Raw genomic sequence first — 72089 nt, 5'->3', positions numbered from 1 at the left:
AACCGGTCTGAATGTGAGCCTTGATGGGATCAATCCATGACGTCCCCAGGCCTATGGGAGCCACAAGCTTAACATCTATGCTTCGTGTCTTCAATACACGGAAGTATACACTTCCTGAACTTTCTTCTATCTCAGATGAAGCAAACTTTGATAGCGCATCTGCCTTAGCATTTTCTTCCCTTGGAATGTGTTCAATATGGCATTCATTAAATTGAGTCATCACAGCCCTTACTAGGCGTACATACTTAGCCATCGTATCATCCCTTGCCTCAAATTCTCCCTTTACCTGGGATATGATAAGCTTTGAGTCTCCGCGGACCTTTAAGTTTTTGACTCTAAGTATCCCAGCTAGACCAAGGCCAGCTATTAGGGCTTCATATTCTGCCTCATTATTTGTGGTTGGGAAGTCTAGCTTCATAGCATACTCAATTAAGAACCCATCAGGGCTTTGCCAAACCAACCCTGCTCCACTGGAGTTTGTTTTTGATGCTCCATCAAAATAGAGAACCCAATACTCTTTATCATCCTTCTCTTTGCTTTCATTATCGACTCCCTTGTCTTGAGGTATGGCATCTTCCTGCCCCCCGACTTCTTGGTTGGGTATGGTACATTCCACCACGAAGTCAGCTAGTGCCTGGGCTTTTATGGCCGTACGTGGCTTATACTTGAGATCGAACTCTCCCAACTCTATTGCCCACTTAATCAATCTCCCACTTGCCTTGGGACTGTGAATGATATTTCTCAGTGGCTGATTCGTTAGCACCTCAATCCGATGAGCCTGAAAGTAAGGACGCAGTTTTCTTGAAGCCATTACCAAGGCTAGAGCGAATTTCTCAATAGTTGAATAATTCAACTCAGCGCCATGCAAAATTTTGCTGACATAGTATACGGGTTTCTGGACCTTCAGTTCCTCCTTAACCAACACCGCGCTCAAGGCGCTCTCTGAAACATCCAAGTACAAGAATAAAACTTCATTCAGAACTGGTTTGGCCAACAATGGTGCCTGGCCCATATACTTCTTTAACTCTTCAAATGCCTTCTGATTTTCCTCACTCCATACAAAGCCTTTGATGCTCTTTAGTGACTTGAAAAATGACAAGCACTTGTCTCCTGACTTGGAGATGAATCGTCCTAACGCAGCAACCCTTCCTGTGAGCTTCTGAACATCCTTGATGGCTTTTGGTGGTTCCATGTCCAGGATCGCCTTTATTTTATCGGGGTTAGCCTCAATTCCTCTTTTTGAGACCATCAATCCCAAGAATTTTCCAGATCCTACTCCGAAAGCACACTTCGTAGGATTCAACATCATCTTGTGGTACCTCAGGACCTCAAAAGCTTCCCTTAAATGGGCTATATGATCAGTCTTTACTAGACTCTTGACTAACATGTCATCAACATAAACTTCCATAGTCTTACCAATAAGATCCTTGAAAATTTTATTCACCAACCTTTGATAGGTGGCTCCTGCATTCTTGAGACCAAACGCCATAACAAGATAACAATAAACACCAAAGTCAGTGATAAATGATACCTTTGGAATGTCATCCTTATACATTTTGATCTGGTTGTATCCGCTAAATCCATCCATGAAACTCAGCATCTCATGTCCAGCAGTGGCATCAATCAAAGTACCAATTCTAGGCAGCGGAAAACAGTCTTTGGGGCATGCATCATTCAAATCAGTGAAGTCTATACACATCCTCCACTTTCCATTAGCCTTCTTCACCATTACAGGGTTTGCTAACCACTCCGGAAATTGAATCTCCTCAATGAAACCAGCCTCTAAGAGCTTTTCTACTTCCTGTTTTATAGCCTCTTGTCTTTCCGGGGCAAAATTTCTTTTCTTTTGTTTCACTGTCTTCCGGCTTGGATCCACGTTTAGCTTGTGAGTAATTAACTCCGGGTCTATGCCTGGCATATCAGCTGCTGACCATGCAAACACATCACTATTTTCTTGCAAAAATTTCACTAACTTCCCTCTAAGGGGCTCCTCTAATGTGGCTCCAATGAAAGTCATCCTCTCAGGATTCTTGGGGTCTAAAGGAACCGAAACCAATTCTTCTGCTGGCCTTCCTCTATCCTCATCATTTTCTCGAACATCCATATCTTCAATAGGAAGAACCTACCCCCGACTCCATCTGCCCTCAAAGAGGCCACATAACAGCTTCTAGCCATTTTTTGATCTCATCTCTCTTCTCCAATCCCGTTTCGGGTGGGAAACTTCATAACTGAATGGTAGGAAGAGGGGACTGCCTTGAAGGCATGTATCACTATTCTCCTCATGATAGCATTATAAGTTGAACTAGCCTTTACCACCACGAAATCCAGCATCTGCGTTGCTTGCCTTGGCTCCGTACCTATGGTAGTTGGCAATTTGATTATCCCTTCCACAGGACATTCTACTCCAACAAATCCATATATCGGCATGTCGGTTGGTGTCAACTGGGAGTCGTTATACCCCATCCTTAGAAAGGTGTCGTGGAGCAAGATATCCACAGAAGCACCATTATCCACAAGGACCCTCTTAACCGGGCTATTTCCTATTATCGGTGTTATGACGAGCGGGTCGTCATGGGGAAACTTCACGCCCTCTAGGTCGGAATCATCAAAAGCCAATGTTACTTCTGTCCTGGCCCTCTTCGGGGCTTCGCCAACAATATGCATAACCTCCCTGGTGTATGCCTTTCTGGAATTTTTGGACAATTCAGCAGCAGTTGGACCTCCAAAGATCGTGTTTATCACAGGTCCTCGAGGGCGTCGTGGTCCTCCAAAAATTGCATTTATAACCGGCCCTCTAGGTTGGGGATTCCACCCCTGATCGTCTTGGTCCCTCCTACGATCTTCAAAGTTCTTCCTTCCATTATTGTTTCTGTCCCCTCCATCTCCAGTATACTTGTTCAACCTTCCTTTTCGAATCAAAAACTCAATTTCATCTTTCAATTGCCTACACTCATCGGTGTCATGGCCAACATCCTTGTGAAACCTGCAATACTTGCTCTTATCTAGCTTGACGGGATCAGCCTTCAAGGGCTTAGGCCAGCGAATATCTCTATCTTTCTCAATCTCCATCAAAATCTGACTTCTAGGAGCACTCAGCTTAGCGTATTCAGTGAACTTTTGCCCAGGTCCTCCCTTCTTGGGGGTTGAATCAGGGTTTTGTTCGGTTCTAGGATATTTTTCCTTAGCGATATACTCCGGATCAGTTTTTCGCTTCTTGCCTCCAGTGGGCTCATTACTTACTACGGTCTTCCTCATGCTTTCTTCAACCTTGATATACTTCCCTGCCCTCTCTTGGAGTTGCAACATGTTTTCAGGGGGTCGTTCGGCCAAGGACATCTTGAAAAACTCATCCCTAGTTCCTTGTTGCAGTGCTATCATGGCTACCTTATCATCAAGGTCTGGGACTTTTAAAGCCTCCTTTGTAAAACGATTCAGGTAATCCCTCAAGGATTCCTTAGCTCCCTGCACAAGACTCATAAGAGATGCTGAACTTTTCTCATGGACTCTTCCACTGATGAATTGCTTAATAAAAGCCTGACTTAATTCTCTGAATGATCCAATAGAGTTTGGGGGCAAGCGACTGTACCATCTTTGAGCCATACCCGACAGGGTTTGAGGGAAGGCCCGACACTTTATAGCATCATTCACGGGTTGCAGCAGCAGTGCATTAGAGAATGTCCTAACATGATTAGTGGGGTCACCCGTGCCATTATAGGCTTTGATAGTGGGCATCTTGAATTTTCTTGAAATATGGGCATTCATTATTTCTTCTGTGAAAGGTGGAGTTGGATCATCAGGATCTCCAAGGGGAAGGAGATTGCTTGGATCAGTTCTTGGGACAGCAGCCCTTCTTCTTACCGGACCATCCAGGTCTATGATAGGAGGAGGATTTCTCCCCCTAGGAGGTATGTGGGGTCTGGTGGCCTGGTGAGCCTCCAAATCACGCCTCAGCCTTTGGATTTCAGCCTCATGAGCCCTGATCCTATCCTGCACTTCTTGGGGATTCACCCCTGGGGTGCTTTGGGGGCGTTGCCTTCCATCGGCCATTGGCTCTTTTCCAGGATGCCTCCTTCTCGGGGCCACTTCATCATCCGAAGATTCGGAGTCTCTCTCAGTGTATGGACCAGAAAATTCCCGATCCTCAGGGATAGGACCCAAACCTCGTATATAGGGGGGCGACCACCCTCGTGCTTCGCTTCGCCCAGCATATCCGCTTCCTCCAACCTCAGGGTGAAGGGGCATCCCATAAGGGGGGTTAGTAGTAACAATAGTTGAATATTCATACCCGACGGGTCGAGAATTCACAGGTATATGTATTTGTTGAACTTGAGGATTCGTACCTTGAATCGGGGGAGTTGTCCCTTGTAGCTGGGGTTGAGTTGCCCCTGTCTGGGCTTCCTCCTGAGTAGATGCATAAGTTGAATGGGGAGGAACCTCCACGGTTGATGAAATCACCTGGGTTGGTGTTCCTTCCTCTAGAGCTCCAATTGTTCTCCATGTTCTCGCCATGGTTGTTGTTGTGCTTCCCACAGACGGCGCCAAATGTTATGGATAAAAAACTAAGGTTATTATTTGCTGTATTTATTACTAAGATTCGGGAGCTCAAGGCCTTTAATGGCTGCTCTCGTGTATCGTAGCTTAATTCTGCCTTTACGAGATGCCTACGTATCTCTGTGAATTAGAGAATCAAGCCAAAAAATGTAGTTCTGATTTGTGGGGTGAGGCCCCTTATATAGATGTTGGGAGTCCTTGAATTGGACTTGGTATAGGAGACCTGGTGGGCAAGTCTCATAATTAGAATAGACTTAGGAGTCCTAGGAAGTAGGAAGCTGATTCCTTATCCTTTTAGGTCCCCTTGAGGCTAATATGAGGATTTATATCCTTATCGGGACTCTTCTCAATAGCTGATTTTTCCCTTATTAATTAATTATGAAATTAATTAATAATCAGGGCTTTTGGGCCTTTTTTATTCCATCAGGCCTGATCTGGTCCATCAGGCTTAACCTTTCTGGTCTGAATATCATACATCTTCTTATTGGGCCTAGCAGCCCATTAATTATAAAATCAGGACTTATTTATCCCTATCACCATGATTGAACTCATCGTCACCATGGGTTCCAATGAAAGCATGATATAAAACAAGGTCATAATAAACTGAATAATAATTAAAGTACGAATAAACGAGATCTAGGTTCAACAAGAACGAAAACGAGCATCCAAAGTTATAACTAATTCAAAGAATCACAAGTTGAAAACAAGATCTTCTTTTTAGGAGTTGTTCTGTGCTTCTAGGTCTTCTCCTTGGTATCCCAATTTTCCCGGATGATGAAAACCCTTTTTTTTAATTATATATACGCCCCTAGTGGACCTGGACCCTTAAAATCGTCAAATTCCACTCAAAAAGGCTTTTTCAGCGAAATCAGCGACCAGCCGCGCCTCGGGCGGCCGCTCAGCTCTCCGGGAGGGCACCTCAGCTCCCGGGCGGCTGCTCAGCTCTCCTGACGGGCGCCTGGAGCCTATCTGGAATTTTTTTTGATGAATCTTGTTTTGTCCATAACTTGAGTTCTACTCGTTAGAATTAGGCGATTTAACTGCCCACACGAAGCTAACGAGATTCTCTACAACTTGACAATGGCCTTGGCTTCCAAATCTGATCACTTTTTATCATATTTCCTTTTAAAGATCATTTCTTCATATAACTGATACCTGAAATGCAATAACACCAAAACACATCAAAATACCAACAACTTGACTCCAAAACACCAATTTAAGCTTGTAATAAAGCATTCTAAGTGGATATAAAATCCACTTATCACACCCCCAAACTTGAATCGATACTTGTCCTCAAGTATAAACAGACTCAAAACTACAAAATAAACCTAATGCATGAATGCAACTACATGAATGCAACTATGTGAATGCAACTAAATGATAATGCAATCGATCCCCTTAGAATAACCATAACCAAATGAATAAGCCAATGCCTCTAAGAATGCAATGACTTTAAATAGAGCTCGAATAAATCCCACAAACCAACTCACAAACCAGAAATGTGCGTGTGTGGAATGCTTAACAGATATCTCTCGATACTAGATCAATAACCATAACTTATCTATCATCAAAACAATCAAAAGTTTATAAACAGAATAGACAATAAACGCATTATGACTCACAACACCTCCTTTCTACTAGAGTTATACAAGGATTCATACTATTATTGAACACATAGCAAAGATGCTTATTTGACCGTGCAATGAATGAGGTCCACAAAAGACTTATGCAATAATACCCATGTAGCGAGTGTTAGGTTAGCGGATCCCAGACTATAAAAGCCTTATGTCACTAGGCACAAAGTCCCCTAGAACTTAATAACTCGAGTATTAAAGAGCTCACTCTTGATCAATTATGCATAAATACATACTTTTCTTTCTTTTTTTTCTTTTTTCTTTTTTTTCAATAATTTCTGAATGAGTGTGTTTCGCTCCATCTCATTCAACCCTAGATTACTCATAAAAATATGAGCCGACTACTAGCCATTTGACGCCTAGCCTTACAACAACTAGCAATGAAATCCAAGTTTTTCTCCAGATAAAAAAAATCAGTGTTTTTACGTCATTATGAGAATATCACAAATTCTAAATATAACCAATTGATTAAATCTCAACAACAAACAAGTATGATCATGATCTAGATCAAAAGCAACCCTATAAGACTTTGTGAAAATATTTGTTTCTGGCATGCAAATCAATTCATTAGGACTTAAACATCCCTCTATTCGTCATCACCACACTCAAATCAACATCAACTTATCAAATATCATAGTTCATCTTAAGGGATCATGCTAAATATGCATGCAAATGCACTATATGAAATCACATAAAAACAAACAAATATGTCCCAAATGAACAATCATGCAAAAATATGAATGAACTACAACTAAACATGCAATATGAATCTATATGGACACACACTACTAATCCTTATATTATCACCCCCAAACTTAAAATTTTCAATGTCCTCGTTGAAGGTAATAATAAGGATTTCAGGCATACCTAGTCAGCGAGAGAGTCACCCTCGTCGGGTGGAGGATCAGGTGGTCAATCAACCTCGCCACCAGTGTCTCGAACAACAGTACCAAAAGCATGTGTCAAATCTTCAGCAAAATATCGGTGGATGACATGCATGGCCTCCATACGCCTAGTCAATCCTCTATACTGTGCATCACCAATATCAGTCATATCAACTACCTGTTGAACATGAGAAGAACCCTCTGTAGGCACGGCAGAAATCGGCCGGTCACCCTCTACATCATCAAAAGTATATCCAAACCCCTTGTCAGGGGGTGCACCTAAGAATGAATAACTCAAGTGATCTGGTAGTGGGTGAAGCTCAAGTGTGGATACATCTTCAATAGACGGCTTGAGACGCTCAGAAATTTTTAGCTCTGCTAACCCAAGAGAATCGAATGGCATATCTAACTTCCTCTTCCATGGAGGTGCATTCAAAACCTGCAGTTGCTCTGCTCCTTCCTTGTCATCAATAACTGATTTCTTCATTAAGGATCTCTCTGAGGTCTCTAACTTTGGCAATTGCTCAAGTTTTGAATTCACGACAGAGTCTACCCACTCTACTTTAAAGCACTCCTCTTTAGCTGTGGGTCACTTTATTTCCTTGAACACATTAAAAGTGACCTTTTGGTCATAAACCTTCATCGAAAGCTCTCCTTTTTGCACATCGATCATAGTTCGGCCTGTAGCTAAGAATGGTCTTCCCAAAATGATGGGAATCTTCTTATCTTCCTCGAAATCAAGAATTACAAAGTCAGCAGGAAAGATGAGTTTATCCACCTTGACCAAGACATCCTCCACTATACCTCGTGGATAAGCGATGGAACGTTCAGCTAGTTGCAATGACATGTATGTTGGTTTCGGATCAGGTAATCCCAACTTCTTAAAGATAGATAAGGGCATCAGATTGATGCTAGCTCCTAAATCACATAAACACTTGTCGAATGACAAGTTTCCGATGGTGCAAGGAATTGTGAAGCTTCCAGGATCTTTAAGCTTCGGAGGCAACTTCTATTGCAGCACAACACTGTATTCCTCCGTTAGAGCAACGGTCTCTAAGTCATCGAGCTTCACTTTCTGAGAGAGAATACCTTTCGTAAACCTCGCATAGCTACACATCTGTTCAAGAGCTTCAGCGAAAGGTATGTTGATATGAAGTTTCTTGAACACCTCCAAAAACTTCTCAAACTGCTTATCCGCCTTTTTCTTCTGCAGCCTCTTAGGAAAAGGAGGTGGTAGATAGATCTATTTCTCCCTTGTATTACCCTCAGGAGGAGTGTGTTCCACAATAGTCTTCCTTGGTTCCACCTCTGCTTCCTTTTGCACTTCTTCTTCAGCCACAACTGCATTTTCTGAAACTTGAGATTTTTCAGGCTCTTCGTCTTGCTGAATTTTGGGGCTTGCGACCTTTCCAGACCTCAAAGTGATGGTGTTCACATGTTCTTCAACTTCCCTCTTTCCTGGATTTGTTTCTATGTTACTAGGAAGCGTTCCTGGTGGACGATTCAATAAGGCATTAACAATTTACCCTATTTGGTTCTCAAGAGTCTTGATAGAAATAACTTTGGCATATAAGAGCCTGATTTTTGCACATAAGCCTCAACTCCTACAATTCAGATTTTTCATTCGAAGATAGACCTGCATCATGATTTTGTTGTTGAATTTGGAGTTGTTTTGGTGCAAATTGTTGCTGAAAACCAGGAGGGTTGAATTGTTTTGCTCCAAACTGCTGGACCGACGGTTGCATCACATTCTGATGTTGCTCCAGCTGAAGTTAGGATGATTCCAGTTGTCAGGATAATAAGTGGTAGGAACTGGCTGCTACGATATCTAAAAGTTGCTCACAAACTGAGCTGAGTCACTAGATATAGCGCATTCCTCCGTCGCATACGGACCTTGCCTAATTAAGAGTAATTGCAGCGAAATATAAAAACATTTAACTATTCTGAATTTAGAATAGGGAAAAAATACTTGCAATATATCACAAGAAATTTCAGGGAATACTTGCCTCAATTGATTCACTTTCTAGCTTTCAATCACCATTATATGCTCACATCTACTTTGTATCGACTCGTCCCATCACCATACACAATCAAAATTATTTTCACTATCACTGTTTGGCTTTGCATGCCTTGAAATAGGTGTATCTATTAGAAAAGGTACTACTTCAATTAACAAGACAAACTCAATTGACTTAACTATACGTCTCGACGTTTACCCGATCATTTATACTCCATAATGGCATTGAAAATTGTAAACAGGTAGCATGCGGGTCACATATCATGTAATCATGTTATTCATATAACACGTGATCACATAATTCATGTAACACATAAGTATAATCGTTAAAAAGGTAGAACTCGGAACTTCTATTTTTGAAATCGGGTCAAAATAGTATTTATCAATCAATAACCGACTCAAAATGACACTTAAAATAAACGATCTTTTGATACAAAAGAATTTAGGTCTCAAAAGTATTTTTAATGAAAGCGGAATATTTCTGAGTCTAGACGCGTTCGTTTCGTATTAAACCGATGAACAATCTATTTTCTATGAATAAAATATGAATAATTCAATTAACAATAGTATTAATTGAATATTCAACACTCAATAAAAAAATCTAAAAGCTCGAAATAAATTTTTTAGGAATTATTTATCTTAATTATAAATAATTATATTTTATTTAACTATTTATAAATAAAATTAACTGATTAAATGAATTAATCAATCAATTAAATCCATAAATAATTAACTAAAATAAATTATAAATAATTAAATCAAATTTGAATTTTTGAAAATAATAAAAGAAAATGATTTTTGGAATTAAAATAATTCAGTTAACTATTTAAAATAATTAACTACAATAATTTTTGAATTTAAAAATAATTTTTGAAAATAAAATAAGATTTTTGATTTATTTTAAAATAAAAATTATGTACAAACAGAATTGAATTGGGGAATTAGGTTTTTAAAGATCGAAACCGGATTGTAATCAGGTCGGGAAATGGGTCATGGGTCGCCAAGAACACGAAGAACACTCAAGAGAATCAAACCTTCATTTCTATATGATACTGAACACAAACTTCGACATATGATATACCAAATCAATCAGAAAAACATTAACATGGTATCATCAAAACACAGGAATCATGAAGTTTTGGATTTTTCGGAAAATTGAAGAATTAATTCGAATTATGAAAAATAATCCGAATTTTGAAGTTGGTTCTGCACTAAATATGATGAGTGTTTTGGAAAGGTGGTGACAAGAGCTTCTTTTCGTTTACAAGAGCGTTTCAAACGGATTCCGATAACGCCTCCAAATTTCAGTTTGATTCTCAAGAACACGAAGAACATTCAAGAACTTAATCCGAAAATCAAATAGCCTTTTGAGCATGTTATGGAACTCAAAATTCAACATATGATATATAAAATTGAATGGCAGGAGATGCTGTACAACATACAATCATCAAATCAGACAAACCAAATCGTTTACGGAAATTCATATTTTTACTACATAATTCGAATTTTTGTAAAAATTATAGAAAAATACCGATGAAATCTGGGATTTTATGGATGATTAAAATGGATTCTACGCGTTGAGAGCTTCAATTTGACTACTTGTACGTCGAAATCTGACTTCGGTAACACCTCCAAATCTTGGTTTGATTATGAAAAACGTGAAGAACACTTATCGGTTTCTCTCGATAATTATGAAATTTTACTGTATAAAATGTTTTTCTTTACAAAAATAAAATACGGTAAATGCTATTTATATTTGCGGAATATTAGGACCCCGTTGGATCATATCGGATCCGAAAATAGGTTATTTAGCCGCTAAGTAACTATAAAAATGATACAATTTGATACCAGATTTGGATAATTATCAAAACTGGGCTTCTTATAAAACACCCTACGTGAAAATAATGTATAAATATCCCGTCTTTCGAGAATACAGGTTATATTGATCTACTGAAATGACTGTCGTATCGAAAATTTTGCGCCGGGACTCATACCAAGCAAACCGTATTCCGGATTGAAAAAGTCATAACACTGGAAATTTTATGAATAATCAGATTAGGTTAGGAAGGAGTTTTCCGAAGAGTTTCGGGTTGTAAAAACGCAAAAACCGTTGAAGTTGGATGATTCCCGGTTTTAGAAAATAGTTTTATAATTACCCAGAAAATAATTATTAATCCATAAATCTTTATAAATCATATAATAACCTAAAAATTACGAGAAGAATACCAAAATTATCTATATTTTATTCTGGATAATTAGAAATTAAAATACCCCAATTTTATCTTATATAAACATCCAAACATCAATTCTAATTATCAAATAATTCTCCAAAAATTCATATAAAATCACATAACAATTATTTATTGATAAAAATAATTGCACGATATTTTCCGGATATTACACCGTTTGTATGAAGACAACAACAACCATGGTGAACACACGGAGCAGAAACAACGTCCCTAAAGGAACACCGGTTGGGACTACCCAGAAAATTTCATCCGCCATTTAGATCCCCCTTCACTCCACTTACTCTCAAGGAATAACGGATCTTTTGAATCCCCGATCTGAATCACAGCAAACCCCATCTTTAGGGATGAACCCTGAGAACTCGAATCTGAATGCTCCTTGGGAAACTCAATCCGCGAGATTCGAGATGTAAACCATAGTGCATCATATGCCCGTAAATCCCACATATGGGATGCCAATTTACTCGGAGGCTGGAGGGAGTAGGCTACCACCTCGATCCCAGCCTTGAGATGACCCTAATTATATTAGAGGTCTGCAATCAATCAACAATAAAAAAGATGTATTGGGATCCTATACAACTGAGGAGAGTGGAGAGTCGAGTGTTGAAGATGTCCATCATAGGAGGAGAAAAAGGGGTAAAGAGCCCGTTGGAGGTAGGCACATGGAGCCCGTTGGGGGTAGGCAACCCGAACTTCAAGAGGTTCAAGGATACGTTCCCATGAGGCAGAAACATTAAGGATAAAGAAGGATATGGAGAGGAGTCAGGCTAGGCAGCCAACAAGGGCCAATCGGGCTAGAGAAACTAAGGGAACTTCCCAAGTCATCGATTTGGAAGAAACTCCTAGAAGAAGATCAATGGATGTTCATCGGGGAAACTTGTTTGAATTGCTTTTCCTCGAAGACCCAAATGATCCAATCCCGCCTTTTACAGAAGAAATCATGAAGACCTATATCACAAGAAAGCTGAAGGTGCCGACTATAAAATCTTATGATGGAACGGGAGATCCAGCTAATCACATCAGGACCTTCTCTAATGCACTATTGCTACAACCCGTAAATGATGCAACCAAATGTCGGGCTTTTCATCAAACTCTATCAGAGATAGCCCAAAGATGGTACAACCGCTTGCCACCAAACTCAATTGGATCCTTTAGAGAATTGAGCCAAGCTTTCATCAAGCAATTTATCATCCAAAAGGTGCATGAAAAAAGCTCTGCATCTCTCATGAGTATTGTACAGGGAGAGAAAGAGTCCCTTCGAGACTATCTGAATCGTTTCACGAAGGAAGCCCTGAAGGTCCCTGATCTTGATGACAAGGTAGCTATGATAAAATTATAACAAGAAACCAATGATGAGTTCTTCAAGATCTTTTCGGCCAAACATCCACCGGAAAACATGTTGCAACTCCGAAATAGAGAGGGGAAATACATCCAAGTTGAAGAAAGCATTAAGAAAATAATAGTGAATAATGAGCCCACTAGAGGCAAAAAGCGGAAGACAGACCAGGAATATAATTTCAAGGACAAGTATCCTAGGGTTGAGAAATATGTTGATTCACCACCCCAGAAGGGGAGATGGAAAAACGTTTACTCGGTATGCTAGATTGAGTGCTTCTAGGAGCCAAATCTTGATGGAAATTGAGAGAGATAAAGATGATTGTTGGCCTAAGCCCCTGAAGGCTGATCTCGCCAAGCTGGATAAAAAGCAAATATTGTCGATTTCACAAGAATGCGGGGCACGAAACCGATGAGTGCATGCAACTAAAAGATGAAATTGAATTCCTTATTCGAAAAGGAAAATTAATTAAGTATACTGAAGATGGAGAGTGAGGAGAAATAAACAATAATGGAAGAAGGAACTTCGATGACCATATGAGAGATTAAGATGATCATGAGTGAAATCCCCAACCCCGAAGACCAGTGATAAATACAATTTTGGAGGACCAAATGCAGCTGGTTCGTCTAAAAACTCAAGAAAAACTTATGCTAGTGAAGTCATGCATATAGTTGGGGAAGCTTCAAAGAGGGCTAAGACAGAAGTAGCAATGGTATTCGATGATTTTGACTTGAAGGGGGTCAAGTTTCCCTATGATGATCCCTTAGTCATAACACTTATCATATGGAACAATCAGGTAAAAAGAGTTCTTGTAGACAATGGGGCATCGATATACATCTTACTCTATGATACCTTCATAAGGATAGGATACAACAATTCTTAATTAACCTCGATTGATATGTCTATATATGGTTTCGATGGAGTCGAATGTCCGGTTGAAGGGATAATTAACCTAACTCTAACGATGGGGCGGAAGCCAAGACATGCCACGCAGATATTGAACTTTGTGGTGGTTAAGGATGGATTAACATATAATACAATAATGGGAAGGACATGCATCTTTCAAGGAAATCCCCTCATCCTACTACTCCGTGATCAAATTTCTAACCAGAGATGGAATAGGAGAAGAAAGAGGAGACCAAAAGATACCATAAGTTGTTATATAGCCTCACTGAGGGCCGATGGAGCCGGGGGAAGGTCTTATCCATTAAAAATATGGATATTCGTGAGATTGATGAGAAATGAGGAAAACTGGCAGAAGACTTGATTACGATCCCTTTGGTTCCCAAGGATCCTGAGAAAGTAACTTTAGTTGAGCATCATTGGAGGAACCCCTCAGAGGAAATTTAATAAGGTTCTTGTAAGAGAATAATGATGTTTTTGCATGGTCAGCAGCAAATATGCCCGATATAGAACCATATTTGATCGCCCACAAGTTGAACATGAATCCAAATTGGAAGACCGTAAAGAAAAAGAAAAGAAGTTTTTCACCTAAAAGGAAGGAAGCTATCAAGTAAGAAGTTGAGAAGCTCTTAAAGGTTGGTTTAATTGAGGAAATATAATTTCCAGAATGGTAAGCTAATTCTGTGATGGTAAAGAAGGCTAATGGAAAGTGGAGGATGTGTGTTGATTTCACCAATATGAATGATGCATGCCCAAAAGATTGTTTTTCTCTACCAAGAATTGACACCTTGATATACGCCACTACAGGGCACAAGATGCTGAGTTTCATGGATGGATTTAGTGGCTACAATCAGATTAAAAAGCATAAAGATGACATCACAAAGGTATCCTTCATCACTGCTTTGGTGTGTTTTGTTATCTTGATATGACATTTGGTCTCAAGAACGCATGAGATACCTATAAAAGGTTAGTGATCAAGATCTTTCAAGATCTCATTGGAAAACCATGGAAGTTTATGTAGATGACATGTTAGTCAAGAGTCTTGTAAAGACTGATCATATATCCCATTTGAAGAAAGCTTTTAAAGTTTTATGATACCACAAATTGATGTTGAATCCTGTCAAGTGTGCTTTCGGAGTAGGATCTGGAAAGTTTTTGGGATTAATGGTCTCCAAAATGATGTTGCAGCTTTGGGGCGATTTATGTGGTCGAATATACCCGTATACTTCCTTGAGGATCTTATATGGTCGAATGTACCATAGACAACCAAGAAGTCGAGGGGAAAGAAGATAAAGGAGATACAACCCAGTGCATGAAAAGAGAGAAGAATATCGAGACCAAGGAGTTCTGGATTCTGTATTTTGATAGGGCATCAAAAACAAATTTGAGTGGAGTTGTTTAAGTTATGCAAAGTCCCGATAGATTCCTTATTGAGTATATCATAAAGTTAGATTTCCGCACTGCAAACAACAAGAAAAATATGAAGCCTTGATAGCTGGGTTGGGCCTTGCTGGAATACTAAGAGTTAAAAACTTGAAAGTTTATGGAGATTCGAAGTTGGTAGTATCCCATGTTAATGGAGAATTCGATGCAAGAGATGAAACCATGGCCAAATATGTGTGACTTGTAAGAGCTTTAATGACACAGTTTGATGAATGTCATGTCGAATACATCCCGAGGGAGGAGAATTCTAAGGTGGATGTGTTATCCCAATTCGCCTCTTCTAAGATCGAGAATAATTCTGGAAGTGTATACTTCCGTGTTTTTAATAAAAGAAGTATAGATGTTAAGCTATCTGCCTCAATTGGGATAAGAGAATCTTGGATAGATCCCATTAAGGCTCATCTACAAACCAGATGGCTTCCTAGCAATGCAGCGGAAGCATAAAAATTATCTGTACGAGCCCTGAGATATTCTTTGATTGATGGGATTCTTTATAAAAGATCCTTTGTAATTCCCTACTTAAGGTGTCTCATGCCTGATGAGGCCCAACTTTCTCTAAAAGAGGTACATGAAGTCATATGTAGCTAACACTTGGGGCAGGTCCTTAGCTCACAAGATTACTCATTTAGGCTTCTATTTGTCAGTGATGATGGATGATTCCAAAGATTATGTGAAAGGGTGTGATCGCTGCCAGAAGCATGCACCAGTTGTTGGATAACCGTCTGAGATGTTAACTTCCATAAGTTCTCCCATCCCTTTTTCTATGTGGGTATGGATATTCTTGGACCTTTCCCGTTGGCCACTGTATAAAGAAACTTTTTGATTATGGCAATTGATTACTTTACTAAGTGGATCGAAGCCAAGTCATTGGCTAAGATCACAACCAAGTAGGTTGCTCAATTCTTGTGAGAAAATATCATATGTAGATATGGAATACCCCGTATTTTGGTGACCGATAATAACACACAACTCAATAATGAGGAATTCAAGAAGTATAGTGAGGAGAATGAAATAGAGTTGCGGTTCAATTCTGTTGCCCATCCTCAAGCCAACGTGCAAGCAGAAGTGGCAAACCGGATTATCCTAGATGGGTTGAAGAAGAGGATTGAGAAGTCCAGGAACAATTGGGTAGATAAAATACTTCCAATACTTTGGATATATAGGACCACGTGTAGGGTCACGACAGGAGAAACGCCCTTCATGTTGGCATATGGGGACGAAGCAGTCATCCCTGTGGAGATATCGCATTCATCTCTAACGATTCAAGCCTACAATGCCGAGGAAAATGAGGAAGGGTAAAGGCTAGCTCTAGATTTGATAGATGATGTTTGTGATAATGCGCATGCCAAGGTCGTGGAATATCAAAAGAAAGATTTTTTCTACCACAATATGAGGGTAAAAGAAAGGTTTTTCAAGTAAGGTGATTTGGTCAAAAGGAAAGTTGAGGCATCTGGAGTAGGATCTGGAGTAGGACAGAAAGGAAAATTAGCCCAAAACTGGGAAGGGCCGTATAAGGTTAAAAGCGTCTAAGGACGAGGATCTATAAGCTAGAGACAATGCAAGGAGAAGAAGTTTCAAGGAATTGGCATGCACAGAACTTGAAGACTTACTACATTTAGATCCATTATTAAGAGGGTACTAAGCTATTGAGACTATTAAGTAACAATAAGGTTCAGTGAAACCATGAGCTTTGGCTCTTTAGGATTTATATTCCATTTTATTAGGATTTGTATTTCAGTTTATAAGGATTCCATTTATATTATGTAAGGGTTGAACCCATTTTATCCAAGCTAATGGTTTACGAATTCATTTTTTTTTCAGTTTCCTTATGATTTTGTTATCTTAAGTGTAACAAATAACGTGTGTTCCAAGCAAGGAGTGTGCAAAGTTAAGTACGGGGATAATTTAAAAAAGTAATATATGCGTAAATAGATACGTCAAAAGTTACAAATATGGTCATCAAATAGAGATAATTGAACTAAATACAAAATAAAGCCACACAGGGCTAAACCAAGCTCTAGTCATCCATGGGTGAAACCTCCTCATCATTCTTCTGCTCCTCATTTCGCCCTTCCTCTTGAGCAGGGGCTGAAGTTTCCGCATCTTTGGTCGGGGAAGCTATTATAACGACTCGTATACTTTTATATTATATAAAAAGTATAATTATCAAATATATAGTTAAATAAAATATGCGTATTGGTTTCGATCGCTATGTGTTATTTTATTATGATCTCTATGTGAATTAGGGTGTACCGGGTTGTTTGTGTAATTAACTATTGAGTTGTATCAAATCGTTTTCACTTTTAAAAGTGAATTTAGTACAAATTTATTTGCATAAATATTTGGAATGTCTCTAAAATTGTTTTTATGGTTTTATAATTATAATAATTGTTTTTGGGATTTTATAAAATTTAGAAATCAATATTTCATCAATTATTGAGCCCTGTATGATTTTCTGAGTGCCTTTATTTGTAAAATCCGTATTTGATCCTGTTGTTGTTCTGTTCTTGCTGCTCGCTGCCGTTCCATTTTCCGGCGAAAGCCGAGGAGTGGTTCAGGTGGCCGATTGATTTTCTTTCCGGCTTGTTGTTGTCCGTTCTGTTTTCTGATTTGCTATGCCCTGTTTTGTTATTGTCTAGTTGCCAGTTAAGTGCGTGTTGCACACGCGCCTGTGTGTGTGTCTCACACATTTCGTTTTGATTCGAACATTTCTGATTTAATTTAATTTCCTATTTTTAGTGCAGGAAATTCTTTGATTAATATCCCTGATATAATTAAATGCTTGTGTGGGAAATTATTATTATAAATCGGTGGAGTTCGCGTCGGAAACCCAAATTAATCGGGTATCCGTGGATTTTACCGCCGTCCATAATGAATTTCAACGAGCGGACGGTGGACAGTGATGACCCGGTTCTGAGTCCTACAAATAAAATCAATAAATAAATACGAGTATGAATATAAGATGTAATAATAATAGTTAGTTGGTTAAATCGGTGGTTAAGAAATTGTGAAATGTAGATTGCGTGACTGGTTTGGACTGAATTGATTGGTTGTGATTTGACGTCGAGTTGTTCGACGGGTAGGCCGATAAACAGAGGAGGTTCTACCCAAAATTTTGGAAATTAAATTCGGAAATTCGGGACATACCCTGTACTTGTTGGAACATCGAATGAGTATAAATAAGTATATACATATGTTCTGTGCGGAACGTGATTGTGTGTTGTGGTGAATGTTCTGTTAAAACCCAATAACCCTAATTTTGTAAAATGACAAGTATACGTATTTTCTGAAAATGAACACCGAACCTATTTCTCGTGAACGTGAACCTGGATTGTTGGATGTGTTATTGTATTGTAATAATGTATATAATTACGAGTCGGGTTTGATTATCGTTGGGTAAAATTTATGTCGAGTATATGTCAAGCATACCTAGACGTCCAACGTAGGGTATTCCGGCTCTATAGGTTCTAGTTGAAGGACTCCAGAAGTGATATCGAACTAAAGATAAACTAGTGATCAGTCAATAAGCAGCGAGGTTCCTAAGCGAAGGACCTGAGCATTGAGGTCGAATCCAGGATAGTCAAATAGTAAAGCGATAAAGCCTGAGTATCCGAGTCGGCTCAGAGTCGATTAATAACAGTTGTAAAGCTCTGCAAGGCAAGTACCCCTGACCATTCTTTTATGGTTCAGTGCATTTGAATAGCTAAATGTTTTATTCTCGTAGGGAAGAGAAACATTTTAAGTTACGTATCCCCTGTAGTTATAAATCACTGTTTTTAAATTTTTTTGGGGAAAAGTAACTTCGAAAGGTACCTATTTCGAATAGAATGATTTGTGAACTGGATTTTATATATGTGCTGGTTAAATAAATGATTTTAAAAATGAGATAGGTACAAGTGTTTTGAAAACTGGATAAAACGGTCAGATATGGGATACATTGGGGCCAGAGTAGGCCTATTGAGGTGGCGTAATAGGCTAATTTGGTTGCGCGCACTATAAAACCGATTAGTCCAGCAGGTCAGAGACCTAGCTAGTCTCTGAGTTCCGGAACAGGTATATAGGATGGCAGTGGGAGCTGTCCGGTGTTGATAGTCTAATCAACTATCTTCACATATCCACTACGTATCTGATTTGGGTTTTGTGGTCTCCATAACGGAGCAAGTGGTTTAGCTAGTGGATTTGGAAATGAAGATAGCATGCTAAAATTTGACTATGGTATTTATACACAGCACACTACTGATGTTATTGTTTTAAAAGGCATGCTAGTTTTGATATCTAGTTTATATCTGTTTTACATGTTTCTGGAAAGTTATGAATTCTGTTCCTGTAACCGTTTTACTTTAAACTGTTTTACTTGTTATTCATATAGTGGTGCTGCTGAGCAAGCAATTGCTCACCCTTGCAGAATATTTTATATGTATTGCAGATGCCTAGGAGATTCTTGCGTGGTAGTTAGGGCAAAGTTCCAGCTCCTTTCGTGTCAGGCTCCTCTGAGGTAGTTGTGTTCAGACCAGATGAGGTCTGTTGAGTTGCTACACTGAATTAGTGGTCAGGATTGTGTAAGGTAATTTGGGTTGTGTTAGTTGAGTAACCTAAGTCATACTTAAACCTGGAAAAGATCTTGGAAAAAGGGGTCGTAGTTAGATCCTGTTATTGAATTATTTATCTTATGGTGGTGGTTAATGACGTCAACTCCTGACCCCGGGGTTGAGGCCGTCACAGTTGGTATCAGAGCTACAGGTTTGAGTCCCTGATTTAGGTTAAGAATTGAGTCAAAAAAGTACAAGAAGGTTTATGGGTAGATGTGAGTCAGCAACTCAATCAGAGGAGCGAGTCTATGAGTTTAGTCAAGGGTTTCGGAAGCGTAACCCTGACGTTTGTTGAGGATTGACTGGAACTTCCCTAACCTAGAGTACGTCTCCTTTGTATATATATTATTAGTAACGTTCGATAGAGATTTCTAGTTTTCCTCGAGAAAACGAGTCTGATTGCGAGGATTCAACGTTGAGCGGGCCCTTGGTGTGTCAGCTGAAGAGGCGCCAACGTTATTTCTAAATATTGCCTTTTCTATGTCAAAGAGTGTTATTGGCCAGATGGTGTGACCTCGGTAAGCTGGATGGGATGACAATCGTTAGCGGCTGCTATAACAGTTGAGTCTCAAAGTGAATGAGGACCAGTACGGTGGTGTATATCTTGATTCCTTATACTTCTTTCTTGAGACCTATTTTGTTTCTAGAGTAATTATTTCCTATTTCTTAAGTTACTTATTTTCCTGTGAGAAGGTTATGAACCCGAAGTAAGCTACTTAGGGTTATGTTGATCTCATTACAAATCAGATTCACCCCCTTCCTAATTGTGAATTTTCTTTCGAACTTTGTTCTTCTCTCAGAAATTCTATCGGTTGATTGGGGCAAACAGTGCATATGAAATGACCATTTGTCTATGTGACAAAAGGGTCTGGTGGGACGCCACCAAGTTATGTATTGTGAACTGTGCGGTACTAAGACTGGCCATCATATGTACTTGTATGGTTGCTCTCAGTCATACCTATATCTTTCTCATTGTTCCTCCTTATTTGATTGATTCCTTGATTTTGAAACTTCATTTGAAGTCCCGAGGCAGTGGATTATCGGTAGCTTTTGTGATTAGACAGTCCTGGTCATCGAAAGTAGTTGAGAGTGGACTGTCTGGAAGAAGTATAAGATGTACATTTGATTGCTAGCTATCCCAGAAATGATAATAGTAGAGAGGATTTACGATTCCATATTGAAGGTTGTGGTTTTAGAAAAGTTAACCCTGTGAAAGATAGGTTAATGATAGGAGATAAGAAATCATCCCTGAAGGAATGGTCAGTTGAAATTTGGACCATAGTGCCTAGAGGAGTCTAGCATTCTTTAAGCTTGACTTGAATTAATAGTGGATTCTGTGTAATTGGTGGCTGTTATAGCCGGCCAAGTTTTATTGTATACCAGATTGGTGTCAATGAGGTAATAGAGCAGTGACGGGAAGTGGTTAGTGGCTGTTGTATTGGAAGTCATGCTACAATGTTAGTTCCTTTGTATTTTAGTTTTCCTGAACTGTTATTGATTCTGCTACTGTCATTGTTGCTATGATTGCTAGTGCTATTAATCTAGATTTCTTTTGTACATGGACCCCGATATTAAGGACATGGGTACTTTATTTGGCTGCATTTTCCTGATACAGGTGCACTGTTTAAAAATGGTGATATTTTGTTAAATGTTTTGTTATGTTTTAAATAAACTTATTTGTATGTCTCAGGAAAATGCCACATAAGAAAGCTGCCCAGTCTAGAGAAAATAGTAGTAGTTTTGCGAAGGGTCCAACTATAAATGAAATTCTAGATTTGTTGTGCCAGCCGTAGCAACGACAGTTGCAGTTAATCTAACAGGTTTAGTGGTGGTAACTACTGTTGCAGTATCAACAGGAAGGAGTAAACTCAAGTGTTTATTTCAAAATGTTAACCCTTCTAAGTTTAAAGGTGAACCTAATCCAGTAGCTGCTGGAGTATGGTCAAAAGAGATGGAGAAAGCTTTCAATCTTGTCCAAGTAAGTGAAAATTTTAAGACTGAGTATGTAAATTACTTCTTAAAGAATGAATCGAATTATTGGTGGGAGGCAACCAGATCGTTAAAAGGAGAAGGCCCTGTTTCATGGGCTAGGTTTACTGAGTTGTTTTTGGAAAGGTATTTCCTAGGTTGTGTACGGAGTTAAATGAAAATTGAGTTCTAGAACTAAAACAAGGAGAAGAAATGTGTTGGAATTTGAGGCCAAGTTTACATAATTGGCCAATTAGTTCCTGAGTATGTAAGTACGGAGAGTCAGAAGGCACGGAGGTTTCAACAAGGGTTGAAGCCTGAAATTCGCAGAGGAGTTGTGGCGTTGCAACTCGAGACATACTCCTCTATGGTTCAGGTCGCCCTAGTAATGGAAGGTGACCAGAAGTTGGTTGTTAAGGAAGAAAATGATAAGAAAAGGAAGTCTGGTGGTGATAGGGACAAGGCAGATCAAGAAGAATCTAGTCAAGTATTGTAGAATCAGTTTGATCGAAGCAGGAGTAAGAGATTCCTGAGACAGAGTTTTTCTCAGGGTAGGTCTAGTGCTACTTCAGTTGTTTCCACTCCAGCTCAGTCAGTTAAGTGAGTAATGGATTGCAAGTCCTGTGAAAGGAGACACAATGGTATGTGCAAGAAGAATGTGCAATGTTTTAGGCATAGACATAAGGGTCATTATGCATCGGAAGGTAATCCAGAAAATCCAGAAGTAATGTATCACAATTATGGAAAGAGTGGGCATATTACAAGGAGTCGTAAAATAATTATTCAAGATACTACATCTCAAGAGCCAACATCCAGCTCAGCTAGAGATAGAACTTTTAAAAAGAACCAAGAAATCAAACATTTAGAAGTTGGACGTAGTTGCAATTATTCTGACACCCTCCGAGCTAGAGGGGTTTGATGTGATTTTTGGATTGAGTTGGTTGTCCTGTATTATGGAAAGGAGTGGTTTTGGAATAAGCGAAGTGCAAAGTATATAGAGGCCAATAGTAAGGTGAGTTTCTGGATGTAGAAGCAATATAAGACGTGATTAGCGCATGTAAAGGATAATAATAAGGAAGTACCTAAGTTGAAAAGAATCTAGACAACAAGTGAAATTCTAAATGTTTTATCAAATGACTTATCAGGATTACCTCGGAACATAAGAAATAATTTCTCAGTGGTTACTGTACAGAGTCAGGCTGATGTCAAAAGCCCCAGATCTTATGAATAAGTATGAATTAAGTAATTAGCAAAGGAAACTTCTGAATTGGGAGATGAAAGAATAATGAGACAAGGTGTATTCTGTGTTGTGTACCAATGTGATTTATAGGAAAGAAGGATGGATGTATGAAGTTACATGATGATTATCAGAAGTTAGAAAAGTCAACGAATAGGAATAAGTAACCCTGCATAGAATGGGTTATGAGTGCTGTAAGTTTTGGTAATAATAGGCGGAGTAACGAGTGTATTAATTGTCTATAAGGAAATAAGGAATCTGGTGTATCAGGAGTGCTTGCATGGTATAATCGTATTTATTGATAACATCCTCGCCATCTAAGGGCTAAGGAAGGTCAAGTTGAAAGCCTAAAGAAATGTCTGCGACAGGTTGAGAAGTAGCAATTGTATACTAAGCTTCAAAAGTATGAGCCATTGTTGTTTAAGTGACTACCCACCAAGAAGGGTCCATCTAGGCATAGATGTCTTGAGTAGAAAAGAAAATTGAATATTATTGAGGTCATTGAAGATTTGGCGGAAGAATGAAAGAAGTGAGAAATTAAAGATTCAAGTACCTGGAGGTAATGGGGAGTAATTGTAGGAGATCACTTTTTTTAGTCAGAAGGAATGGAAGGAATCAAGAAGTGCTAAAAAGAAGTTATGAATCGAGAATTGGATAGTTTAAATGGAAAGAAAAGTTGCACCCAAAAGGATAGTAGAGGTATGTTTAGATTTTCCGCTAGAGCATGAATTTTAATGTGAATAAGCTAAAGAGTAAAATATAAAGAGAATGCCACACTTCTAGGGTCCTATTTACTTGGAAGCATTCAGGCGTACCAAGACATGACAAAGTATGGAGTCCATGTTCTTTTGTGACTGATTGAAACCCGAGGATTTACTTGAGGTTTTGGATGAAGTTCCAGGAATGCTTGGGGATTGAGAGAAATATAAGTACCACTTACCATCCCTAGACAAATGGTAAAAGTGACAAGACGATTCAAACAATATAAGATATATTAAGAGTATATATTAGAATTTAAAAAGGAAGTGAGGTAATCACCTACCATGGATTGAGTTTTCTATGATAATAGTTACCCTGTTAGTAAGAGACTACTACTTTGCGAAGTGTTGTGTGGACCTAAGCGTGAGTCCTCCCTCTATTGAGAGAGTGGGAGTAGAGATATTGTTAAGTTCTGAATTAATTTAGTACATCAAGAGTGTGGTGGTGTACTCGGGGAAAGAGTTGAAACAACTCGGGATATACAAAGAGAAAGCGGATTTGCATCGAAGGAATATGAATATATAGAATGAGGATCGTGGTATAGGCAAAAGTTTTACCTTGAAAGAGATTGGTTAAGTTTGAATCGAAGGGACGAGTAGAGTCCTAATCGTATTGAACCATTCGAGATATAAAGAAATATAGGTAAACATTTTCTATAAATTGGTCTCACCGTCGTAGTCGCAGTATATATATATATATATATATATATATATGTATATATATAATATGTTATATGTGTCAATGTTAAGGCGATATGTACCTTATTCGAAACAAGTCAATGATTAGGAGCCAATGGGCTCTCATCCAAATTTGTGTTGTATGGAATAATCTATCCCAAATCCTAGATTGTTAAGAGTGAGTCCTTAGCAATGAATTTTTGTCTATAGTGAGTATGCGATGAACAAATCTCTGAGTAGAAGAGTCTACCTGGAAGTTAGAGTCAGATATGCTTGACAAATATCCTCACTTGTTTAGTTAGATCAGATTCTGAGGACAGAATCTTTTTAAGGGGGGAAGGATATAACAACTCGTATACTTTTATATTATTTAAAAAGTGTAATTATCAAATATATAGTTAAATAAAATATGCGTATTGGTTTTGATCGCTATGTGTTATTTTATTATGATCTCTGTGTGAATTAGGGTGTACCGGGTTGTTTGTGTAATTAACTATTGAGTTGTATCGAATCGTTTTCACTTTTAAAAGTGAATTTAGTGCAAATTTATTTGCATAAATATTTGGAATGTCTCTAAATTTTTTTTATGGTTTTATAATTATAATAATTATTTTTGGGATTTTATAAAATTTAGAAATCAATATTTCATCAATTATTGAGCCCTGTATGATTTTTTGAGTGCCTTTATTGTAAAATCCGTATTTGATTCTAGAATTCTTCAAAAATTACGGAATTCATATTTTATTGAGTTGGGAATATTCCAGGAATTTTAAAATTATTTTGGAAATTTTTGGGATTAATTTCACCCGCGCGGCGATTCATTTAATTGTTAAAAGCGGGTATAAATTGTATTTCAGAAATTATTTGAAAATTTGAAAATTTATGTTTTTATTAATTTTAGTATATTTATAATATTTTAGGACTAATTTGGTAATATTCTGAAATTATTTTAAACGCGAATTGATTCGTTAAATTCCAATTTTGAGTCCAAAAACCGGATTTTTCGGGAAGGGGCAGGAGTCGTGTCTAATTATTATTGTTGTGGGCTGATACGTGTCTAATTCATAAGAATTAGAGTTCACGTGTATAGCCTCATTGGTGGACATCAGAGTTGAAAAAGAAAATTTTGTACATAAAAAAAAATTGTACACTAAACCCACCCTGTTCCCTTTCCCTTCCTGTTCCGAGTTTCTGTCATTTTTTTTGCGGTAAGTGCTGAATCGTTCTTTCTTCTCTGGCTGGGTTTTGATTCTCCAGTGTGTCTCAGTTTCGGATGGTGGTTGTATATCTATATATATACATATGTATATGTATATGTGCAGTCTCTGTTCCTGTTGGTTGCAACCTCTCGGAAATTCCGAGAGGTGTGGTGGCCGGATTTTAGCGCGTAGGCGCGAGAATCCTGTTGTTGTTCTGTTCTTGCTGCCGTTCCATTTTCCGGCGAAAGCCGAGGAGTGATTCGGTGGCCGATTGATTTTCTTTCCGGCTTGTTGTTGTCCGGCCTGTTTTCCGATTTGCTATGCCATGTTTTGTTATTGTCTGGTTTCCAGTTAAGTGCGTGTTACACACGCTCCTGTGTGTGTGTCTCGCACATTTCGTTTCGATTCGAACATTTCTGATTTAGATTAATTTCTTATTTTTAGTGCAGGAAATTCTTTGATTAATATCCCTGATATAATTAAATGCTTGTGCGGGAAATTATTATTATAAATCGGTGGAGTTCGCGTCAGAAACCCGAATTAATCGGGTACCCGCGGATTTTACCACCGTCCGCGATGAATTTCGACGAGCGGACGGTAGACAGTGATGACCCGGTTCTGAGTCCTACAAATAAAATCAATAAATAAATACGAGTATAAATATAAGATGTAATAATAATAGTTAGTTGGTTAAATCGGTGGTTAAGAAATTGTGAAATGTAGATTGCGTGACTGGTTTGGATTGAATTGATTGGTTGTGATTTGATGCCGAGTTGTTCGACTGGTAGGCCGATAAACAGAGGAGGTGCTGCCCGAAATTTTGGAAATTAAATTCGGAAATTCGGGACATACCCTATACTTGTCGGAACGTCGAATGAGTATAAATAAGTATATGCATATGTTCTGTGCGGAACGTGATTGTGTGTTGTGGTGAATGTTCTGTTAAAACCTAATAACCCTAATTTCGTAAAATGACAAGTATACGTATTTTCTGAAAATGAACACCGAACCTATTTCTCGTGAACGTGAACTTGGACTGTTGGATGTGTTATTGTATTGTAATAATGTATATAATTATGAGTCGGGTTTGATTATCGTTGGGTAAAATTGGTGTCCAGGATATGTCAAGCATACCTTGACGTCTAACGTAGGGTATTCCGGCTCTGTAGGTTCTAGTTGAAGAACTCCAGAAGTGATATCGAACTAAAGATAACCTAGTGATCAGTCGATAAGCGCAGCGAGGTTCCTAAGCGAAGGACCTGAGCGTTGAGGTCGGATCCAGGATAGTCAAATAGTATAGCGGTAAAGCCTGAGTATCCGAGTCGGCTCAGAGTTGATTAATAACAGTTGTAAAGCTCTGCAAGGCAAGTACCCCTGACCAGTCTTTTATGGTTCAGTGCATATGAATAGCTAAATGTTTTATTCTCGTAATGGAACAGGAACGTCTTAAGTTACGTATCCCCTGTAGAGATAAATCACTGTTTTTAAATTGTTTTGGGGAAAAGTAACTTCGAAAGGGACCTATCTCGAATGGAATGATTTGTGAACTGGATTTTATATGTGTGCTGGTTAAATAAATGATTTTAAAAATGAGATAGGTACAAGTGTTTTGAAAACTGGATAAAACGGTCAAATATGGGATATATTGGGGCCAGAGTAGGCCTATTGAGGTGGCGTAAGAGGCTAATTCGGTTGCGCGCACTATAAAACCGATTAGTCCAGCAGATCAAAGACATAACTAGTCTCTGAGTTCCGGAACAGGTATATAGGATGGCAGTGGGAGCTGTCTGGTGTTGATAGCCTGATCAACTATCTTCACATATCCACTACGTATCTGATTTGGGTTTTGTGGTCTCCATAATGGAGCAAGTGGTTTAGCTAGTGGATTTGGAAATGAAGATAACATGCTAAAATTTGACTCTTATATTTATACACAACACACTACTGATGTTATTATTTTACAGAGCATGCTAGTTTTGATATCCAGTTTATATCTGTTTTACATGTTTCTGGAAAGTTATGAATTATGTTCCTGTAACCATTTTACTTTAAACTGTTTTACTTGTTGTTCATATAGTGGTGCTGTTGAGCAAGCAATTGCTCACCCTTGCAGAATATTTTATATGTATTGTAGATGCCTAGGAGATTCTTGCACGGTAGTCAGGGCAAAGTTCCAGCTCCTTTCGTGTCAGGCTCCTCTGAAGTAGTTGTGTTCAGACCAGATGAGGTTTGTTGAGTTGCTACACTGAATTAGTGGTCAGGATTGTGTAAGGTAATTTGGGTTATGCTAGTTGAGTAACCTAAGTCATACTTAAACCTGGAAAAGATCTTGGAAAAAGGGGTCTTAGTTAGATCCTGTTATTGAATTGTTTATCTTGTGGTGGTGGCTGATGACGTCAACTCCTGACCCCGGGGTTGAGGTCGTCACAGTTATGGCAGAAGAAGCGTTGGGATCAAGGATACGGTCCTCCCGCATAGAGGGGTCAAATAGAGCGTCGAAGCTATCCTCAGAATCTGGCTGATAAGGACTAATGAAGTCATTGGCCTCTATCAAGCCTGGATGTTTCTCCATTATTGCCTTCACAGCAACATCCCATCATTGGGTGAATTATATGGGATAAAGGCCCTCGTCATGAATCTCCATCAAAGACTTAAAATTTTCGGAATCCATATACTCGTCGATCAGGACCTCCTTATCGCTCTTGAGCTTCACTAACTCAGCATGAGCCATGGACAACTCATCCGTCTTGCTCTTCAGCTTCTTGTCAAGGACCCCGGCTCTGTCCTTCTACTTGTTCATTTCCTTCTCGAAATCATCTGAGCTGGCTTTCCAAGATTTGACTTGGTGGAGTGCCGCCTGATAGTAGGCATTCCCTTGCATAAAAAAAAAGGTAAGTCAAGAACGTGCAAAGATGAAAGTGAATAAAAATAAGGAAAGGTAAGAAAAATACTATAGCTTGAGCCTGTGTGCCCATGTGCTCGATTCTATCGATATCACTTCATGTAACTATGTCAGTATAATCATAAGGAGTAATGGAGTAAAAAGACTAATCTTTGGCATGTTTGGTGGATCCCACCATAGTGTCCCCCTTGCGGAAGCTCTAGTTGGGCCTATAGGCTTGACCCTTCAAAGGTGGATCCATATCATCGCCCGACACCACCTTGGAAATATGGGGCCTGAGAAAAGACGGCCCATCAGGCTTGCCCCTTGAGTCTTGGTTAAGCCTATGCCACTTTTGGCGCCCCGTTTCGCCCTCCTTGGGCTTGTTAATGTTATTGATGGCCTCACATACTGAAAGAAATACAAACAAAGACAAGTGTTAGAATAAAATTTGCCATAAATTAAAAAAGAAAAATATTAGGTCACACAACACTGTAGAAGGGGGTTGAATACAGTGTTTATACAATCATATCGATTTAACACAAGTATGTAACGAAGATCAAGTATATTGAATAAACTCTGTTACAATAAGAACTGTTGTTCTCTCTCAGTGATGAACAAATATCACTAAGAGCTGCTAGGTTACAATGTATAATCTTCTCGATAATGATAACACATATAGTGTAAACCCTAAGTCTGTGTTTATATAGTACACAATTACAAGATAACTTCTAATTGATATGGAATACAATTCTGTCTCCTAAAATATATCAATCAGATACCTTCTACAAGTCTTCTAGTCCTCTAACTCTTTCCATGCATATCTTCTTTTATTTTAGTCTCGATCTTCTACTGTAAATCAGCTTCCTTCCTTATATGAAAGTCTTCCCGCACTTAAGTTCTGATATGACCTTAAGTTCTGATATTAAGTTCTGACTTCCAGTTAGTCCTGATTTCAGTAAGTCCTGATATATCCTATTTGTTAAGATCTGAAAACTAAATATGAATCATATTAGACATGACATCTCAAATATATCTAACAATCTCCCCTAACTTGTAAATTATGCAAAATATACAAATTAATAGATTTGATAATGTCAAAAACATTTAAGTACAAATGCAAATAAGAGTTTAACTAGATAACTAACTACAACTTACAGTCCTTGTAGCTTTTACCAATCTCACTGAGTCAATCGGAATACATAATGATTCTTGACAAAGCTTGATATCAGCTTTTCTTATTTAATCCTCAGGACTTGAGACATTGTAGTCTTGACTTGCTTTATCTCTTCATTCTTACTTTCAATCTGGTAGATTGCAGTCCTTAAAGCAGAGATATGGTTTCTTTCTAAACCATCATTCAGTCTTATTACCCTAGGATGAGAAGAATCTTCATTATAGCATAGACATTTCCCTTTCAGAATCACTTCAAGCTTAGCAGAATTCTTCTTCATTGGAATCTCACTTCCATCATCTTCAACAATATTAGGAATGAATTTTGTAACTCTTGAACCAAAAATTCTTGCTTTATCTCTGATGGTCTTAAATATGAAATTTGACCATCTCCTGGTAATATCAGACTTTACCTCTAAAAGGTAATGAAAGAATTGAAGTTCTTTCAGTGATTTATTTAGCACATCTGATTCTGACATCTGATATGTCCTTCCATCTTCAAGAAATAGAATCAGATTTTCCTTGACATTGTACTTGTCATGAGCATCCAGTACCACTTGAACAGAGATAACCTTATCAAGGTATTTCTGTGTAACATCTTCAAGAGGTTGATTAGTTAAAAGAAATGGATCTCTAGTCAGCACTTCAACTCCTGTTTTAATCTTAGCTTTATCAGAACCTAGTCCAGCTCTGTCTCTTGCTTCTCTGGATTTCAATCCAACAGTCATGAAATCAGATGACAATTGGCTTTTTTGGATCTGATGGTTTGATATTTTTCCATAGGAGTTTCTTTTTGTCAGCTAATTTCATCTTGTTCAAATCAACTTAAGCACTGTCAGAGGTTGATGTCTTGATGATTTTATCAGAACTTGCTGTTTCTGTTGTAGCTTACAGTTCTTCACTCTGAACAACTTGACCCTTGTCAGAGGTTGTCTTTGATTCTTCAGAAATCTTCCTTCTTTTCAGAGTTTGAACATCTTTATCTTCAGCAAGATTATCATCAGTAACTTGAACCATTTTGCACACTGGCTTTATCAGAATTTGAGGAATTTTCATCTCCAGTGGCTTGGTTGGTTCATCAACTTTTCCTTTCCCTTTGTCTTTGGGATCAATCTCAGATTGTGATCTTGTTTTGGGCTTTGATGCCTCAGTATGTGACTTCTCCTTGATCACAATGCCTTTTCCTTAGGCCTTGGAGGTTTCTTTGCAACAGAAGCTTTTGGCTTTAGATTTTTCTTTTCAGCTTTAAATCTAGCTTCTTCCTCCTTGAGATTTTCTAAATCCATTCCTGGATTATGCTTCAAAAATAATCTTCTATCAATTTCGTCATCAAGTGTCTGAATCTTGGGATCTTTATAGTAGATAATAGTCTGCTTTCCCTTGAGCTTCAGAGTTTGCATAAACTTTTGAGAATCTTGACTTCCACCTTGTATCAGAACATCAGGCTTTATCATCAGACTTTGCTCATCAGAACTTGATATCAGATTTTGAGTTTCGGTACTTGCTACCAGATTTTGAGTTTGAGCAGCTTCAGAACTTGTCTTCTTTTGAATAGAAGATTTGCTTGCATCAGTAATTAGTTTCCTTGAAGAAAACTTGATGCTCTGCTCTTTACCTTGAACTTGACCTCTACCTTTGCTAGGGTTTCCCTGGTCATCAGCTTCATCATCTTTCTTCTTCAGTATTTGATCATTAGAGCATTTGGACTTAACTATCTTTTCCCCCTTTTTGGCATCATCTGATAGTAGGAGTGAGAGAAGAAGTTCAACTAAAGATTGGATTTCATCCAATTGAGCCTATTGAGAAGCTTGATTATCCAGGACCTCAGAGATTTAGGCTTGTTGCTTCTCTTGAGCTTTCTCAATTGCTTCTACTTTCTCAAGTGTAGGTCAGGATATGTCGATTCAAATTCAACATTTATTTGTCAAATCATCACAAATTATTAGTAACCATAATTTTAATCAAAACAGTCATCAAGAAATACAGTTCAAGTAGATGAAGTAAAGATTAACAAGCTTCAATGAGAACATTCACATGCATATAATGCGAGAGAAACAAAGACTAAATCTTGCAATCAAAAGAAATTTCATTAAAATATCAAAAGAGTACATTTTGTGAAATTTGTAGATTACATGCAAAAGATTACAAGATATTCCTAGTCTAAGATGGTGAACATTAACAGCCTTGGTCCAAGAAGGAAAGCTATCAATTAGTTCCTCCTGCTGCTGACAACTAGCATTGCAAGACGGATGATCCGTTCTTGCTGAAGAAGAGCCTCTCTTCGTTCTTCTTCCAAGCGATCAAGATAGAGTTGATATTCCATCTCAAAGAACAAGAGATTTGTTCGAACCTCTTGTGGAACCAAGTTCCATATCTCATCAGGAATCGCAGTGACGTGCCATTCCTGTTCCCGGTCACCACAACTGAACTCGACGTTGAATTTTTCATAGTTCATAAACATGTTTACAAGAACCATATTTATGAAGGAGGAAAATAGTGAGAATTAAAAGAGAGAGAATGATTTTGTGTGAGAATAGAAGATGATATGTCTGAGATGAAATGTCGGTTAAATAGCCAATGGAATATCAAGGGACTAGAGGACTGATTAATGATTAAGTGTAGAGTTAACTTAATGAGCGTCTCCCTAGACCGATGTGTAATGATTTAGGCAATATGTGAACAGTCAATAGTTAAAACAGGAGTTAATGGGCACTGAAAATAAGTAATAATTACTATGCACATGCAGTTATGCACATGCAGTTTTTCAAGACAAACATGTTTACCACTAACCGAAATGATTATGACTGTTTTTATCTCACCTAATTATATTCAGATTAAATATGACCGTTTCAGTATTTACCACAAATAAGTCAAGTAAAGAATAATGCCACGTAAGCATCAGAGTGTCCATCAGCATTTAATATCAGAACTTGACTATTATCAGATTTTAACAATCATCAGAACATGGCTTCTGTACTCAAAAAATGAATGTCTATTTCTGTGATTCTTCATACAAATACTGACTTGTTTCTTCAGAGTTTAATCATCAGAACTTCCATCTGAACTTGTCCTCAGAATTTATGCATATGACACTTAACTGTTTATCTGAAACAACTTGATCATCACAGTAATTTTCATCATTCATATGGAGTGATAATGTGTGCATTAGCAAAATATCATATAAAGATTAAAGTTTGATAAACTTCAGTACATCTTAAAATTAAGGTATAACTAAGAAAAGTGCTTAAAATTTGTCATTAATAATGAAGTCTACTATAGAATGAATTTATGCAAAAGTCCAACTCAACTATTTGTGCTCTTTTTATGCATCTTTTAGAATTCTTTTTCACAATGGCTTCTCAGTGTAAATGAGTCACAACTGCTTATCAGAATTTATGCTATTATCAGAGTATTTCTCCAGTAATCAGAGAATGTGAAAAGTCACCGAGAAAAATTTATTTGCTTTTCTAATGCATATTATTTAATACCAGCAATGCACTTGGGTCTTCCCTTCCACATATTTACTCTAGATCTCAAAGGAGTACCTGACTTTAATTTTCTTTTCTTTTCTTTTCTTCAGATAAGTGAGGCTTATCAGCATCTTGTTCATCCTTAAGATTTACTGACATCAGAATTTGACAGATAAGAAGCAAGAATCTATTTTGTGACTTAGTAATAAGATACACAAAGTAAATTTGACGAAGCTCAAAATCAGAATTTGTTTGTGTTAATGAATTTCCACATAAACAACTAATTCAAACATGGGATTTCTAGTATGTTAAAGACTACTAGGTCAGCATCTAGCACAATAATCCTCATTGGATTGAATAGTCACAGAACATTCAAATCACTATCAGAGTTTATAGAATCACATCAGATAACAATCAGTATTTAATATATTAACATTTTAAGCACAAATTCCATGAAGATAAGACAATCTATAGACACTGATCATAAAGTCTGATGCATGAGAACAAAAACTAAGCAGATTTAGAGAAAGAACCTGAAACCATTCCAAGTTCATTTACTAGTCCTGTAAAAGTAGCTTTACATAGTGGTTTTGTGAAGATATCTGCTAGTTGTTGATCTGTTGGAACAAAATACAATTCCACCGTACCATCCATCACATGTTCCCTTATGAAATGGTACATAATGCTGATATGCTTTGTCATTGAGTGTTGAACTGGATTACCTGTCATAGCAATAACACTTTAATTATCACAGTAAATAGGTATTTTAGAAAATTCTAACCCATAATCCAGTAACTGATTCTTCATCCAAAGAATCCGTGCACAACAGCTTCCTGCAGCAATATATTCTGCTTCTGCAGTTGATGTGGAAATTGATTTCTGTTTCTTGCTAAACCAAGAAACCAATCTGCCTCTAAGAAATTGGCAGCTTCCACTAGTGTTTTTCCTGTCTATTTTGCATCCTGCAAAATCTGCATCTGAGTAACCTATTAGCTTAAAATCTGATTCTCTAGGATACCACAATCCTATATCAGCTGTACCCTTGAGGTACTTGAAAATACTTTTCACAGCTATTAAGTGAGGTTCTCTTGGATCAGCCTGAAATCTTGCACAAAGACATGTAGCATACATGATATCAGGTCTAATAGCAGTTAAATAGAGTAATGAACCAATAATACCTCTATAGTTAGTAATATCTACAGATGAACCAGTATCTTTATCTAACTTGGTTGCAGTGGCCATGGGAGTGGATGCAGTTGAACAGTCTTGCATTCCAAATTTTTTCAGTAAATTTCTGGTGTACTTGGATTGATTGATAAAAGTACCTTATACATTTTGCTTGACTTGAAGTCCCAGAAAATAGCTAAGCTCTCACATCATACTCATTTGATATCTTGACTACATTAGCTTTGCAAATCTTTCACAGAGCTTGGCATTTGTAGAACCAAATATGATATCATCAACATATATCTGTACCAAAAGTAAATCCTTTCCATGGTTGAGGTAGAACAAAGTTTTATCAATTGTACCTCTGTGAAATCCACTTTCCAGAAGGAATTGAGCTAAAGTCTCATACCATGCACTAGGAGCTTGCTTAAGGCCATAAAGTGTTTCGTCTAACCTGTAGACATGATTTGGAAATTTTGGATCTTCAAATCCTAGAGGTTGTTCAACATATACCTCTTCTTCCAATTCTCCATTGAGAAAAGCACTTTTCACATCCATTTGAAAGACTTTAAACTTTTTGTGAGCAGCATAAGCCAAAAAGATTCTTATGGCTTCCAATCTAGCAACTGGTGCAAATGTTTCATCATAATTAATACCCTCCTGTTGAGAGTAACCCTTAGCAACTAGCCTTGCTTTGTTCCTTGTAATTATGCCATCATTGTCAGTTTTGTTTCTGAACACCCATTTTGTGCCAACAATTGATCTTTTCTTTGGTCTTGGCACTAGCGTCCAGACTTAATTTTTTTCAAATTCATTTAACTCTTCCTGCATTGCTTGCACCCAATCAGCATCTTGAAGAGCTTCTTCCACTTTCTTTGGTTCATTCTGAGATAAAAAGTAATGATAGAGACAATCATTTGATGTTGCAGTTCTAATTCTGACACCTGCTTCAGGATCTCCAATTATTAAGTCAGGTGTATGTGATTTGGTCTACTTCCTTGCAGATGGAAGTTGATTTCTAGAACTGGATCCTCCCCCTTGATCCATGTTGTATCCATCAGCATTTTCTGATGCTCTCCCTGTAGTTATACTCTCTGAAACTTCAGAATTTGAGTTGGTTCCTTCAGGATTTGAAGAATCAGAGTTTCCAGAATTATCAGAACTTGGCTCATCAGAACTCGATGAATCAGAACTTGAAGAGCCAGTGACAGGTTCTGATGCTTCTTGAGAGTCTTGAGTTTTGGTAGGATCTTCAGCTTGCTCCCCCTGGACAGGTGCATTTTTCTTTGGAGTTGTTACCACAGTTTCAATGACATCAGAACTTAACCCGTAAAAACTTACAGGATCAGGGTTTAAGTCATCAGAATTTACAGTATCTGAGTTTAAATCTTCATTTTCAAATCTCAACTGATCATGATCATTGAAATCTTCAAGTCCAGTAATCTTCTTATCATCAAAAGATACATTAATAGATTCCATGACAATCCTTATCCAGCTGTCTGACATGATCAGTTAGAGTAGATGAAGTTTCATTCTTCTTGTGTAAGAAATACACCCAAATGTACCTTGTGAACTCATCCACTATAACCATAGCATATTTCTTCTTTCCAATAGACATGACATTGACTGGACCAAATAGATCAACATGCAGTAGGTGATAAGGCTCAAGAATTGAAGATTCAGTTTTGCTCTTGAAAGAAGATTTTCTTTGTTTTACCTTTTGACATGAATCACAAAGGCCATCAAGAGCAAATACTGATTTTGGCAGTCCTCTCACAGGATCTTTCTTTACTAGTTCATTCATGTTGTTGAAGTTTAAATGAGAGAGTCTTTTGTGCCAATTCCAGCTTTCTTCAATTGATGCTCTACTCAACAGACAGATTGCAGAACCATCAGAACTTGTTGAAAGTCTGGCTTCATAAATGTTACCATGCCAGTAACCTTTCAGAACCACTTTGCCTGTAGAATTGCTTTCAACTTCAAAGTGTTCTTCAAAGAAATCCATATGATAACTTCTATCACAGATTTGACTCACACTTAGTAGATTGTGTTTAAGTCCAGAGAAAAGAGCTACTGTTTCAATGGTGACATTCCCAAGATTGATATTGCCATATCCCAGTGTTTTTCCCATGTTGCCATCTCCATAAGAAACTCCTGGGCCAACTTTCTCCACAAAGTCTGATAGCAGAGCTTTATTTCCAGTCATATATCCTGAACATCCACTGTCCAGCACTAGGATATTTTTCCTATTGCCCTGCAATCACAAAGACCACCATTGGTCAGTTTTAAGGACCCAGACTTGCTTGGACCCTTTGGCCTTTTTAAGTTTGTTAGCATTTGCAGCGGATTTAGTTTCAGAGTTTATGCTAACATGTTGTTTATCAGAACTTATATCAGACTTTGCCTCAGACTTTACACTAGAAGGAATTAAAGTAACTTTCTTCAAAGAAGGTTTTATTTGATAATAATCATAATACAAACTATGATATTCCTTACAAGTATAAATGGAATGCCATAAACTACCACAATGAAAACAAAGATTTTGTGGCTTAAACCTAACAGACTTACTCTTAACTCCTGATCTAGGAGGTAAAGAGTTTATATCTTTATTTTTTCTGCAAAAAAAAGCAAGATGGTTAGAGTTTCCACAGTTATAACATTTCTTTCTAGGAGCATTAGGAACAGGCATATAATTATTGCTTTTATTCACACCTTCCTTTCCATTCCTATTTTTCCTAGCTTCCTTTACCTTGTTGACATTCCTAATCTCTTTCAGCTTATGCTTAACCTACTTCTTTGTCATTAAGCCTATGTTAACGTCAGCTAGTTTATCCTGTTTCAATTTGTCAGAAGTTGACTTTTCCTTAACTTCTGTCACAGACTCTTTCATCTTTTTAGAATCAGACTTTACATTTTTTTGCTACAAACTTAATAGGATTTACCTTTAGCTTAGCAGTCTGTTTAACAACAATTTGCTCAATTTGTTCAGTTCCTTTTTCACTTTTATCATCTCCATAACCTAAGCCCTCTTTCCAGTTTCCACTACTTAATAAATTTTGAGTTGTTCTGCCAGAGTTAGTCCAAGTTCGGATAATCTCTCTTTCCTTTTCTAAATCAGCTTTTAGATATTCATTCAATTTTAACACTTCATCTCTAACATATAAAGCATCATCTTTTTCTTTCTTAGTTTGATGAAGAAAAACTAACTCCTTTTCTAAATAATCATTTCTCTTTTTATAAGCAAGATTTTCAGATGTTAAACTTTCATATGTTAAAGTCTGATCTCTATAATAATGAACATGGTTTTAAGATACAATCTCAACTCAGTAATATCATCAGTATGAAAGGCATAAGTTGTTTGAGGTACCTTCAATTCTGCAGTTTCAGGGCTGCTGTCAGCATTTGCCATCAGGGCATAGTTCACCTCATGTTAAGAATCTGAAGTGTCTGTCCAGTTTTTCTTCTTTGTGACAAGTGCCTTGCCTTTGTCACCTTTTCCTTTCTTGCAGTCAGGAGATATATGACCTCTTTCACCACAGTTGTAGCATTTGACATTTGAGTTGTCTCCTCTATCAGACTTTCCTCCTTTGCCTTCAGACTTTCTGAAACCTTTCTTATCAGAACTTCCACTTTTCCTCGAAAACTTCTTGCCTTTTCTGAATTTCCTGTAGGCTATCTTTGTGATACTCTTTACCATAAGGGCACACAATTTCGTCATCTCTTCATCAGCATCCATCTCAGGTAAACTTTCAGTTTCTGAATCATCATCATCAGAATATGATGACTCTAAATCAGACTTTATGATGAGAGCCTTTCCTTTGCCCCTTTTTGAGGCAACAACTTTAGGAGATTCCTCCTCAGCTTTAAGAGTAACTGTCCTTGACTTCCTTCCATGCCTCTTGCTCCTTTGATCCATCTCAAGCTCATAAGTCTTGAGCATACCATAAATTTCATCAAGAGTAGTTTCAGTAAGGTCATAGTTGTCTCTTATGGTACTAGACTTCAAATCCCAATTTTTAGGAAGATCTAAAAGGAATTTTAGATTTGAATCTTCAAGATCATATTCATTGTCCACTAGTGACAGTTCATTCAAGAGTTTGACAAACCTGTCATATAAGTCACTTAATGACCTATCAGCTTTTGAGTCAAAGTGCTCATACTCTTGAGTGAGTATTGTCCTCCTATTCTTTTTGATTGCATCAGTTCCCTGGCATCTTTTCTCCAAAGCATCCCATATCTCCTTTGCAGTTCTGCAATTAATTGCCCTATTTGACATGACATTATCAATGGCATTATATAGCAAATGCCTTACCCTTGCATCCTTGGCAATAGATGAGATATCTGCAGCTATGTATTCACCTTTCTCCTTTGGTATGGTCTTTGCTAGTTGATCAGCAACTACAACAGAGAGCTTGGTAGGCTTATGTGGTCCTTCATTAATTCTGTCAAGGTATTCTGGGTCTGTAGCTTCCAGAAACATAGCCATCTTTACTTTCCATATGGAATACTCTGAAGGTCTCAGTATGAGGACCCTAATAGTCTCATATCGACTGTGGTTTGAGTCTTTTGAGTTTCTTCAGTTTTGGTGGGCTTGGTTGGAGTTTGTGCTTCTTCAGACATGATTGTTTGGATCTTTACTGTATTTGTGTTAACAGATAAGCTCTGATACCACTTGTTAGGTCACACAACACTGTAGAAGGGGGTTGAATACAATATTTATACAATCAAATCGATTTAACACAAATATGTAACAAAGATCAAGTATATTGTATAAACTCTGTTACAATAAGAACTGTTGTTCTCTCTCAGTGATGAACAAATATCACTAAGAGCTGCTAGGTTACAATGTATAATCTTCTTGATAATGATAACACATATAGTGTAAACCCTAAGTCTGTGTTTATATAGTACACAGTTACAAGATAACTTCTAATTAATATGGAATACAATTATGTCTCCTAAAATATATCAATCAAATATCTTCTATAAGACTTCTAGTCCTCTAACTCTTTCCATGCATATCTTCTTTTATTTTAGTCTCGATCTTCTACTATAAATCATCTTCCTTCCTTATATGAAAGTCTTCCCGCACTTAAGTTCTGATATTAAGTTCTGACTTCCAGTAAGTCCTGATTTCAATAAGTCCTGATATGTCCTGTTTTTTAAGATCTGAAAACTAAACATGAATCATATTAGACATGACATCTCAAATATATCTAACAAAAAAGTGTGGGTAATTGAAATTACCCTTGGCAGAGGCCCGAGAAAGGCCAACTCTCTTCAATGAAAATTCTTCTAAAAGAGTCCAAGTATCTGTTTGGCCGTTATCCGCAATAAGGGCTTGATAAGCAGCCTCCTCCTCATCAGTTAACCTAATGGTAGATGTGATACCATCAATCACCTTACAAAAGGGCCTACAGTACAGGGTAGCCCAGTCACCTCCAGCCCATGTTAATCTAAAAAAATTATCCCTCCATTTTGGGTTATTTTCGGGAATAGAATTACCATAAAAAATGTGGGGACACTTGGGCCTTTGGCGAATTAGAACCCAGCCCATTTATGTCAAAAGGCTATTATAAAATTGAAAGATTTTTCTGAAAAAAAGGGACAAAAAGAGGGAAGTTATTCCTAACGCAAAGAATCATAAAACAAATGATGTTCCTCCATGAATTTGGAGGGAGTTGGCATGGGTTAACTTAAACATCATCTAACAGGCGAGGAATGAATGCATGAAATGGGAACCTAAGGTCAGCTACTAAGGCTCCTCTATAGATAAATATTGTATCCCCTTCCCATTGACAAGTTCGGTCATCAGGGGTGGCATGGGTAATTCTAAGGTGAGGGGGAAACTTATATAACCGATTATAATTCTCTATTCTACGATCTAATTTGTGATAGGTATTCCCGTGATTATAAGAATCTAAGCCAGAAAGGGAAGGATATTCATCCCCCTAACGTTAATCATGTCAATAAGAGATGTATATACTGAAGAGCGAATTTCAATTGGGGTACCTCATTTGGATGTGTTCATCTTGGGCAATCTAGCAAGATAATGATCCACCATTGAAATGCTTGGGAAGAAGATTTAAATTCGCAGAAAGGCGTAGAGATGATGAAGTTTCTTTAACCTACAACGAAGTAACCCAGAAAATGATGAAGAAAAGAACGATGAAAATCACCCAAAAGATGGAACCCTAGAGGATGATTGTGAATTACCTCGTCGGATATTACTTTCTTAGAAAGTGAAATGAGAGAATTTTAGTGAGAGTGAAGTGAAAAAGTCACTCCACTCCACTCTTATATATAGCAGTGAGTGGGGTAAATGAATCGACTGAATTGTGAGAAAAAAGGCCCATTGAAATGAGGCCCAAAGGGAAAGCCCATAAAGTAGAAAAATCTCGAACATTCTAGAAGATCCAAAGACGGACGAAATGATAAAAATCCTGGTCAAATTAGGGCAGAATCCCGGTCGAATTTCCACTCGACCAGAGTGTCAAATGGCCCATAAGTCTATGACAATTCTGGTCGAATTAAGGCATAATCCTGGTCGTATTTCCACTCAACTAAAGTGACAAAATGGCCCATAAGTCAATGAAAATCTTGGTCGAACTAAGGCAGAACCCTGGTCGAATTTCCACTCGACCAGAGTTTCAAAATGGCCCATAAGTCGATAAGAATCTTGGTCGAATTAAGGCAGAATCCTGGTCGAATTTCTACTCGACCAGAGTGTTGAAATGGCCCATAAGCCGATGAAAATCCTGGCTGAATTAAGGCAAAATCCTAGTCGATTTTCCACTCGACCAAAGTGTCAATATGGCCCATAAGTAGATGAGAATTTTGGTCGAATTAAGGCAGAATCCTGGTCGAATTTCCATTCGACTAGAGTGTCAAAATAACCCATAAGTCGACGAGAATTCTGGTCGACTTTGGGTAGAATCTTGGTCGAATTTTCACGCAACCAAAATGCCAAAATGAGCCATAAGTCGACCAGGAATCCCGGTTGAAATCGACCAGAAATCCCGATCGATTAGGGATGCATCCTGGTGGGAAAAAAAATCCTAGCAAAGAAAGTCCCAACATTGGGGGCATTAACTGATTCAAGGCATATTCTAGCAAAGGAAGTGTGTAAGGAAAATGAGTATGGAAATTTTTTAGAAAATAGTTTGAAGCCTCGAGAATGGTAAATTATTGTAAACGTGTAGGTCTCTCTACAATTTACGATACCAACGATACCCAACAAGGGCAAAACGATAACTTAACTTCTACGAAATCTTATATGTCTTCCTAGAAGTTGGGGGCAAATGATAGGGGAAAAATTAATCCTGAATGCGTAATAAATAAGCGTATTAATTATGCCTGATTTGGTCCAAAGATAAAATCTAGTTATTAAGGCCCAACAATTAATATGTCATTAATTGAGCTCAAAGGGCCCGCAAACCAAGGATTTATTATTAAAATTCGTAGGCCTTGTATCAGCCCAAGTTATGGTTGAGAAAATAAGTTTAAATCAGAATCACACTCTCAAAAGTGTAGCCCTCAATCCACAAAATCCTATAAGGAAATAAATCTTTACATTCTAGGACTCCAAAGACAATTCTAAATCTAAGACTTACCCATCAAGTCTCCTAACCCTAATTCAATTCAAGGCATCCCATGCCTATATAAGGGGCTTCACCCCACATATCAGAACTACATTTTTTACTTGATCCTTAGCATACAGTAAGGTTTTTGTCTTGAGTCAAAAAACACGAGAACAATCAAAATAGAATCTTAGAGCTCACGAACCCTAGTACTGTCTTCTTGAATTTTATACTTGCGTTGACTGTGCAAATGCATTATATTCGAGATATTCAGTTGAGAAGTTTTGGATATTAAAGTCGTGTTAATAAGAAAAATGCGTTCATATATAGATAAATAAAATAATTGGGTCAGGTACTATCCCGGTCAATTATATAATAATGTGAATAAATTTTTATTAATTTGAAATTGCTAATTGGTTTTTATCAAGTATTCGATTTATCGTAACTTTCAAGTCAGGGATTATTCAAGAAATAGCCTCTGGGTATATATTACCCTTCTTAGGGAATCTGGTTAAACGTGATTTAACGGGTATATTTGATTTGGCGCGGATAATAAGTTAGTTAAATAAAGGATACTACTTGTCAAAAAAGAAGAAGATGAATAATAGTATACCTGAAGTACCTAGTTTTGATTCGATGTAATAAAAAAATATACCGGATTCATGTTGTAAAATTTTGATTCATATTGATAACCATACTGCTATTTGTTTGTTGTTGTCCCTAGCCAGGGTTATCGATCATTGTTTGGGCGTTTGTTTTGGACTTGTTGGTTTGATGAAAAATGCTATGATATAATCAAAATTACCATACACAATAGTATTGCCAATTACAATTAGAAACAAACACAAAACTCTGGGAACATTAACAAAAAGATAAAATATCTGAAGATGTCAAGACAATACCTAGCATGAGCAACATAACTTTTCCTAGAATAATTTAGGTGAGATTAAGACCAAATAATTTTGTAGAAAAGTTATATTGGGCACCCTGTTGATAAGTGGACCAGGTTGAGATACAAACTTTCAAACTCAACTCAAGTACTCAAGTTCTAACACAAAAAATTATGCTCATGTGTCGGTACACAAACAAATTAAACCCCTGGATTTCTATATTATAATTAGTACCTTGAAGTTCATTGTAATTTTTATTCTTGTCAATGGGAACGATGTCTTTTGCTATGTGCATGTTTGGGTAATCAATCTGAAGATTCATTTGCGCTATATGACCATTCTCTTGTTCGCTTGCCTGTTTGGCAAATTAAGAAAATGGCGACATATCATCATTTTTGAGTTGTAAATGAAAAGTTAGAAATCCTAACTTTCATATATTCATTCTTCATTTTCTTCGATGACAGCCTGCTTCAATTTTTTCCTTATTTCCTATTTTCAAATTTGTACAAGCCTAAAAATCATGCTATGTATGAAATTTTATTTTATATTATATGATTTTTCTAAATTTAATTTAATGAAAATTTTAAACTATGAAATTTGTTCATTTAAATTTTTAAATGATGGTTCGTTATCTTTTAATATTAATTTTATTTTAACTAGTTCCAATCATATAATCTTTTTAATTCGGGTGAATAGTAAATATGACAACTTGGGTTAAGTCCGAGTGTTTTAAGAAAATCAGGTCAAATCTCGTTTACAAAATAAACTGAAACCTATTGGCGCAAATGCAGCTAAGTTAGGTAAAAAACAACCCACCACAAGCACCCAAAAGTATACAATTTTTTTTTAATCTTGTTTGTTTATTTTTATATTGATGTATTAAAAATATTATATTAAGATATTTAAAGTAAATTTTAAATTTTATTTTGGTCTTAATGAATAGTGTATATTATATAATTTTATTTTGGGGCCATTATTCTTATTTTTTTTAAAAAAATTCATATATCAAAATTATTAATTTCTGTAATTCATAATTTACATTTTAATTTTGTTAAATTTTTTTTATAAATTATAAGTTCTTATTTACCAAATACATTATCAACTTATAATTGACTTATAGGTAAAATTATCCAAACACCAAAATAACTTATAAGTTACGATGTTCATATCACTTATATGATACTTTTCAACTTAAAGTCATAAATTATATTTTTTAAGAAACCCCAAACGGGCATATGATCTCGTAAACTTGTCTTAGATTTTAGAATATTGATTGCCAACTGGGTCATAACTTCCCGTCTTTTGCACATAGTTCATGTTGGACCATGTAACCCAGAAGATGAAGCCCGGTAGGGAGGTTATTTAGTAGAAATAGGCTAAGGGCTAGCCCATTAATGTAATAGGAAAGTAGCCCCATTTGTGGTCCCATATAAAATACATATAAAATACATGTATTCTCCCTATTTTTTGAGAGGGTGGGACAATATATTAAATACAATTAAATAATTTTAAAGTAATATTAATCAAAAACCCGTGCGATATACGATTGTTTTAAATAATAGTTATTTCATTATTTTTATTCATAAATTTTATTAATAAAATTTTCTTATGTCTAAGTAAATATACTTGAATATATATTTCATTAAAATAGCTATTTACAATAATTATGCATGTGAATATAAGTAAATAAAATTTTAAAATAATTAGAACCATTAAATTAAGTTTTCAAATAAATAGGTCGATAACTTAGCCAACTAAATATGTATAAAAAATTATGAAGCTTGTCCAATTGGATATGTCATGTGTTTAAATTATAATATTTTAATTTAGAATTGTTTAAGTTACTGGTGGCATTCATTTCAATAAATTATTACACATATTATGGGCATAAAAATGCCGTAATTATTTAAGTTGTTGTTGGGATCCCATTTTAATCCCCCGTAATCAGTAATCGGAAAAGAACGGTGAAGGTATCAATTTATGACTAATAGGGGAGTAGGGGATTAATCGAAAGTATTAATCGGAGTAAAAAATCAGATTTATTTTAATATTTTAATTATATTTAACTCAAATGTGATGCCCTCAAACTCAGGGTTAGGAGTGAGGACTCACGACAGCTTTATAATAATCAAACTATGTAATAGTAACAATATAACAACCCCGAAAATCTTCAAGGATAGATATATGATAAAGTATGAGACAAGATTACAACTACAAACCAGAAAGATAAATAATATTATAACACTATTATAATTAAGATTACAATTCCGACTTGAAATTTTCAGATAACCCAATTGTATCTTAACACCAAAGATCACATCGAAAACTACCAACAATTCCTCACATCAATCTTCTACCTGATATGGCACCTGAAAACTAACGGTAAAGAAGTGACCGTTATAGACACTCTTACAAGCGGTGCTCCTAAGTCTGGTCATCCTCTTCCTTAACTGTCATGGTTAGATCACACAAAATAATATGAGCAAAAAGGCTCAACAAGTAACTTGTAAGAACAATTCTATATTATAAAAACCTGGCAGTAACTCAACTATCATAAGATTAAATATCTGGTTTAGGGTTTAATGGTTCAAGATCACAGTTCTGGAAGGATCAAATAGTCTGGTTGAATACATCTTTTATAAGTAGGTTAATGTCAAAATCCGAAAGGTTTCAGGATCACCTTTGAAAATCAACTCATAATGCATTATAAGAATAGTTCTTAAGTCACAATTATAATCTTAGCTTTTATTTTCATAAAATTACTAATATTCGATTGTATTATCCATCCTTTAAACATAATACGTGTGATCAGCCCGTACTGACCTCCATTCCGGTCATAAGGTACCTAAGGCACTATATTGGTCTTTAATATGGGACTATCCCCGCTAGCCTGTTATAAAGCTCGAGTAGCCCCGCTAGCCTCTTACACAATTATTCAATCTTTGGGAATGCAGTGAAAACCTTTATATTAGAAAAATCAATGTATTTCTAAAACTTAATTCCATTTTAAAAGAATTACCGACCTTTGAAATAATTTGGACTCTTTCAAATAAAAAATCAATCTTAGTTTCATTTCATGAGTTCAAGTAGGGTAAATGAAGGTATAAGAAAGGAACGTGAGCTAAAGAGCGATCAAAGATAAGTATATGTATTAACAATGTATATAAAATAAAGCTATTTTAAAATAGGACTGCCAAAAAAGCATAAGTATTATCAACATGGAGATCTCGGTAAGCATAGTTATTAACAATGAGAATGAAACGTCAGAAAGTATAGGGTATATTAGATATCCAAAAAGAACATGATGATCAAAGTTATATCAGATGCTTGGGTAACAGTATCAAAATAATCAACTTCCTTTATCGTTTCATAGCATAATCAACTTCCTTTATTGTATCATAGCATAATTAACTTCCTTTATCATTTCATACCATTTGTTATTGTATAAGAAAGGGCAGCGTTACTTGCCTCAAATGCTTTCCCTTTTCACACAAATCGGGTTACTGCCACCTAGAACTTTCTTTCCTAATCCGAACGTCTTCGCTTTCTGAATCTACAATACAACAATAACTCTAATTAGGGATCTTATAAACAATCGACATTTCTCTGAACGTCTAATTCTTCTACCCTATTCGCGTTAAAATAACCAATTCTTATGTATACGTAACTTTATATGACTACATTTATATTAACCAAGTATTCTTATAATATTAAGTAAACATGTATTTACCTTTTTAACTTCACATACTCACTCCTTTAATCTAAATGATATTTTAATAGACAGATGACCACATATATTTGAAACCTTACTCGTATTCATCTCACTCAAGTACACACAATCAAATAAGCATCTCATCACAATTCATATAACACCTTAAAGTACACACCACATCCCTTTTACTTTCATGAACATTTTCAATGCCACTTATTTTACGATAATCATTCTATATGATACCATGCTAATTTACTTTCCAAAATCTGCCGAAAATTTGGCAAGACCTATTTGTATCTACGTCAACCATTAATGAAACAATCAACAACTATCAAGTCATATTTCTATTTGACGATTTCAACATCATTGTCCATTATAATCTAACTCAGTACACCACACACATATTCACCTATTTTTATCCGAAATTAATCAACACTAACCAACAATTGCCATTTATAAAAAAAATCACTATTAATAACTAAAATATTTAACATCAAACAAAAAGAACCATTTTTCGATTTATTCAAATCTGAAATTTCACAACTTGACATGCAATTTCAATCTCGAACGAATAATCAGACAACGAGTCATAATACATCATATTAACTAAAATATCAGTGTATAAATCAAGAAATTTGAATTAAGATTTCTGAAATTTTTCGAACACAACATGCAATTTGAATTTCAACTAAAACGAATTTATTTTTCGTTGATTTCAAACTCAATCATCATCATTGTCCACTTCACTGGCTCAACGGAGTTCATCGCCGATGGTGGTGTCGAATGGAGGTGCCCTAAAGGGTTTCCAATCACATCCAACTTCAATTAAAGCTTAAACAAATGCACCCATTCGAATACAATCACTAATAAACAATTATTCAACAAAATCAAACAAGAATTCGGATTTCGGACCAAAAACCCCAAAATGGGTTTAAAAAAATCACAACCAAACACACATACAAGCATGGACGAGTAAAGAGGGAGTAAAACCGAGCTCATAATTGGTTTCGAATAAAAAATCGGGCAACAAATGGGCTAGATATGGTAGAGAGAAGTTACCAAAAGGGGCGGGGGCAGAGAGAGAGAGAGAGAGATGAAAGCTCAAGAACAGCGGGGAGGTAGAAGAAAAGGGGATGTGGCTTTTAAGGGGATATAAGGCAGGGACATAATGGTAATTCACCATTTAATTTTCTGATTTTTACTTTGCAATTTCTTTTATGCAAAATACCTAAAAATGAATTTAATATTGTAAAACTGTTTTGTAAAAGCTGAAATTGATATAAAGTTTAATTTTAAAATATAGAATACGAAATTAGCTCTCTCTCCCATATTTTAGAAATAATTTTTGAGCGAACGGTTTAATTTCTACAAATTTAAAAGATTATACACGATAATAGAAATAACTCTTATAAAATTATTTTAAAATACCAAAACATTAAAATAAATCCTAATCTTATTTTTAAAAAGTCTTTAGAGCTATTCCAAACTAATACGATACATTTTATGAATTAAATATACTCTGATGATATTATAAAAATTTTAAAATTTAATTAAACTTTATCTTTCAAACAATAAATCATTTAAAAATATTTAAACATTCAATAATCACAAATTTAATCAAGTTACGTTTAAATAACATATAATCACATATCCCACTCAATTAAATCTCATATCCGCAACTTTTTTATTTAATATTTATTTATAACCCTCTTTCGATATTTACTAATCGCATAAATCAAATAATTCAATAACGATACAACTTTACATATTCTTGTTCAAATAATCACAGAGGCACTTAAAACTCTTCGCATCACATATTTTCCACATCATCAATTTAATTCTCTTTTTGTATAATAATACCAAATATACTTTATGTATAAACATCTTTTACGGGTCACGTCTCAACTGACAACCCGAATGACATTCTGATTATATCTTCAGTCACATATCATATCTTAAGTCTTATATTGACTCGTCAAACTGGAATAATTTATTTTTAAATATTCCTTTACTAATTCACATAATTTGCACATAAACCACATGATTTATATTTTATTCACATAATATAATTCGTGAAAATCCTGGTTGTTATATTCTTCCCCCTTACTTAAGTAAACAAATAGGGATACTTTTCAAGCATTTCACTTTCACGTTCCCGAGTCGATTCTTTAACCCTAGGATTTCTCCACAAAACTTATAACACCCCCATATCTGGGGTCAGGAATCCGGGTTGTCACGGTTTTTCTTTTCATTAATATCACTTAACTTAAATTAAAATAAATAACTGCATGTTGTGACCTCACAATAATACACTTTCCACAATACGTAATAGACTCAGAGATGAAATTGAAATAGGTAACAGTCATTGAATCCACAATTTAAAAGTTATTACAACCCAAAATGATTACATAATAAGTTTACCGTTCTTTTCTATTATCCAACACAAGTTATAATTATATATAATTTGATTCCCAAAAGATAAATGCCTAAACTATAGATAGATCTACCACTGCAGCAATGGCGGCTAAGATATCAGCCAATAGACGCATGACGCTTCCCACGCTCTTGCGTTAGGTTTGCTTGAGCCTGGTCATCCTTCCTAACTGTTGTTGTGTGATGAAAAAATGAAGCAAGAACATATAGTGTTTATTAGCAAAGTATCTTACTAGATAACTTTCTGAAGTTCTATCATGTAAGATGATCATATACTATATATGTGTTTAAAAGATGAAGTTACAAGTTAAGAATTGTATAACGACCATCTTTGAAATATAAAAAGGAAATGAAGTTACGAAATACTTGATTATGTTCATATGTATATATATGTGTATATATACATCTCTTTCATACATTCCTTGAAAACCTCTGTTATGAAAAGTATAAACAGAGTTATAATACCCAATTATTTTGGAAGGAAAAAAGCTTTGGCATAAACCCGATACCTTGCTGATCACGCAAAGATATCAATCAAGTCACCTTTTCTACTAGTAGATGGATGAATTCCTCACTGGTCATCACCCTGGTCGCATTAGGACCTTAACCTAGACCGTCTTCCAGCCTCTTACGCATTGATGGACTGCCACTCAGTCGCTTACACTTTGATGAACTCCCCTGAGCATGTTTAGGCCGACGCATTTTGATGGACTTACTTTCAGAATGTTGGGCAAGTAATCAAAAACTTCTTTAATCTAGCAACCTTGTTGCGAATATAAAAACATAACATGGAGCCGAATCCTCGGGTTTTTGAGCGAGTAATTAAAACCCCTTCGAAAGGGAGATCTTAAATTTAAAAACGAGTTTTTGGATCCGGTCTAAATTTTAAAATTATTTTGAAGACTCGAAAATATTTTTGAAAACGTTTGAAGTACGGATGATAAAATAAATCAGTTCCAAAATATTAGAAAAATATCTAAAAATTATTCTTTAAATAATATTCCAATAAAGAATAGCTTTTACAAAAATAAATAAAGTAAAAGTTTTGAAACTAATACTTGAAATGAATAGTAATTAACAAAAGATACACTTATTTGAAAGTAAAATCTTTATTTGAAAAATGAAAAATAATGTTTTATTATTATTCAAAACTATCGAATAAACCTTATTCGATTAATAGTTATAGAATGCTATATATATATATATATATATATATATATATATATATATACCCGGGGACATCGTTTCTCGGTTTAGGAAAAATATTCAACTTTGAGTCCCCAATACTAAGGGTATACGCAAATAATCCCTATCTCTAGCATAAGTATTATGCAACTTATACACAATTGTGTTGACAATGAAATAACAAGATTTCAAAACAGGCATGAATATATATATATATATCATATTGACATGCTTCCCAACATATATATGCAACAATATATCACAAGATAATGCATATATATATCATCACAACAACACTTATACAGGTAGAAAACTTGCATGAGCAACCTGGGGTGGAAATAGGCCTGGTGTGATTTCGGTAACCTATAAACAGTATTTAATCCGGAATTATTTCACGGTCTCTTAAGAAAGTAGACTTTATCCATTTAGACCCTAACGCTCGCTTCTACGCTTAAGGATTTACATTAATCGCTCGCGTACCCTCGGCTCCACCATTTTTATAAAAATAACCGTTACACGTTTTAAGGAGACTCTTTCGCGAGTACTTTTCCAACTGCCTAATACACCTTACATAAATTTTTCGTATTCCAATTAGTCTTTTAAAGGCCTTAAACAAGGTCAAAAAGTTATGCGAGGGTAGGGGTTCGTTCGTGAAACGCCGTTACTTGAAACGGTGGTTTTCCAAACCCGTAAATCGGATCTAAGAGAACCACATATCAAAACGAAGCTTACGACATGATCTAGCTAAAAATGGAAATGCTGAAGTTTTTACAGTGAGTTTTCAGTTCCGAATGTTAAGCAAAAATAATTTAAAAGAAAATGGGCATTACGATGGCTATGTTCATGCGATTTCAAAATTTTACTATACTAAATGCATACCAAATCATCAAAAATCACCAACACACCAAGACTTCACTTAATCAATACTAACTCAGTCAAAACTTCTCAAGATCATCAACTTATTCCAAGCATTATCATAGATCAATCATCAATAACCTCACTTAAACAATCATACTAACTAAATATGTGACGGCCTCAACCCCGGGGCCAAGAGTTAACGTCATCAACAACAATAATAACAATCATAATTCAATCTAAATCATAAATAACACATAACTACGACCCCTTTACCAAGACCTTTTCCAGGTTTAAGTATGATTTAGGTTACAATTAACACAAACCAACTTACGACAATCGTCCTGACGTAGCTAACTTAAAACAGCAACTCAACAGACCACCCTTGGTCCAACACAACCATCTCAGTGGAGTCCGACACGAAGGGAACTGGAACTCTACCCGACGATCACAGAAGAATCTCCTACGCATCTGCAATACATAAAAATATTCTGCAAAGGTAAGCAATTTCTTGCTCAGCAGCACCACTATATGAATAACAAGAAAATTAGTTTATGATAAAGCAATGATAGGAACAGAGATTATAGCTCGCTTGCAAAATATGTAAAATAATTCATAAACTGGATACCAAACTAGCATGCTCTGTAAAACAATAACATCAGTAGTGTGCTGTGCATAAATACCAGAGAATAATTCTAGCATGCCATTTTCATTTCCAAATCCGCGATATCAACTACTCATGCCCTTACGGGAATCACAAATCCAAATCAGATACGTAGGGGATATGTGAAGACAGCTGATCAGGCTATCAACACCAGATGGCTCCAACTGCCATCCCATTTACCTGTTCCGGACCTTAGAGACTAGCTAGGTCTCTGACCTGCTGGACTAATCGGTTATACAGTACGCGCAACCGAATTAGCCTCTTACGCCACCTCAATAGGCCTACTCTGGCCCCAACATATCCCATATCTGATCGTTTTATCCAGTTTTCAAAACACTTTTACCTATCTCTTATTAAAATCAATTCTGTCACAGCACACTATTCAAATCCTCTTTTCATTTTAATCACGTTTAGAGATAGGTGTTTTCAGAAGTTACTTTTCCCCAAAACATAATTTTAAACAACATTTTCAAGTACAGGGGATACATAACTTAAAATGTTTCTGTTCCATTACGAGAATAAAACATTTAGCTATTCATACGTACTGAACCATAAAAGAATGGCCAGGGGTACTTGCCTTGCAAAGCTTACGACTATCTCTGATTGACCTTGAACTAACTTGGACACTCGGCTTTATCGCCTTACTATCAGACTATCCTGAATCCGACTTCAATGTTCAGGTCCTTCGCTTGGAACCTCGACACGCTTGTCGACTGATCACTAGGTTATCTTTAGTTCGACTTCACTTCTGGAGTCCTTCAACTAGAACCTACAGAGCCGAAATACCCTACGTTAGACGTCTTGGTATGCTTGACATATCCTCGCTAACAACCTACCCATTCGATATCAAATCCCGACTCGTAATTACACATATTATAATAACACATACCACAATTATGGTTATTGGGTTTTGGAAAAATATTCACCATAACATACAATCAGGTTCTGCATAAAATATATATATATACTTATATATACTCGCTCGACGTTCCGATAATTACAAGGTATCTCCCGAATTTTCGAATTTAATTTCCAAAAATTCGGGCAGCACCTCCTCTGTTTATTGACCTAACCGTCGAACAACTCGACGTCAATACACAACAATCACAATAATCCAGAATCACAACCAAGCAATCAATCCAGTTATGCCTTTCAATCATCGATACAACCGTTACATTTTAAATAAATATTTTCATTCCGAAAATAACTTTACAAATTAAGTTTATTTATTTTATAAAGATAGGACTCAGATCAAAATCATCACTGTCCACCGTCGACGGCGGCGAAATTCTCGGGGCACCCGATAGTTTGGATTCCAACCCAAAATTTCACCAATATTCGAAATATTTTTCGCTCAAAATATTCATATCACGAATATTATTCAAAATTAATTTCCTGCAACAAAACCCAAAAAATCAGTTCACAGTACGCACAACATATTGCAAGCCAACAGAACCAACACACGGCGCATGACACACAAACCACCTCCTCCACCGGAAAACGGGGAGGGCGGCGATGGAGAAACTGAAAACGCAACACAGCAGCAGATACACGAGTACATACCTATACATACACGTGAATACAACCCTGCAGACCAGGCCACCACCACCCCACCCGAAAACCGAGGAAGGGCGGCATTACCTGGCCACAACCGAATTACAATATACATACACACAAGATTTTATATGCATGTATAGATAATTCGAATAATCAACCGAAACCAGGACAATAATTGAACATGAATGGCCGAAAAAACAGCGGTGAGCTCGTCGGAGCAGAGAACAGATAGGGGGTAAGCACAGTTGTGTTTATCTCCCTCTTTACTATATTTTTTTTAAAAAAGAATTGTGAACTATAAACATTTCCTCTGCTGCCACACAATTGCAAACTGATACGTGTCCCCACTTTTTATAAAAACTTGACACGTGTCCTGATATTCCCGTAAACTGAAATCTGATTCGTTTCTCTTGACTTAACGAACCAAGTTGTACATAAAATAAACCCAGAATTTTTCAAAATAATTTTAATATTTCTTAAAAATCCCGAAACTAATAAAATAAAATTTTCAAAATTTTTTAAAGCATTCTTGAAACACACAACATACCCGCAATTCGATATTAAGGGACCGAAGTGCACATAAAACAATTTCAGAAAATTACGAGAATAGTTTTAAAATGTTACAAATATCCCGAAGTTTATAAAAACATAAATTTCGTAATTTTAAAATAATTTCTGAAATGTAAATTATACCCGCTTTTAACAATTAAACGAAACGACGCGCGGGTGAGATTAATCCCGAAAATTCCCAAAATAATTTTAAAATTCTCGGAATATTCCAAACTTAAATAATTATGAGTTTTATAATTTTTGAAAGATTCTGGAATTAATTAAATACATATTTTTTTATAATTAAATGCAATCAGAAAATCATACAGGACTAAATAATTAATAAAATATTGATTTCTAAATTTTATAAAATCCCAAAAATAATTATTGAAGTTATAAAGTCAAACAAACAATTTTAGAGACAATTCACATATTTACACAAATAAACTTGTATTACATCCACTTTTAAAAGCGAAAACAATTCAATACAAGTCCATAATTAATTATACGAACCACCCTGGATACCATAATTCACACACATAGATAAAAGTAAAACAAGATATAGCTGATAGAAGCTATACACATATATTATTCATTCAATAATTCCATAATTACACTTTAATTAAATATAAAAGTATACGAGTCGTTATATCCTTCCCCCTTAAAAAAGATTTTGTCCTCAGAATCTGACTTAACTAAATAAGTGAGGATATTTGTCAAGCAATCTTGACTCTAACTTCCAGGTAAACTCTTCGACTCAAGGATTTATTCAAGGCATACTTACTATAGACGTAAATTCATTACTAAGGACTCGCTCTTAACGATCTAGGATTTGGATCGATTATTTCGCGCAAAACAAATTTGGATGAGAGCCCATTGGCTCATAATCAACGATTTGGTTCGAATCAGATACATATCACCTTAGTATTAATACGCTAAACACATTATATATATATACATATTGCAACTGTGGTGATAACACCAACTCATAGACACCTTTACCTATTTTTCGTTATACCTCGAAAGGTTTAATGCATTTAGGACTCTACTTGTTCCTTCTATTCAAACTTAACCAATCTCTTTCAAGGTAAAACTTTTACCTATACCACGATCCTTATTCTATATATTCGTATTACTTCGATGCAAATCTGCTTTCTCTCTTTGTATATCCCGAGTTGTTTCAACTCTTTCCCGAGTACACCACCACACTCTTGATGTACTAAATTAATTCAGGACTTAACAATATCTCTACACCCACTTTTCTCAATAGAGGGAGGACTCACGCTTATGTCCACACAACACTTCGCAAAGCAGCATTCTCTTACTAACATGATAACTATTATAATAGAAAACTCGATCTATGGTAGGTGATTACCGTGATTCCCTTTTTAAACCCATCACATATACTCTCCACATATCTTATATTCTCCGAATCACCTTCTCACTTTGACCCTTCATCTAAGGATGATAAGCAGTACTCATTTTCAACTTAGTTCCAAACATTCGAACAACTCTTACTTATTCTCATCCGTCAAGGTTAGAAAGTAATCTCATATATTCACTTCTTATCACCTTTAGGTATTCGAACTCCAACTCTTACTCTTTCTAATTCTTCTATTAATTCCTCAATAGTCTTAATCATATTCATTTTTTCTCTTCTATTCAACACATTGATCCCTAAATGGACTTTGCTTGGTTGGTAGTTACTCAAACAACCGGGCTCCTGACCAGAACTTCATACTTTTAAGGTTTATCATACAATTGCTACTGTTCAACCCTTCGCGACATTTCTCTAGGTTTTCAACTTGGCCTTCCTTAGCCCTTAGATGGGAGAAGATGTTATCAATAAATACGATTATACTATCCAAGTACTCCCAATACCCCATAATCCTGAATTCCTTATAGACGACTGATACACTCGTTACTCCACATATTATCACCAAAAATTACTGCGCTCATAACTCATTCTAATTGCAATCTTTGATATGTCCTCAAACTGGATTTTTAAGTCAATCCTGTAGAAATCACACACTCCTTGAATTAGGTTACCTAAATAATCAATTCTTTATAGAGGTTACTTATTCTTATTCATCATTTTGTTGAAATCCCAATAATCATTACACAATCTCATAATTTCATTCCTCTTTTTCTACAGCATCATTGGTATGCTCACTTTCCTCCTTCTCTTAACTTTTACAATTACCAACTAATTATTTCGTTCCACTTGCCTCCAAACACTCCAGGGCATTTATTTATTACTCAAACTTTTCAACTTCTGATAATCAGCACATAATCTTAATATATCCATTCTTCTTTCCTATAAACCACATTGGTACACAACACAGAATACACCTTGTCTCATTATTCTTTCATTTCCCAATTCTAAAGTTTCCTTAACTAATTACTTGATTCCTACTGGTTCATAAGATCCGGAGCTTCTGACATCAGCCCGACTCAACAGTAACCACTGAGAAATTATCTCTTATATTCCGAGGTAACCCTGATAAGTCATTCGATAAAACCTTTGGGATCACATTTGTTGTATGGATTTTCAACTTATGTACTTTCTTATTATTATCTTTTATATGCGCTAGTCATGCCTTAAATTGCTTCTGTACACTTTGTACTTCGCTCCTTCTGAAACCACTCCTTGTCACAATACAGGACAACCAACTCAATCCTAAAATCACATCAAACCCCTCTAGCTCGGAGGGTGTCAGATCAACTGCAACTACGTCCAACTTCTAAATGCTTGATTTCTTAGTTCTTTTAAAAGTTCTATCTCTAGCTGAGCTGGATGTTGGCCCTTGGGATGTAGTACCTTGAATACCCGTTCCACAACTCCTTGATTTCCTGGATTACATTCTGATGCATAATGACCCTTATGTCTACGCCTGAAACATCGCACATTCTTCATACGGTATTTATATCGTATACTCAGGAAAAGTAATTTAGCTCCATTATATATAAAATGGAAACTTGAGTTGAGTTATATAAGCTACAGATAGAATATGAGGTCAGCGAGAGGTTATTAAGTAGCGAGGGATGGTGCGAGTAAAAGTTTATGAAAAGTTGTACGGTTGAAAGATCAACCTGAGAAAATGGAAGTGAGATACTTGAATATATTATTATCTGATCCTTAGTATGATTCTGAGGACATAATCCTTTTAAGGGGGGAAGGATGTAATATCCGGGATATCGCGTGTAATTATTTTTATCAATAAATAATTTTTAAATGTTTATTATATGATTTCTAGTGACTTATTTGATGATTGGTGTGAATATCTGAATGCTTATATGTGATATAGTATAAGTTTGCTAATTTTATTATGACCATAATAAAATATAGATAATTACGGTATTTTCCTGCTAATTTTTGGGTTGTTAAATGATTTTATATTGATTTATGAAATTATTAATTATTTTCTGAATAATTACAAAATTATTTTATAAGCCGGGAATCGTCCGACTTCAACCGTTTTTACGTTATTACAACCCGAAACTCTTCTGAAGACTCTTTTCTAACCTAATCTGGTAATTCCGGACATTTTCCATGTTTTCACTTTTTCGATCCGGATTACTATTTGACCCGTGTGCGGCCCGACGCAAGATTTTCGATATGATAATCATTTCGGTGAACCAACAAAACCTGTATTTTCGAAAGACGAGATATTATTATATTATTTCTTATAGAGTATTTTATAAAAAGTCCGGTTGCGATAATTATCCAAAATTGATATCAAATCGGATCTTTATTGCAGTTACTTAGCGGCTAAGCAACTAATTTAACGATCCAAAACGATCCAGAATGAACCAATATTCCGTAAATATAAATAGCATATTTATTATTTCATTTTATTTGTTTATTTTATTTACAACCAGTAAAAATATAGTAATTACAGAGAAAACCCTAAAAACCGATACGTTCTTGAAAATCAAACGCACGAACAAAGGCGTTATCGAACTCCGATTCGGGCGTGTAATATATCAAAACGAAGCTCTGGAAATCATCTTATTGAATCAACCATCTGTTTTTGCCCAGAAATTAAGGTATTTTCCTGATTTAATTATTTTAATTCGAATTATTTGATAATTAAAATATGAATTTTTGTTCTTGATGTTGTTTGTATGATTTGATGCCATAATCATGTAGATAATATTTTTCTGGTCAATATGGTATATGATATATTGAATTTTGAGCTCTGCATCATGGTGAAATTGAGGTTTGATTTTATGAAAATTCGAATTAGGGTTTATAGGAGTTCTTGAAGTTTTTTTAATTAAAAATCGGGGTTTTGATTTTTACGAATTCTGGGTAGATTTCAAGTACACCAAAAGTGAGATCTTGTTATGAGCAACTGAACCATGTAAAGAAACTTGAGTTTGGGCGCCAGAATCAGATGGCCGGAAAACCTTCGAACTCGCCTGCGTTAATGGCGAGTTCGTTGGGGAATTTAATCTAGGGGTTATAAACGCTAAATAAACTCGTCCCTAGGTTGCTGGAATTAATTCGAATGATTACCCTCAAGAAACCTGATCAAGTAGTGTGGAAATCAGCCGATTAAGGATCACCGGAAAACTTCCCCGACCACCGGATTCTGCAATTGGCAGGATGTTCTTCAGCAATCGGGCAACCCGTTCGGGTCGACTCTGACCCGGGGTTTAACCCCGTGTTGATCTGTAAAAACCCAAATCAATTACTGAACACATGTTTTTGATTTTTTTTTAAAAAAATAAATCAAAAATCTAATTAATTTTATAGTTAGATTTAATTATTTGGAATTGATTTAAAAATTTCAAAAAATAGTTTCGAGCTTTAAAATATTATTTTAAATTATTTTCAAGACTCGTTAATTATTATAAAATTATTTTAAAGCCAAATTCGGGTGTTCAAACTCTATTATTTAATTATAAAATGATTCGGAGTCCAATTTAATTCCGAAAAATGTTCAAAAATTCGTAATAAATACCTGGAAAATCTTTTTGACCCCAAATCTTTTTTGAAAAATTATTTTGATCGAATACCTTACGTGTTATGTGCTACGTGTTCACTGATTGATGCGTTATATGCCTATGTGGTTATGGTTTGACTGTTTTAGTCATAACTTTTAATCCGTAAATCGGATTTGGGTGAAACGAAGGGTAGATAAAAGCTTATGACGTCTATGTGACGATTAGAATAATACGAGTATGAATAATTAATAGATACTTGTGATGCCTAGCAGAGTCAGCAAGGCATAGAAAAGGAAATCAGTGATCCATAAATAGAATCAAAGCGTAGAAAAAGAAGGAAAGTGATTGATAAATAGAAGCCAAGCATAAAAAGAGAAGAAAAGTGGTTGATGAATAAAACTGTTAGACGAGTACAAGTAAAATGGAAGTCGTCGGTGATAAGGCAAGTACTTCTGAACTTTTCTTTAAGATATATTGCAAATATTTTCAAACTGTTTTCATAACATGTCGCTATTATTCAAAATAATTCTTGTTTTATATTGCAAGTGCTTTAAACTATTTAACCTTGAAACCTGATTCGTCTTGATCTTGAGCCTTAAGCCTTGTTCTTCATAAACCATTGATTGTTGAATTCAGATACTATCCAAACACATGCGATACTACTCCACAAATACATACCTACCACATACTGATTTCTGATATTGAATTGCTGGATATACCAATCTTTATCCCTTAGTTTAACAGAAGACCAATCCTTGGAACCCTTGAACCCCTGGTCTTCTGATTTCTGATTCTTTTCTTGATTGAAAGCCAAACTTTTTGAATCTCTTGTTATACCTTCATGGTGTTATGAATCACCCTATGCTTTAATATAAATGTTGTTTATGTTTCAGCTTATTGATTCACATTGGTTATCATATTTAATGGTTTTAGAATTGGATGGTTTTATAAATGTGGACCAGATTCGTGGTTAGACCAGATTCGTGGTCATAATAGGCCAATACGTGCCTTGGATCCAGTATATAGAGCAAAGCTGAGAGCCTTGATCGGGGTTAGTGCGTGACTGATCAGCAGCCTAACCTTGGTTTTTAAAATGAAAAGTGAATATCCAATTCTAATCATTGCTTATTCAGAAACTTGATTCTTCTGAATCATTTCAATCGGTAATTGTATAACCTCAATTGCTGCTATTATTACTTGCTGAGCTAGTAAGCTCACTCTTGCAAAAATTTTTATGTTTCCAACAGTTGAAGAAGAAAGTGATGGTAACAAGGATTCCCTGTCCAGTGTGCGATCTAGGATTTCCGTTTAAGTTGGATTGAGCTAGCAGGAGCTTTATATTATAAATGAGTGGTGTAATATTGTAAGTACGATATCATTAACAATTGTAAGTTGAACTAGTTGGGTTTTGGTATAATATAATAAAAGTTAAGGTTGTGGTTTATTTTCATACTTTAACCTGTTGTGATTCGTGGTTGTGTACAGAAGGGTCAATGCATATAATACTTTATATACGGGTTTAAATATTGTGGTGTGTGTTGTGAGCCCCAAACTTCTGACCCGGGTTTGGAGGGCGTCACAAAATTTCTAAGTCAGGTCTCTGTGGCGACACAGTCTGTGGCGACACAGAGTACAAGACTTAGAAATTTTTTAAGTCAGGTCTCTGTGGTGACACAGTCTGTGGTGACACAAAGTACTGGACTTTAGAGAATTTCTAAGTCACAATCCTTTGCTACTGATTTATTTTAAACATCTTTTAAATATTGAGTTATTAAAAAGAATGTTAAAATAATAAATCATAATTCTTTTTCACTACTTCTACAAATATTATCATTAAATTGATAACATTATATTTTTGTGAAAAATGATTATGCTGCAATATATTTAATTTTAATTTCAATGAACCCCGTTAAATATTAATTATCTAAAGTCCACTGAGATCAAATTAAATAGATTTATCAATATGAATGTGCTCAGCCATATATATATATATTGTATGTAAGCACAAAAATGGTTAATTTACGAGAAATAATTAATGGCATGTAAATTCAGATGTCCTTAATATATAGAATTTAAACTACAAGTGAAATTAACCAGACCAAATTGCAGTTAATGACTTCTAAAATTAATTAGAGATATTTAACATCCCAAGTTTACTAACCAACTTAGAGAAAGTGTTTTCATCAAGTGGTTTGGTGAAGATGTCTGCAATTTGATCTTTTGTGGGTACAAAGTGTAACTCCACAGTGCCATTTGTGACATGCTCTCTGATAAAGTGATACCTGATATTAATGTGCTTTGTCCTTGAGTGCTGAACTGGATTGTTTGAGATTGCTATTGCACTTGTATTGTCACAGAATATTGGAATCTTTGACACCAATAGACCATAATCCCGGAGTTGGTTCCTCATCCACAAGATTTGAGCACAACAGCTTCCAGAAACTATGTATTCAGCTTCAATAGTTGATGTGGATACCGAGTGCTGCTTCTTGCTATGCCAAGATACCAATCTTCTTCCAAGAAATTAACAGCTTCCTGATGTACTTTTCCGGTCAATCTTACAACCTGCAAAATCTGAATCTGTATAGCCAACTAGGTCAAAACCTGTGCCTTTAGGGTACCAAATTCCAAGATTTGGAGTTCCCTTAAGGTACCTAAATATTCTTTTAACAACTATTAGATGAGATTCTTTTGGTTCAGCTTGAAATCTAGCACATAAGCATGTTGCAAACATGATATCTGGTCTACTTGCTGCGAGATAAAGTAATGAGCCTATCATACCTCTGCAGCTTATGATGTCAACTTTCTTACCAGTTTTGTCCTAATCAAGCTTAGAGGCTGTTGACATGGGAGTTTTTGCTGGAGCTGAATCTTCCAGATTATACTTCTTAAGAAGTTCTCTGATGTACTTGGATTGACAAATGAATATACCATCTTTCCTTTGACTCACTTGTAATCCAAGAAAGTAGTTCAACTCTCCCATCATACTCATCTCGTACTTACTCTGCATTAGCTTAGAGAATCTCTTGCAAAGATCATCATTAGTAGAACCAAATATAATATCGTCAACATCTACTTGAACTAATATCATATCAGATTTATGCACTTTATGAAATAGAGTTTTATCTATGACACCTCTAGTAAAACCATTTTCAAGTAAAAACTCAGAGAGAGTGTCATACCATGTCCTCGGAGCTTGTTTAAGACCGTAGAGAGCTTTGAATAGAAAGTATACAAAATCAGCCAGATTAGGATTTTCAAAACCAGGTGGTTGTTCCATATACACTTCTTCTTCTAGCTCTCCATTCAGGAATGCACTCTTCACGTCCATTTGACAAACTTTGAAATCTGAATGTGCTGCGAATGCCAGAAACATCCTGATTGCCTCAAGTCTAGCTACTGGTGCATAGGTTTCATCATATTCAATACCCTCTTCTTGAGAGTCACCTTTAGCTACCAGTCTAGCTTTGTTTCTCGTTACAATGCCATCTTCATCTAGCTTATTCCTGAATACCCATTTAGTGCCTATCACTGACTTTTTCTTTGGTCGGGGTACCAGCTTCCATACTTTCTGCCTCTCAAACTGATTGAGTTCTTCTTGCATTGCAATAACCTAATCTGGATCTTCCAGTGCCTCATCCACTTTCTTAGGTTCCATTTCTAAAAGAAACCCTGAGAAGTGGCATACATTCTGAGTGGCATGTCTAGTTCTTACTCCTATGTCAGGATCACCAATAATCAATTCAAAGGGATGGTCTCTGTTCCAAACCCTTTGACGAGGCAGATAAGATCTTGATATTTCCCCTTATTCAGACTGATGTTGAGTGTGAACTGTAGATCCTCTTTCTGCTCCCCCTGAGTTGCTGTCACCATGACTGGATGATTCTGATCTGTTTGTAGTGGTTCTTGATGGAGTTCCTGAATGATTATCATGATCAGTATTTCCACCAGTATCACCACTTGATCCTGAATCAGCTACATGCACAATTCTAGCAATCTCAGGTTCTATTATATACATAGGATCATCTGTTAGATTCTCAAATTCCAGAGATTCATAATCCTCTTCTCTTTGCAGGCTTGCCAACTTGGTGTCTTCGAATGTTACATTAAGTCCCTGTAAGCTTTAGATTCCAGAGAGTAACCAAGAAATATGCCTTCTTCTGCTTTTGCATCAAACTTTCCTAGATGTTCAATTCCTTCCTTTAGCACAAAGCATTTAGTACCAAACACATGAAAGTATATCACTGTTGGTTTCTTGTCAGCCATAATCTCATAAGGAGTCTTGTCATGATCTTTGTTAATCAGGGTACAATTTTGAGTGCAACACGCTGTGTTGACAGCTTCAGCCCAGAAGTAGGTGGGAAGTCTTGATTCACTTAGCATGGTCCTTGCTACTTCAACCATGGTATGATTCTTCCTTTATACTACCCCGTTTTGCTGTGGAGTCCTTGGGGCTGAATACTGTCTCAAAATACCTTTCTCCGTACAAAATTCATTTAGAAATGCATTTTTGAATTCTGTCCCATTATCTGATCTGATCTTTCTAACAGGTTATTTCGCTTCTATCTCAATCTTCTTTATACGATCCACTATCAACTGAGGTGCTTCATCCTTGGTTTGTAAAAACAACCCTCATGTGTACTTGGAGAAATCATCGACCATTACTAAAGCATATCTTTTCCTTGATAGTGACAATACATTCACTGGACCAAATAAATCCATGTGAATCAACTGAAGAGGTTCAGTTATACTTGTCATTTCCTTGCTTCTGTGTGACGCTTTATTTGATTTCCCTTTTTCACATGCTTCACAGAGTCCTTCTTGACAGAATTCTATCTGTGGTAGCCCTCTCACTAGTTCTCTCTTGATTAGAGAGTTCATTGTTTTGAAGTTCAAGTGGAGAGCTTCTTGTGCCATAGCCAACTTAGTTCTGATGAAGCTTTGCTGTAGAAACATCTGCTTACTCCATCATAGGTAGACTTCAAGGCAGCTACGTACAGATTACCTTTCCTTACTCCCTGTAAAGCAAGCTTCTCATCTTTCCTGTGAGAGATCAAACATCTTTCTGTTCTGAAATCAACATTGTATCCTCTGTCACAAAATTGACTTATGCTCAGAAGATTATGCTTTAATCCTTGTACAAGAGAGATATTCTCAATGATGACATTGCCAATTATCAAATTGCCATATCCCTTAGTAAATCATTTGTTGTCATCTCCAAAGGTAACTATAGGGCCAGCTTTCTCAATCACACCTGTGAGCAGGGACTTTTCTCCTGTCATGTGCCTAGAACACCCACTGTCAAGTATCCACATGATCTTCTCTTTCCTTACCTTACCCTGCAAACACAGATAAATTAAGAAGACTTTGGTACCCAAGCTTTCTTGAATCCTGAAGGTTTAGGAGTAGAAATATAATTAATAATCGAACCCTTAACAGGCTTAGCTTTCATTTTGGCTGGCTCCTTCTCAGTGTTAGTCTCAACAGAGTTGTCAGACTTAGAAATAGGAGTCTCAGTCTTGTCTTGTGTGTGCTTATTACTCATGCTTGTCTTAGTGTTGATGCAAGTGCTAGCAGTTGCATGAAAAGCTTTAAAATAATCAGACATGGTAACAAAAGCACATGGCATACATCCAACTATACCACAGGGTTCATGAAAACTAGGCATGTAAGGCATGGCAGGCATAATGGAAGTTGCAATAGATTCTACTTTACCTTTAGTGCATGCATGTGTAAGATGTGCAACATAATTGCAATTATTACAAAGCTTCTTAGATGCAGATGAAGACGATACAAAATCAGATTTCTTATTAACACCTACCTTACCATTCATGTTCTTCTTAGTCTTAACCTTAGCACTTACACCAGTCTTAAAGTTGACTATAGGTTCTGGTTTCTTCAGCATTTCAGGTTCTTTTCTATCCACCTTAGTACCTAGCTCAGCTATAGATTTAGCATTCATAGCTGGAACCTTAGGGGTCTTAGGGGATTCCTCTACCTTCTCTCTATCTTCAGCAATCAATTCCTCATTGATCAACAAACTTACTTCATCGAAAGGTTCTGAAACAGACTCAGTGAATATCGGAGATACAACATCCTTAATAACATATGGAACCTTTTCTGAGACAAACATGTTTATCTCTGATGTGCCACTATATTTCTTATTATTCAGCTTAGAATAGTCAAGTCCTATTAAAGTCTTAGATTTAAATCTTTGACTATCTATTATCTCCTTCTGAGTCAGAGCTGCATTCTTAAACTGCCTGTAACTTCTTTTCTAAATCAGCAATTTGGGTTATAAGAATGGCCTCTATGTCTGCATTGCACTTAACCTTATTCTCTAGATACTCATTTTTTTGCTTAAGGTCTTCTAGTCCAACTACAAGCAATTCTAGTTCTTCATTCCTAGAGGTTAAACTCTCAGATTTAAGAACTAATTTATCATTTTCCATTTTATATGCAAGCATGCTTGTATGAATATTATACAATTCTAAAGTAAGTTCATGCATAGTAGATTTGTATTCAGATACAGATATTTCTATAGTGGTAAGTTCAGGAACCTGAGATGGTCGTGGTGATTCCTCTGCAGAGTCTTCCATGAGAGCCAGATTTACATGCTCTTCCTCTTCATCTGAATCAGTATCATCCCAGCTTTTTCCTTCAGCAATGTAGGCTCTCCCTTTTCATTTACCACATAAGCATTTAGCTTCTGTTTCAGCTTCTCATTCTTCCTTTTCAGATCTTCATAAGTTTCCTTCCTTTCATAGGAATTATTTGGTTTAGCTGCCTTGGGCATTCTGCAATCAGATGCAAAGTGCCCTAACTCATTGTAGTTGTAGCATCTGGTTTTGCTCTTGTCAACCCAGCTTGACTTGTAGCCTCCTCTGGAGCTTGACCCTGACGAGTAGCTTCCTTTCTGAAATCTCCCTGATGAACCCCTTGGTTTGTAGTTGGGCTTTCTTCTGAATCTAACATGACTAAATTTTGCAGCCATGTATGCCATCGATTTGTCCTCCAACTGTTCAAGTTCCTCTTGAGTATAGAACTTACTTTCATCTTCTGGCTCACCATGAGTAATTTTAGCTACGACAATTTCTTTAATTATTGAGGAGGGTGCAACCTTGTTTTCTTGAGATTCTGGTTCAAGAACTATAAGTGCAGTGGTTTTTGCAAGTGTCGTACTCTTACTATCAATAGAACCAGGACCATAGATAATGGCTCTTTGCTCTTGCTTCAGCTCATGTGTTCTTAACTTACCATAGATCACATCCAGGGACATAGTGATAAAATCTGATCTTTCCCTGATTGATGTGTTCTTTTGTTCCAGGTGAACTGGGAGCGTCAGCATAAACTTTTTGTTAGACTCTCGTATGAGGTAGACTTTCCCTTGCAGCTTTAATTCACTTAACAGTCTTGTATATCTCTCAAAGAGTAAAGACAGTGCTTCTCCGGGTTGAAATTTGAATGCCTCATACTGAGTCGTCAGAATATCCATCCTATTTTCTTTGACTTCCTCTATTCCCTCCATCAAAAGCTCAATGGTCTCCCACATATCTTTTGCATTGTGACTTCCTAGAAGCTGATGACTCATATCCTTATCGATCGATTCCACAATTATGAGTTGAAGGATTGTGTCCGGATTTATCAACTCCTTATCGGTTTCCGTATATTTAGACGGATCCCTGGGAGTAGATGCGGAAGGAATTCTTACAGCAGTTGTAGTTATGGATTCAGCAATTACTTCCATCGGAACATAAGGTCCATTCAGTAGTATCCCAATATAAAGTAAATTCGAAGCTTTCATAAACAGCATCATCTTTTTCTTCCATAGGTTGTAATTATCTCTGTCGAATGGAGGAACCTTTATGCTTCCAATTCTTTGGTTATTCATTTTCTTGGCGGAATTAAATTATTTAAAATTCAAAAAATTTCAATAAATGAGAATTTTTGAAAATTAAAAAATTCAAGAAATTTTCAAGAACTTGTTTCTTTCTTCGGATCTTGATTTGTGTGTCAATCAACAAGCTCTTATACTAATTGTTAGTCCCAAAGTATCGTAGAAGGGGGGGGGGTTGAATACGATACCTACAATCTTTTTCGATTCATTTCAAGTTCTTCGTTAAAAGTACGGAATCAAAAATAACACAAAACCAGTTTGAGGAATATATTGTTTTATTAATATAAACCTTGAGGTTGCTACAATCTAATCAAAATATTGATTAGCTACAATAAATTCAGCAGCATAACATTCTATTTACAAGAATAATAAATGTGAAGCTTTTAATGGAGCTCTCGTAAACTTTCTGTATTTGCTGAAGAAGATAACTAATTGAATGAATTACATTCAATTGCTGCTTTGTAGACTTTCAAAATTCAATGGACAGGTGGCCAATTATTGTCCACATAATTCATTAATTTTGCTGCAATTGAATCAGTGAATCAACATCTCTGTGGCGACATTTCTATGGGGACAAGTCTTCACTGTGAATCCTCTGTGGCGACATCTCTATGGCGACAAGGCTTCACTGTGTATCCTCTGTGGCGACAGCACTATGGCGACAGAGTTGTCTTGTTCTCTGTGGTGACAACCTCTATGGTGACATGCTTCTGTGGCGATAATTACTCTCCTGTGGCGACCGCCTCTATGGCGACAGTTGCCTTGAGCAATTGTTTTAACATCTGTGTGGTTACATCTCCTGTGGTGACAGGGGTGCCTTGATACCATTTCTCTGTGGTTACATCTCCTGTAGCGACAGGTAGAGAGCTGTCTTTTACTTAGAATATTTTTGGCTCTTTGTCAAGCCATTCTTTAATGTATCATCACTTTTCTTTTGATACTTGAATCAAAATACTTTCTTGAATGCTGATGTTTGGTGCACTGGTCTGGTTCACAAACAACTAGTACTGAGAGAATCCTGATTCAATTTGTCTTGTATTTCTGAGTTGATACATACTGATGTTGATCCATTGCTTCTTTCACTGAACCCTTGATCTTGTAACACTCAAAGTCAATACATGCAACCAATACTTAAAGCCCCTTGATGTCTTATTCTTCATGGCTGCTTGAACATAGTAATGAACTTTTTCCCATGATCTGTAGGAGGACCTAATGAATCAATCACATCATTTGGTCCTTTGTGTTTATCTTGTTTTCATCTGAAGGGTTCCCGTGTTTCACAGTTTAAATAATGTTTATCTGTTTCTGTTTTCATGTTGAGTTAAAAATCCTCGATTACATGTTACATTACATTATGCTTTACAGGCTTTCCAAGAGCTTTTATTCCAACACGACCTTAACACCAAATTAGCACCAAAATAATGCTAATTCACCTGATTACCTAGATAATGCCTGGAAATGCAAATACACTAGAAAACACATTAAAATACCAACAACTTGAGTACAATTACACCAATTCAAAGCTTTACGGAGCGTAATAAAGTGTCATAAATGCTGCTCAACATACCCCAAACCTTGAATCAATGCTTGTCATCAAGCATAAACAGACTCAAATAAAAATGCATGAATGCAACTAAATGAATGCAACGATCCCCATAGAATAACTAAACCAATCAACAAGCAACATCTCAACAAATGTAGTTACTCGCATAATGATCAATCAAACCTCAAAAATCAAACTACAAACTAGAGACGTGCGTCTGTGCAACTGCTTACAGATATACTATCGCCACTAGATCAATAATCATGACTCACTACTCATCAAAGCAATCACAAGTTTATAAATAGAATAAAAGCTAGACTCAAAATAACTTTTAACACCTCAATTCTTATATCGGAGTTTTACATTGATTCACACTTTTATTCTCAACAAAATAAAAAACTACGCTTATTTGACCGTGCAATGAGTGAGGTCCACAAGAGACTTATACAATAGTACCCATGTAGCAAATGTTAGGTTAGCGGATCCCGGACTATAAAAAGCCTTAGGTCACTAGGCACAAAGTCCCCTAAGAACTTAATAACTCGAATACTAAAGAGCCTACTCGTGATCAATTATGCATAAACACATACTTTTTTTTCTTTTTTTTTCTCTTTTTTTCAACAATTTCTGAATGAGTGCATTTCGCTCCATCTCATTCAACCCTAGACTACTCATATAAATATGAGCCGGCTACTAGCCATTTGACACCTAGCCAACACAATTAACAATGAAATCCAATTTTCTTTAATTTTTAAATATCCATGTCTTTTATTATTAAGAGAATATCCTAAATTCTAAATATAAACAGGTGATTAAACCTCGACAAACAAACAAACCATGACCATGATCTAGTACTTTAGCAACCTATAAGACTTAGTTAATTATAATTATCTCTAGTATGTACATCAATTCGATAAGACTTAACATCACTAAATACGACATCACTACACGAGTATCAATATCACAAATCAACCGGAAAAATTATCTAAGGGATCATGTTATTATACAAATGCATGAAACTACATGAACTAAATTATCATAAAAACTACCGAAAATAAAAAAAAACTACTATATGGAAAAATATGCAACTATATGCGCTAAACTATCATGAATATGCAACTATATGCGAATCACACAAAATATATTCCTTCAACTACTACCCCCAAACTTAAAATATTCACTGTCTTCAGTGAAGGTAGTAGTAAGGAATCAGGCATACCTACTCCGAATCAGGATCATCACCCTCAACGAGTGGAGTGTCAGGCGTGTCTGGAGGTGGATACACAGAGTCCTCACCAGATACTGGCCACTGGATGTTAACACCGATGGCTCTGAATATAGTCCCAAGTGCCTGGGTGAGATCATGTGCAAACCTGCTATGGATGTCATGCATAGCATCCATCCTCCTCGCTAGATGCCTATACTGCGTCGAACTCAAACCAGCTCCAACCTCAGTTCCTGCTTCCTCCTGTTGCTGCTGCGACGAACCAGCCTCATCTCCCAACTGAGCTCCCATGTTGCCTTCCTTGCCTGCTGCGTCCCAGCATCCCACCAATAAAAGTCTGATCCGCAGGTCTACCACATGGCAGATGATCATATGAATAACCAAGCCCCTTAGGATCGGGCCTGCCACCAAACCACTCAATCATGTTCAACAGCGTAGAACTGTCGATAGGAGCACTGGGAAGCTGAAGCTGCTCATGTGCGGGCCAGTGAACACCAACTGCCACGCACAACCTTGTCACAACAGACGTATAGGGTATAGAACCCATAGTACCTCCTCTCAAGAATCTCAAAATCCCCTGATATATCACCATCCCCAAATCAATATAATCGCCCTGAAGAATACCCCAAAGTAGACGAGCACGCTATACAGTAATCTCATAAACATGTGATGATGGCATGATGTTAGCACAAATAAACGAGTTCCAAGCCCATGCAACCCTGTTCATGCAAGACGCAGGGAACGTGGAGTAATCAGTTGTGCTCCTCTTGAACTTCCAGTGAGTTTCGGGCATACAAAGAGTAGCAACGATCAGATCCAGATTAAAGTCCTCCAGAGTCTTATCAATCCAAGTGTCCTGACCGGGCTTCCTCGCGGGCTGCTCAATCATCCTCCTTCGCATTAGCATAGAGCTCTCGCACAACACTCATGGGCACAACAACGGGAGCCTAACAAAAAGGAACCCAACCCATCTCCAGAATCATCTCCAATAACTTACCATCCTTCCCTGATGGCAGAAAACCTTGCTCCTTTGCAATAGGCTTTGAGAGAAGCCTTGTGTAATCCTCTTCAGCCTCAGAAGTAGAAAATCTTGGCCTTACATCACCCGCTGATAAAGAATCGGTGGTGCTGCTGCTTACTTGAGTTCTTTGTCTCTTAGTTGCCATTGGGATTGAATAAGGGAGAATAAAAGCTAAGTGTTTGAGAGATTTTTGTGTTTGAGAATTTGTGATATGGTGGAGAAGTTTGTGTATAAGTGTGTGTATATATAGGTGGATAAAAGAGAATTAGATATGGAATAAAAGTGGGAATTGATTATGGGAATCGTGGGAATAATGGGTTTGATTTGGAGAGGGAAATTTGGGATGTGAAAGAATAAAATTCGGTTTGAAAATGATTTTGTAGCAAAAATCCCGTTTTTCTCTTCAAAACTGCTATTTTTATTTTTCTGAGTCGGTTTCCCTTCGCAGCCGCGAGCTAGACCAGCGCGAGCGCGCTCACCTTCTGCCAAATCGGCGCGGGGCCGCACGCTAGGTCAGCGCGGGCGCGCTTGGCTACTGAAGTTGGCCCTGAATTTTTTTCTTTTTCTGATTTTTTTGTGATTTTCTCCTTTCTTCTTGCGTCCTCTACCTACTAATGTACAACAAACTTGGCTTGCCTCCCAAAAAGCACTTGTTTTACGTCGTTAGCTCAACGTGGAAACTTGAGATCAAACGGAAAATAAAATGGTATTAACCACCTCGCGGTTTTCCGTGTCACCATAGTAATGCTTCAACCTCTGACCATTTACTTTGATTGCTTGGCCCGAATCACTCTCAAAAATTTCCACCGCTCCATGTGGAAACACAGTTTTGATTATGAAGGGCCCTGATCACCTTGACTTCAACTTTCCGGGAAAAAGATAGAGATGAGAGTTAAACAAAAGAACTTATTTTCCCGGCACAAATGATTTGAGCACTAAACCCCTATCGTGCCACCTCTTGACTTTGTCCTTATACATTTTGTTATTCTAATAAGCTTGAAGTCGAAACTCGTTGAGTTCATTTAATTGAAGCATCATCTTCTTTTCAGCTGCATCCAAATCAAGATTCAACTTCTTCAAAGCCCAAAATGCCTTATGCTCGAGCTCCACAGGCAAATGACACCCCTTGCCATAAACCAACTGAAACGGCGACATTCCCAATGGAGTCTTGTATGCTGTTCTATAAGCCCAAACAATTTCATCAAGCTTCAAAGACCAATCTCTCCTCGATGAAAACAGAATTTTCTCCAAGATGCACTTGATCTCCCTGTTATACACCTCAAATTGACCATTTGTCTGAGGATGATAAGCAGTAGCAATGCAATGATTCACATTATACCTTTACATCATAGCAGTGAACTTGCGATTGCTAAAATGCGACCCATCATCACTGATTATGACTCTTGGAGTTCCAAATCTTGTGAATATCTACCTGTGAAGAAAATTAAGCACCACATTCACATCGTTCATTGGCAATGCCTTAACTTCAACCCATTTTGACACATAATCGACCGCCAACAAGATATACTAATTGTTACAAGATGAGACAAATGACCCCATGAAGTCAATTCCCCAAACATCGAAGACTTCAACCTCGAGAAGCACATTAAGAGGCATCTCATCCCTCTTAGACATATTACCCACACGTTGACATCGATCACATTTCAAAACAAACTGATGAACATCTTTAAACAAGGTTGGCCAAAAGAAACCTGCTTGAAGAATACGAGCTGCTGTCTTTTCTCCACCATAATGTCCTCCATAAGCTGTTGAGTGGCAATCTCGCAAGATCCCCCCGTTTCACTGTAAGGAATATATCTCCTGATGATTTGGTCAGCTTCTTGTCGAAAAAGAAATGGTTCATCCCACATATACCACTTCACTTCATGCA

The 72089-nt window shown here is 36.5% G+C and overlaps 1 long non-coding RNA gene across 1 annotated transcript; it reads right to left on the bottom strand.

The window, feature by feature from the left end:
- Positions 1 to 44876: 44876 nt before the first annotated feature.
- On the bottom strand, positions 44877 to 47423 carry LOC141710877 (uncharacterized). Its single transcript, XR_012571108.1, has 3 exons — positions 47376 to 47423; positions 46073 to 46157; positions 44877 to 45054 (listed from the first exon to the last, which is right to left on the bottom strand). It is a non-coding gene; the product is annotated as an uncharacterized LOC141710877 (long non-coding RNA).
- Between the last annotated feature and the right edge of the window lie 24666 nt (positions 47424 to 72089).

This window comes from Apium graveolens, chromosome 3 (assembly GCF_009905375.1).
Source record: "Apium graveolens cultivar Ventura chromosome 3, ASM990537v1, whole genome shotgun sequence".
In the NCBI taxonomy this organism is placed as follows: domain Eukaryota; kingdom Viridiplantae; phylum Streptophyta; class Magnoliopsida; order Apiales; family Apiaceae; genus Apium; species Apium graveolens.
This window is presented reverse-complemented; position numbering and strand designations above follow the sequence as displayed.